This window comes from Cajanus cajan, chromosome 5 (genome assembly GCF_000230855.2).
Source record: "Cajanus cajan strain Asha chromosome 5, NIPB_CcT2T_4, whole genome shotgun sequence".
In the NCBI taxonomy this organism is placed as follows: Eukaryota; Viridiplantae; Streptophyta; class Magnoliopsida; order Fabales; family Fabaceae; genus Cajanus; species Cajanus cajan.
Window position 1 is genome coordinate 16,064,249 of NC_138521.1, and position 72,089 is coordinate 16,136,337.

The window sequence follows — 72,089 nt, forward strand, 5'->3', positions numbered from 1 at the left end:
CCTCAAACACGCCTTTACCTTTTTAGTCTACGTTGATGTCCTATGTGTCCATGTCGATTTTAATTAGATAGCAATGGATTTCTATATTTTGTATTGAAGACAAGAAACCGCAAGAAAAGAAGTACGAGTTCGAAATGAATGAAGATATTATCTTACCCATACAAGTTGTCTCCAATTTTGCGTCGTTTTCCATGGCTTTCAATTCCTTGAACCCAGAATCAGTGAGAGGAAAATAGATCGTTCCTTTAGGTGTGAACACATTATATGTAAATGAGAGGACAAATATTGGAGGGTGGGGACACGTTGTCTCCATACCCTACTTGTGTTGTGGGTCCTTTTGATGAAGCCAAAAGGAAAAGGGTTATATGTGTACTAGCAACAATCACGGAAAGGTACACATTTATGGACCATGGTACCGCACCAACAAAACCACAGTGAAGTTAGGTCACGACAAGCCAATTTGGACTCCTTGTTACACGATGATTCTTTGTGGGTCATCATCAATTGCTTCTGCGTTCTTTCGTATCTTCAAAATTCTTCACCATGGACAACGTACGTTCTTCCATTGCTCAAATACACTATTTTTTCTACACGTTTGAGCAACCTCCTTTCGTACCTCTCTTCTGCTTGTGACATTAACGCATTGGTGTGTAGATCTTAGACAAAAACGCTTGTGTTTGTTTTAATTTTAGGAATTTTGTTTAAAAAATTGATGTAGAAAGAATTGAGGTTAAATATATATCATGATTTGACATCGGAAATGGAAGTGATATTTCAAAAGAGTTACTTAATTAAGAGAACCATTAGAGTCACGCAGCGGTAGAAGTTGAACTAAAATATACATGATTTCAAGTTTAAAGTATGTTATTATTATTATGATTTTGATAGATTAAAAAATTTTGTTTACGTAATTTAAAATAAACCACTTCTGAATTTAAATATAAATACTTCCTGATCAAAATTTAAATTAAGGTATTTTATGAGTATCACTTTTCAAGGAAAAACTTGAAATATTTTTCTTTTATTAATATTATGTATATTCACGGTGGAACTAACTTGGAAAGTGCATCATACTGTGCAAGTGCAGCTGAATTTCAGTTGCCACATCACGAACAGGGTAGTCACATTGATCATGTTGAGATGCATGCTTCATAGATCTATTTGTTTTTTCTTCTTTTACCATATTTTCCTTTTCAAATTTGTATTTCCAGTCATATTATTTAATTATTTATATTTATCATTTTTTGCTTTATACACTTGTCTCTTTCTTCTTTCCACTTCTAGACACTCTAAAAATGGAGTATAAATTCAACAATTTTACATGCTTTACTTATTAAATCAATGACCATCTACATCCAGCGCCACTTCTGACATTCTATGGGTTTTAGACAAAAACTATAAAGTAAAACTCCTTAAATATAAATATAAAATAAAAATATATTTAATAAAAAATAGACATATAATTTTATTAAGAGAATTATGCATCTTATATATTAAGTGCATAATATAATTTTAGAGAGGACAAATATAATTATAGTGTAGTTTTAAAAAAAAAAAATTTAAAACAGTTTCTTTTTGTATTAATTACAAATTTCATTAAGTGCAGTTTTTTTTATAAGTTACTGAAAGTAGACTTTTTATTTCATAATATTTTTTTCAGTGTCATTGTTTAACATAAAATTGAAAGACAGTTCTAATAATCAAAATTAAAAAATGTTCTTTTCCATAAATAAAATAAATAAATTGACTAACAGGTAAAACATGACTGTGAAACCCTTTATTTTAAAAATGTTTAAAAACATAAAATGAATTCAAGATGTTAAAATACATACAAATATAAGACACAATGTATTTTCTTTCTTTCTTTTTTGAAATATAAGAGGCTTAAAAAAATTGGACCCCTCCCAATTTAGAGGTCGCAGTTGCACTTCTAAACTACCTCCGGCTTTGCCTACATTCGTTAAAATAATTACGGGGCACGTTTTGGTTGGGTTAGTAAATGTTTAGACATCTAATCAAGATATCATCATGTTAAAAGTGCACATTTCTATTCGTGATTAGACTCGATCCAAAATTATACCTGAGATCCACTCACCATATAAGATTGATATTGATCTTGATAAATAGAAAACTTTAAATGGGTATAATTCAATTTTGGGTGCAAATCTGAGTGCCTTTTGATCTGAAGAATATATGGTCTCTTATGCTTTATACAGACCAATTTTCCATTCTTAGGACATATGCTGACAATACACACAAGTACTTTGATTAATTAAGCAGCCACTTCGAGTTTGAACATGTTCACACGCCTCCGAAAAATAGTTCGTAATTAAGTTCCTATCAAGAGATTGATTTTCCAAGAATTTTACTAACCAAAAGATACATTGTGTGTTATCATATTATACAGAGTCTCAAGTCTCAGGTTTTTCTTGTTTTATCAAGGACAAATTGAATGACTTTGTTTTATTCAAACGTCCCACATTACAAAAAAACAAAAAAAACAAAATTCTAATTAAATTCATTTTTCCTTAATTAAATTTGACGATAGTTGAAACTTGAAACGTAAATATCTCAGTAATAAAACCAATTGTGGGCAACATCAACCCCTTTCTTATTGAAGTAAAGATCAAGAAGAACCAGCGAAATCGGATTTTGTTTCCCCACAATCTAGAAACTCCCTAACAGTTTACACACTACACAAGGATCGATTGAATCAAATGAAATGGTCCTCAAAATCTACGAATTGATCTGCAACTTCAGCCCTACCTAGTCCTTATTCTTTATCCACTCTGTTTTTTTTTTTTTTTTTTTTTTTCTGGGAGAACAATGAATATACACATTGGTACAACAAATGGTGGCAACGAGGAACACGTGACGACGTTTGGTGTGGCGAGAATCGCAGCTTGGGAGAAGAACCTCGAATCTCGAATCTGACCCATTTTACAAATAGAAAGGAACTGGAAGTTGCGGCGGCTTCGGCGGCGGCTTCTCCGTTTCGACGGTGACAACGATGTTGTCCGGTCTCAAAGGCTGACACGGACACGGCATGGCTATGAACTTCGGCACCTCGTCCCCCGGCATCAACACTGGCAAGCTGTTTTGCCTCAAATCCTATAAATAAATAAATAAATAAAATTTTAGGACCAATGTTAGAAAATTAAGAAAAAGTTACTAAATTTTACATTTTTAAACAAAATTGAAGTATTTAAAGAGAAAGGGTTTAAAAGGGTGTGTGTTGTACCGTGGTGGGGTGCCTAGATTTGGTGGGTGAAGAAGGCATTTGGGGGTGACGGAGGGAACGGAGTCTATCCCAGTGGTAGCAGCAAGAGAGGATGCCACTTAAGGCGAAGATTATGATCAAGAGAAGGGCAGTGCCCAAGGGGAAGCCAAGGGACGGTCGAGATGCGTCCACGTGGGGTGGCGAAAGATCTTGGCTCTCCATTCTTCCGATGGTGTCCTTCCTACACAGGGTCAGGGTGAGGGAACTTTGTGTTTAGGGGCTCTTATATAAAGACCATTGGAGAAGATGGTAACGTGTGAAGTTGGTAATATGGTAACTCTATTTCAAGTCACGTTCAGTCGTGCCCTTAGTACGGAACCAGTGTGGGCTCCACTACCACTGTTTCTGATTTATTTAGGTTTTGGTTTGTTAGGAGTGTTCACAAACATTACGTGTTTCACTGAGCCGCGACGCCCCGATAATGTACTGTAGTTTCTTTCACTCACTCATGCAAATGACCAAAATCTTTTATATTTATAATTTTAGGAGCTCAATCGAGGGAACCAATTTAGGTTTTTGTTGATATTAATTCTTATGGTTAGTTTTGATATCTAAGATTGAAAATAATTATCAGAAGAAATGCATGTATTTTTTTTTTTCAACGTAATAAACATTTTTTTCCTAATAAAAAACTCTTTTTTTTGACCAATCCTTTTGATAAACTTAAAAGCTTGTCTTTTATAAGAGGAAAATTAATGAGCCAAAGGACCTGAAGTTAACGTTTTTCTTCTTCTTTTATTATTAAATATGAAATGGTTTAGTTTACCGTGTATTTTGTTTTTTGTCAAAGAATGTAAAGAGAGTGTATGAGTTAATTAAAATTCTTTTGATACCAAAAATGGATTCTCATCGTGGATTTAAAACAACTAGCGGGTAAAGGTGAAATCAATTCAAGATTTGACACGCATGAGCCCGCCCTACTACAAACTTACTTAGTATGAGTTAGCCTTATTTACTTATTCTAGGTTTTTTCTTTAATGTATATTTGGCCTCTAATACCTAAAAAACTACTTACGTAGTATGTTTTCTAAAAGATCAATAACTCTGTAATTCTAAGTGTATTAAATATATTATTATAAATAATTATATACTAAATTCAAATGTTAATTATAAATTAATATATATTATTATTTTATATTTTAAATAGGTTGGTTTATTATACCTAAATTTTATAAAAGCCTAAAAGCTTAATCTTTTTAATTATAAAGAATTTTTAAAAAGTTTAATATTTATACTATTTTAGAAGCAATATCTTTTCTTTTTTGGTGTCGACAAATTAATTTTCAATTTTATCATTTAATTAACCACCATAAAAAAACTGTACTTAACTACAAAAATAGAAAAACTACGCATTAATTAACTTAAAAAAGGTCATTTTCTCAAAGGCATAATGACCTTCTTCCTACTAGGATATATTGAGGTTCATTTAAAGTAGGACCGTTAAATAAACCAAAACTCAGCAGTTTGGATTGGACTCATTTTTTCATTGGATTGAAAATCTCAAAGGAAGAATTGCGGGTTGGATTGGATTAAATTGATCCATTGATCTATTAAAAAATTATAAATTATTTTTATTTTATTAATTTTGATTTTTTTCAAATATATTAAGAGAGAGAGAGAAACTGTTATAAAACTAATAATGATTTAAATATTCAAATGAATATGTATTTAATAAGTCCATTAACAATAATAAAATAAATTTATCAACAATATTAAAATAAGTCCATGATATATCAATAAATAAATTCTTCTACAAAAATAAATTAAGTACACAAAATAAAATACTAAGTCAATTAATGTTAATAGGTAAGAGTTAAAAAAAACATATAAAACAATTCAAATGAACTAATGTGGTGGATCAAATCAACTCAACTCATCATTTATAATCTATAGGCATCGCTAGGTTATACGGATTAGATTCAAAAGTACACCGCAATCGTTTGAACGAATTATGAGAATAAACAAGTTAAGTTGAACATATTTAAATAACCCTGATTCATAGGAATAACTTTTTTTAGTAGAGAATTTAGTGTGTATTCATTTCGTCACACTTTTGTATGCACCTAAATGTGACTGAGCCAAATCTCTGGATAAGTATTCAATGGGCAATAAAACGAAGAAAAAAAAAATAATAATAATAATAAGCATAGTCTAGTTACCAGAGGTTTATTAAGAGTATGATAAAAGAAGACATAGCATTACTTATATTTTGTTTAATAAAACGGTTTTTTAGTACTATCCATGCATGTACAGTTGGACACTCATTAAAAATATTGAATACATACAAGAGAAAGATTGAACATTTCCGTAAAAAATAATTTAAAATTATTTTTCTGAGAAGTGTCCATGGACAGTTGGACACATTCAAAAACATTTAATACGTACATTAGGGTTAAAAAAAATGAATATTAAAAGTAGAGATATTTTAAAAAGTTTGACTATTAGATTACAAACTATCCCAAGAGTAGTGTTTAGCGTGGACTGCAGGTGATTTATGTTTATCGAGTCATATGGATAGGTTCATAAGTGGAGGAGAAATAGTATTGATGAGGTTAATTTATTGATGATATATGGAATATAGAAATGGAAAATTTGACCAAGAATAATAAAAAAGAAAGAAAGATGAAGCGGAGTGGCAGGCAAGAAAGTTGTGGGAACATGAACGGCGAAGATAGAATGAAAACAAATGCGGCTATTCGCATGCATGAAAGGTTGCATGCTTATGGCCATATATGGCTTCTCCTTTAATCACAATTTTAGTCTCATGCATTGCATTCTCCTAATGTATATGGTAGACACGCATTGGTAACCTGAAATACCCAATAAATATGTTTGATAAATTAATCTCCTTGAGACGTGTAACAATTTCAAAAATAAAGGAAGAATTCAGTTAAACTTAAATAAATATGCTTGCTTGTTAGAAAATAAAATATTTGATGAAGCTTAAATGGAATTTTGAGCATTCAATTTCAATCAATTCTTAAAATGAAACATTAAAACAGTTAAATATTCTCGATAAAATTTGCCTTAATCAATTAAATTATATTTGGTTTGCCTCAATTAATTAAAATAATTTAATATAATTAAAAATAAAAATATTTTTGGATTTTATTTTTTACACACGTAAGGAGATAAATTAGTAAATTTGTACTACAAAGAGCTCACAAGAGTTATTTTCATATATACGAATCCAACACCTATTGTTTACCTCTTTAAAAATGTAAGGAACATTTTGATATATAAAGATTTAAATCTTAAAAAAAAAAGAGTAATGTGAAATTTCTTTTGAAATAAACATACATATATATGTCACATATGCAACACTTTCTACACATTACACTTTGAGCAATTTTTATCACTTATAATATATTTGGATGACAAATTTTAGAAATTTAAGGAATTTAAAATTTTTAAAATTTAAATTTTTTATATCAATTTTCATCGTTTTTTAAATATTTTATTTGAATAAGTCAATTTAAATTTCTTAAATTTAAATTTTTTAGTTTGAATATTGATTTAAGATTAAATTTTATAAAATTAAACATTAGTCATTTTTTAAAATATTTAGTATTTTTAAAAATTAATATTAAATAATATTTAATAATTTAAAAATATTTTTATATATTCAATAAAAAAAATTATTGATTTTTTTATATATTAACATTGAAAGAAAAATATGAGATGTAAGAGAAAAAGGAGGAGAAAACATTTAAAATTCTTTTTAGAAAAATTACTCTATTTAAATTTTTTATCCAACTTATTTTCTTGAGTTACTTAACATGTGATTCTATTAGATTTGGCTAGATTAAATAATGGATTACCATGATCAGATGATCTACTTTGTTGGCTCCATTATTACAAATTTTTATAAATATTTACCATTCATTGTGATTTGTGTGTTAATGACACGTATATATCTTTGCACTCCTGATTCTCAACACGGAATATCACCACTACACAGTAATAAATATCGGGTTGTGTTGCGACTAGATAGGTAACGATCTCAGCTAATAATTGTGAAAGGGACAGGTTAAGGCTCTTAGTCTCATTCTTATTTCGTAAAAGACTTAACATCACAAAATATACAATTAATGCAAATCCATTAAGTTGTCAGTAAAATTTATGGGTTAAATAGTTTCCTCTATTGATTATTTTGTGTTTTTTTCATCTTTCGATTTAAGTTTTCTAAAGAATTTATATTTATCTAACCCTTTTGCAATTGAAATTTAGAATTATTTAATCTTCTTATAATTGCTTGAAAGTTTTCATTAACTGTAACTGATAAATGATTGAAATTAGTTATCATTTATTCAACAAAAATATAAATATGTAATATTGAAAGAGTTGTCACCTCCTATATGTTTTGTTTTTCAGTGTCTAAAACTTGCACACTTTTTTCATTCAAAAAATAAACATATATATATTTTTTTAAGAAGAAAATTAAATAATGTTATTCAATAAAGACATTTGTGGTTGTGCAAGTGCAAGTTAATTTGTCAATCAGTGGACAAATATGTTGGAAAGGTATCATGGACATGTAATGTTAGTTGTTATGAAATTGACTGATAGTGTGTACACCAAGAAATAATAATGACTTCACTAACATCTTAAACCAAAGCTGAAGGTTACCAATTTGGATTTTGCCAATTGAGCATTTATGCTTTTTGCATGCATGTCTGACAAATGGAGGTACCTCAAAAACATTGCAAACTATTGTTAAACATTAGTAGTTAACAAATTGTCGCCAATGAAAGATGATCAAGCCAGCACTGAAAGCGATTCCATAAATTGAAGGAGAAATTCACTTGTTTTCCTTCCATCAAGAGATATGATGATCGTGCAAATGAGTAGTTAATTATAGGACAATTTAGCTTAGAATTTAGCATTTAGGATTTAGTCACAATTTTATTTAGACGAATATTTCTTAAAACTAGTGTTATAAGAACTAATTTTGAAAAGTTTAATATATGATATCCGATTGATTCATAGTACAATATAGAAAAAATATACTTGTTATATATTTTATAAAATGGGACAAGATAAAAAAAATGGTAAAAGATAAATAAAAATCTTATGTTTTTGCTATGACAACATTTTATTTTTAAGGTATAAAAATATTTGTTATTATAGTGTTTCCTTAACATTATTTTCATTATTATCATTGTTGTCTAGTATTAATATTATTGTCTATCACTATTGTTGATTATTGTCACTATTGCAACTTATCATAACCACCTCACAATAATTTTATTTTTATTATCATTATTATTATATTTGTCGTTAATATTATCATCATTAATGTTATTATTATAATCATAATTTAAATTATTATTATTAAAATAATAATAATTTATTATATTAATTAATATTAAAAAATAATAAATATAATATTATTTTATTCGTGATGTTAATTATTTATCAAATAATATACAAAATAGAATATGTTCAATAATATAAATATTTATCCTATATTATTTTTTTATCTGATATCTTAATACTTATTAAATCACCCTAAATCTAATAATTGAGAATTGAACTTAAGATTTATTTATCCTTCGAATAACATCAATCTTGCAGAACGCATCACACATTCAATCTATTATTATTTTTAGTATTACATGACTCATCAAGGTTTTGTCTTTAAAAAATAAAATATGGTTGATTAAGAATGAATAATATATATTTACAAATTACTATTAACTCTGATACTCATGTAATATTGAGCTGTTTTAGTGTACAAAAATAATCTATTTCAGTTCTAAAAAGTTAAGCTAGTAAATCATTTTTATAAAATAAATTTTGAAGATAAATAACTTTTGATCATATATGAAAATAGATTGAATCTTAAATAGGAATCTATGATTTGGTCTTAAGATTTGTTCTAATCTCACCTGTTTAATAAAAAAAGTCAGATTTAGAATTAAAGTTTATTTATTTAAAAAAGTTAAATTTAGACTTATAAAAAAATATGTTAGATTTGACAGATTAGTCTATTTATCTATATAACATAATAAAAAAATAGTATACATATATTATTTGAATAAGATTATTATTTTTCATTTATTCTCTCTTTATGTCACTGTATATATGTATTTGATACTCTTGAGATGAGCTAGCTCATGTATAATGAGTATTTTTTTAGTTTGTAAATTGTTATTATAACTATTTTAGTTTATTAAAACATGAGTCGTTTATTTAGAATATATCAAATTATATATAGTAAATATTTTTTAAAAAATATACAATTATCTTTTTTCATTATAAATTTATAGGCTTATAGTGTGTACGTGAATATACGTCAAAATACATAATTGTGCATGAGTTGTCTCTCTAATACAAAATTATTCACTTTTTCTTGTGATATTGTATATATTTCAAATTTTAAATTTTAATAATATTGAATAAATTATATTTTATCACGCAAATTAAAAATAAATTTCAATGACATATTTTAAAAATAAATTTGTTGACGTTTTAAAAATTAAATTTATTGACCTAATTAACATTATTAATATAAAATATATTTTTAAATAGGCTAATAGTTTAAGTCGAGTATTGAAAAGGCTAGGTCATGCTTATAAAAAAAAGTTTATAATAGATAATAGATCAAATTTAGATTTTAATTTTGTAGATTAAATTTAAATTATATATTCAAAGTTTAATCTTATTTAACTTATTTTCATCCCTACTTTTAATTAAACTGGTAGATGAATCTATTTTAATAATTTAATAGCAACTTATTTGTATAATTTCATCTTCGAATTCTCATAGGACTAAAAACATCATTTTTTTAAATTTTTTTAACCCATTTTCATATTTTTGCACTTTACAGGCTTCTCATTAGATAATTATTACATATATTAGTTTATTTTACATTATAATTATTTCTTGTATTGTCTTAATTCTTTTTTAAATTATTTTTAAAACATACAAATATTAATATTTTAAATTTTTATTACATGAAACAAAATAATGTTATTAAAATGAGTATTAAACTTATTTAAATAAAAATTAATATTTTAAATCATTTATAAATTTCATTTTTAATTTAATTGAGAGTTCAAATTTATTTTAAGTTTTTTAATTTGTAGTTACTTTTAAAACTTTTAATTACAATAATATACTTATTAAATACATTTAATTTACATTTACATTATTATATTATATTTAAATAAATTATTTTACCATGCAAAAATTTATTAAAAAATATTGCTAAAAATTTAGATATTTTCTCTTTTGAAATTAATATTTAGATTTTATGAAAATTTAAATTTTAAAATTTTTGTACGAATCCGTCTTGTGTAATAAAAGTTAGTTACTTTAATGACTAAATTATAAGATAGTTAAATAAATTTATGATTTTTAAAATATTTATAATTTTTTTAATATAATTTATATTCTGTTTATTTTAAAATTATTAACTTATAATTACGATTTTGAATTCTTTAAATAAAATTTAAATAAATCAAATTATTAATTTAATTATAAGAATATATTTATTTTATATCTTTTATAATATTTAAATATTTTTAATACATATTGACATAGTTAAATTATATTTAAAAAAATATTTTCATCTTCTAAAAATGGTAACTAATAATAATATAAAAGATTTTAAATATTTATAATTTTTTAATTTATATTTAAATTTTTCTAACTAATATAATTTATACATATCATCAAATTAATACAAGTCATAATTTTTTTTTTATCAAACAACTTTTAACTTAAAAGAAGCTTAAAAACTAATAAAAATAAAATTTGTCAAACAACTTATACTTTTTTATTTAAACTCTTATTATAATTTAAACTTTAATATAGTTTTTAAGCTCAAAATATGTGGGTCAAATGTAAACTTAGTCTCATAGTGGAAGCTAAGGGACTAGAGTGTTTTGTGACCTCATGCGTGACATCCTAGCTCTACCCCAACATACATATACAATAATTATGAAAGCATATTCAGGAGTAAATAAATCTTTTGAATTAAAATCATGATTTCACTAACATGAGAGTAGAGAATTCACATTCGTAAACATAATCATAATTCACTTACAGAAATTACAGAAGAAATAAAGTTTGAAGGTTTTCCAAAACAAAAGAAAGAAACTAAATTCCCAAACTAAGCTTAATTATGCCTCGATGTCACATATCCTATTAGAGCACTCCTAACTGAAGCCTAAGTAAGCCTCATCACCAACATTCTCATGCTGATGATCACCTGCAACACAATTTAAACACATACAAGAACAACAAGGGAGTGAGAAACATCTCACTCAGGTTCAGGTGCAGAAATAAGGTTAGATAACACACAACAAACATAAGTCACAAGCACAAATCACATGTAAACAATACACATACATAATCAGTATCACATGCATACTCATTTATCATGCGATGATGTCATGGACTCGACTCATAAATACATGCATGTGGCGCCATACGAAAGTTTCACATTTCTCATCACTGGTATGCTGCTACAGCAGCATACCTGGGGCACGTTCATTCATGAATACATCACTCATGACCAAATTAAGGTACACCTAGAATAACTCAATACATCACTGGTATATGCGGCCTAAGCGGCACACCTAGAATAGATCATTTCATCACTGGTGACCCAAGGTACACCTGGAATAGCTTGTTACATCACTGGTATCTAAGCGGCACACCTAGAATAGATCATTTCATCATTGGTTACCCAAGGTACACCTGGAATAACTCATTACATCACTAGTGACCCAAGGTACACCTGGAATAGCTTGTTACTTCACTGGTATACGGCCTAAGCGACACACCTGGAATAAATCATTTCATCACTAGTGACCCAAGGTACACCTAGAATAGCTTTTTACATCACTGGTATGCGGCCTAAGCGGCACACCTAGAGTCATATATGCACGTGATGCATGACACACATTCACTATTTCATTGACTCAACATTTCACTTATCACGTCTCATCATATCTCATGTCATATTAATTCATAATATCATATCATAGATCATATGTTCACCTTTCATATTCTCACGTCATATTCACATAGTCTCATACAAGGAACTTCTTGTAGTCATATACATCAAAATAGTACATAAATAATACCAAGAAATTATCCAAAACATGAAGCCATCATCAATTTTACATACAATGCCTCAAAATCATCCAAAGATCATATTCCTAATTTTACTTCAAAGTGTTTCCCACAAGAACCCACAGAGCACTCTAATTCATATCAAAACTTGTCTATTTTTGAAATTAAACACATTCGCACTCAGCAAACATCAAGGAACACAATAGAAACCTCAGAAGCCAAAACAGAAAATATTCAAAATTTGTCTGTTTCTCATAGGGTTTCCCGTAGGAACCCATAAGGCACTCTAATCCATATCAAAACATATCAATTCTTGAAATTGAACACATATTTACACTCAACATCACACAAGGAACGCAACAAAACATTTAGAAAGCAAAACAGAAAACATTCATATTTTGCCTATTCCTAGAAGCATGCATTAGGTAAGGGATTGGGGGCCAATACTACTACCCAACAATTATTCCCACACCCTCGAGTGAGGTTTCTCACTCCCCCTTATCTGGATAAGTAGAAGATGAAGCTAGAGCAAAATTCGGTTGATCTCCTTGTAACACCCCAGTTTTCAATAAAGTTATTATTATTATTATAATAATAATAATTATTATTATATAGTATTTGGTCATAATTATTTTAATAATTATAGAAGAATATTATTTTGTACGTTTTAAATAATTATTGTTTTGGACAATTATTTTGTACGTATTAAATAAGTATTTTTTTATTAGCATATTTAAATAAATATTTATATGTTTTAAGAGAAGGTTGATTTTATATGATATTTTGTTATTGAAATTATATTATTATATTTTGGGTAAGAAATATATTATTATTATAGAGGAAAAATATTTTATAATATACATGTATTTATTTTATTTAATTATTTTGAGGAAAAAGAGAAGTGGGTTAGAAGAGAAGGAAAATGGGTTGGGTTGACCTAGCCCAATGGATTAATTTTAAGGAGTCAGGTAGCGTTAACCCTATCTATCTCATTTGCGTTCGGAAAGGTTAGGAAAAAAAAAAAGAGAAACAAAGAGCTCTAAGGAAGAGTACTCAGGAACGACCTTAGATCACACCTTTGTCTTCTGCTCATCCAGGTACGGGGGGATGGGTTTCTTCATATGTGAATATAGGGGTGTTCGGGTAGTGAGGGCAATCCCTAAGTCCCTCTAGGAACTCTATTTAAAATTCTGAACGATTATCTGTGCAATCGATGTTCTAAATTCTTAATTCATTCGGAAGAACTTATTTCTTGAATTGTCTTTGAATTCCATTGGGGCTTTCTTGTTAATTCTTTATCCTTAAATTTGATGACTTGAATTTTATGTGTTAAGAAGAGTTTAGATTTTTTTTTGTAAAACCATTGGAAACCAATTTTTGAGGCTTGAGATGTGTATGAATTGATTTGGAACGTATGAAGAATATAAATGGAGTTAAACTGAACCAACGGGGTGTAGAAGTAGTGAAAATTGGTAAAAACCTTGTTGGAACTCATAAAACGCAGGTTTAATTTCACAGAGGGGAGTCTGGGCAGAGATTTGGGCGCTCAGCGCCAGTTTTGGGCGTCGGGCGTCGGGACCTCGACATACGTTTGTAATTTTGCGATATCTTTCTGTGTAGTTATCCAAATCGAGTGCCGTTTGTTTTGTTAGAAACTAGACATCTGGGGCTACCATTTAGACACAAGAATCGTGTAAAAATATTAATATTTGATCAAGTTATGTGAGTTGCAATTTGAGCCTTCCAATCTGTGTGCGAACCACAACATCAATTTTTGTGAGCCCTGAATGGTAACCTAAACGACTTTATTAAGATTTGTGTTCTTCATGAAAGTTGTAGATATTGATGTTAGGATTCTAATGGAGTTGGGATCACTTAGAAAGGATATGTATATCTCGAGTTATGGTTAAATTATTAACTGAATGTCATAGATATTGTGATGTGTGTGAAGAATTATGTGAAATTTGTGATCTATGATGTTGATAACTTAATGATAGGTACCTAGCATGTGAGGATGATATTGCATGGATTGCTATTGACATGTGATGATGTTATATAATGGAGATGCATTAATTATGAGTTACGTGGGATGCATGAGTTGCATGAGACTTATGAGTTGCATGTGGTGCTTGAGAAGCCAGACGTGGCTATATTGCATTGGACCCTGGGCCCAGAGAGGGGTTGAGACAGGGGGGACCATGACGGGAGGCATTCCATGCGTGGGCCGTTGGGTGTTTAACTGCGCAACTCACTGGCCACAGAGGGTTTAACGGTGGGTGGATTGCCTTTGCACGGGCCGCTGGGTGTTTAACCGTGCAACATACCGGCCCTGGGAGGGTGTGAGAACGGTATGCCCGCATTGGCAACAACTAAGGGAATTGATGAGGTACGCCCATTGTGCGGAGTGCCAAGTTGAGACTCTTAGGAGAGGAGATGTGTATGAGCATATAGTGAGCATGTGTATGAAAGCTTGTATGATTAAAAAAAATGATGTTTGGTAATTATAGGAGATGTATTTGTTGTTTATATTTAATGATGATATTTTGGTGCACGGTGTGGGGTGGGAATTGGGTAGCTCTATGTTCATATATGATGTTATCTATCTCTCACCGTCCTGTTTTTATGTGGTTTTCTTTTAGGTGAAGATGAAGGCACTCATAGTGTTGAGTTCTAAAGGGAAAGGGTTCTGCTCTAATAGGATGTGACATTGGGACATGAATTTAGGATGCTTTAGTTATGAATTGTTATTTGTCGTTTGAGGAGACTTATTTTTAAGAGTTTTATATTCACCTTATATTTGTAAATTCTGGATTCCTTTCATTTTTCTTTAGAGACCTTGATAATTTTATTTTAAGAGTAAAACTTTATTATTATTATTATTATTATTATTATTTCTATTTATTTCAAGACTTGTGAACATATGAGTTTTTATTAAAATATGTGGACTCTTCTTGATGTTATATTTATTGAATTATTTTTATTGTTGTTACTTATTTATTATGGGGTAGAAGGGTGTCACACTCCTTCTCTTGGTTCTCCTTGGTCTTCAAAGAGTGTGTCCAGGAGCAATGCCAGAGTCTGCTATTTATAGATGTCAGAAGTGGCCAGAAAGACCCGTTTCGGATCCAAAATAGCCCGTTCTAGATCCTTTCATCATGTGTTAAATTTGCATCTAGAACAGTCCGTTCTTAAACCAAAATGGCCCATTCTGTTGAAGATTGAAGAATCTACATCTGGAAGATGTTCCCTAGAAGTTTTAGTTTTGATGTTTTGCTCATGTTGCTTTTTATTTTAAGCCTATGTCAAAAGGATAATGTATTGATTGTTTAAAAGATTAGGCTTGTATGTGTTTGTTTGTTATGTGTTAAAAATTAGTAATTAACATGAAGGTGAAAATATCATAATACTCATTTTTCTTATTTCATTCATTGTTGAGAACATGAAGTATTAATTTACTGAGTGTTTGAGACTTTAAATGAAAACTTGAAAACATCAGAAATTTTCTGAGTTAAGGAATAGATTACCTGAACTGGTAATAGATTACCTGACTCATGTTGAAAAACTGATTGATACTGGAATAATCGATTACCATGTGTGGTAATAGATTACCAAACTGATTCTGATGATTTCAAGAGGAAAAAGGATCGTGTTAATCGATTACCTCTTTAAAGTAATCGATTACCTCTGTTCCAAATGTGAGTTTTGTGTTATTTTGGCATCGTGTTAATCGATTACCATGTTAGGTAATAGATTAAAACAGGAGCTGAAACAATTAGTTCAGTTATTCTAACTCGTGGTAATAGATTACCATCACAGGTAATAGATTATCTCTGTTATGAATATAACTGAAATAACTGTTTCCTTGCACATAAAAATTGTCTTTAAATAAGATTAAAACTGAAGTTTTTTTTCTAAGAAGAAGAGAAAAAAGAATTTTCACACACAGAAAAAAGAGAGATACTTACACGAACAAGAAAATTTTTTTTGAATACACATTACTGCAAAAGAGAAAAAGATTTTCTGAAAAAGAAAGAAAGAACATATCTGCTGAAAATCAACTTTTGGAAAAAGAAGTGTGCAAGATCAATTCAAGAAGATGAAGTTCATATAGAAAATTCATTCTAAACTGGTTTACATTGTTGAAGATCATATCTACACGAACAGGTGTACTCGTTTCTGATCTTTTGTTATTGTTTGAATGGTTTTAACTCTTGAGATTAGAGAATCTCTGGAAGAGTTGTGTAAAGAGAAATCTTGAGATAGGTTTTTCTCAAGTAGGATATTGTGGGATCAATATTCTTGGGTTATATGTTTCTTGTGGAGTCAAGAAATGGTTTGTTAATCTTGTAGGTGTCAAGATTTGCTTGTTAAATTCATTGATTGGATATTGCTTGTGCAGGGTGCATGTAAAGAATATCAATAGTGGATTTGACTGGATTTAGAGGTGTATCTAAATCTGAAACTGGATGTAGGCCTTTGGATGGCTGAACCAGTATATATCTTGGTGCATGATTTTCTTAACTCTTACACTCTTTACATTCTGTATAAGTTTCATGATTAATGTTGTATGAAGAAAAACATTATCTGCAGAAACTGAACTTTAAAGATTCTTGGTAATTGATAAATTCAATCTTTACATATCTTGTTATTCAAATCTTGTTGGATAAGCTGTGCATTTATAACTCTGAATTACCTTTTTTGTTTAAAGGTTTGTTTTAAATCAAGATTTGTTTGGTAAAGATTTAGAAAGCAAAGAAGAAAAGGAAAAATAACATAGAATCTATTCAACCCCCCCTTCTAGATTCTAACCGTAGGGACCAACACATTCTAGAGTTGAGTTTAACTCATAACAGCTATGTTTGGAACGACCCATTCCAGTTTGGGAACGACTCGTTCCCAACTAGAGTTTATAGGCCTTTTTAGTAGTTTGGAACGGCCCGTTCCAGTTTGGGAACGACCCGTTCTAGGCTACTAAATCACCCTTATTGGGCTTTGAGCCTTCATATATTTTGTGAAAATCGGGGTGTTACATCATGTATTTGATTGCATACTTTTATACTAATGTTAATGTTCCAACCTAAGTTTTGTATATAATTTGGGTTATCACTTTTAAGGCATTGTCAAATTTAATGAGTCTCACACTATTACTATTAAGGGACACATTGATATGTTAAAAAGGGATATGTTTGTAAACTATAATTGGTCATGATTTTTAGCTTATGATTTAGTCTCTAGGGATGTTCTAATAGGAGGTGACATCAAAGTCAGTGAGGTTTATGTTGTTACATTAGCTATAAGGATATTTTATCCTTTGGGTTTATTTATGGAACTAAATAATTGTTATTATGTTTCTGCCATTAGCAAAACATTATTTCTTGTTGGACAATAAGGGTTTAAATAAAGGACAAACGTTGTTCTCTGTATTTGGAAGTGTTTTATGTTAATGTGCATACGAGTAATGAACTTTAGGTACAAGATCTCTAAAGGCCCATTTGTAACATAAAAGAAAACAAATCAAATGATTTGAAGCTAACAAACATTTGGCATTATTGTTTAGGAAATGTAGATGAAAAATGCATACCCAAGTTTTATAACAATGGACTCTTAGACTCATTTGATTATGCATCAACTAAGACGTATGAATCTTTTCTTCAAGGAAAGATGACTAAATTCCCATTCACAATTCAAAGTGAGAGGGCTAGTGATCTTTCGAGACTGATAAATAGTGATGTTTGTGGCCCACTTTACAAGTTTGTTAAAAGGTGTTTTTTTTCTTACTTTGTTATATTTACCGATGATTTCACTAGATATGAATTTGTGTATCTTATGAAACACATGTCATAAACCTTTGAAAAGGTTAAAAGCATTCAAAAATGAAGTAAAAAAAACCAACATGGAAAAAGTATTAAAGCCATACAAGCGAATAATGGTGGTGAACACTTAAAGCCAATAGTATGACAATTGTCTTATAGAGTGTGGGATATTATTTCGACTCATTTCTCTTGGAACACCACTATGGAATGGTGCGTCAAAAAGGAGGAATCAAACCTTGTTGGCATGGTATGATCTAAGAAAAGTCAATCGAAATTACATTGTTATGTCTAGTAATATATTTTTACTTACAATTCATTTCACTCCTAACCATGTTCCATATAAGTTAGTTGAAAAACAACATATGAGATATAAAATGGGTGAAAGTCAATATGTCTTTCTTGAGGATTTGGAGATGTCCCGTTTATGTGAAACATATGGTTTTTGATAAACTTGGTGAGACATCCTCTACCTTGCATGCCATAACACATAATATTATATAAAAGTAAAATACCTCGTATAAATAAAAGAAATCAAAACCCATACAAGTGGAAAAAATCACAATGGTAACATAAATTAAACTTAATGGAAATAACAAATTACAAAGGAATTAAAATCAAACTACTCAAATTTAACGTGAATCAAATCCTAGCTAGTCCTAACTAATCTCCGATGTCACATGTCCTATCAGGGTAGAACCCAACATGGAGGCCTAGGCCTCATCACCAACATCTTTAGCACCATGTTGAGGATCACCGCAACAACCATGAGAAAACAACACAAAATAAAAGAGAGTGCGAAATGTCTCACTCATAATGCAAGAATGCAAACCGACTAGCCAAACATAAACAATACATATAAAAAAATATGGCATATACAATAAACATTATCAACACAATTCTTTAGTAACAACATAATAAGTAATAATAGATACGTTATAATGCATTATGCTATGGAAACGAACTACATATTATCATGTATGTGGTGCCAATGAAAACATCACACTTGTGCATTGTCACCAGTAATACACTAGAGTAGTCTAGGAGTACATGTTGGGTCACACCCTCTATATTCTCACTAGCAGGACATGCTACCAGGATTTGGTCAGAAGAGCTAAGTCATGCAAGATACATGCCATGCTCACAAGGGCAAGACTAAGACTATACAAATCGAGTTATTCTCAAGATTAATTCCCAAGTTTTTACATAAAGGACCTTCCTAAGCGGTGTATTACATATCCTACCCTTAAAATACATCTTTTATGCACATGATGAATGTCAAAACAAATTCTATGTACTATATTCACATGGCTCTTTAGTTTCGTATCTCTCGTATTACTAATATCAAATTATTCATCATTCATGTTTATATATATATATTCATATATTAATGTCAATTCAAATCCACGTCAACATTATAATGCAAAATCACAATAGGGAGTTTATTAAAAGCATAACAAGGGATCCATAAGCAGGATGGCACCCAACGACACATGCCCTATGCTCGGTGCGATACCTCTAGAGGACCACATTGGTCTTTGTTTGGATCGTGCCTAGCATGATCGACCTCACACCTAGTAAGAACACCATTGATAGCTCTCTAAAGTGTCCATGCCTAGTGTGAGTCAACTTATGTCTGGTGGAAGCCTCATAGGGAACCCTTGGAGCTTCCATGCCCAGTGAGGATCATGCCACACCCAACGTGAGAGATCCTGAGAGCAAACTTTGCTCTCAGCCTCGACGATGCCTGATGCGCCCTAAGTGGCGCCCAATGACATTAAAAACCACACGCAATAGAAAATACAAAATTACAAGTCACAACTCAATTCACCAAAACACACAACTCAATCGGTAAAAGTGTTTTATAACATGCAAATAACATACCATACCATTCAATTTACACATACAACCAATATCTTTATATAACTATCACAACAAGTTCTCTTAAGGTTTCCCATGGGAACCCACAAGTACCTTAGATCATACACCTACCATCCAAAACATAAAATTAATCATACATTCAAATAATTCATGTCATTAATCAATAAGAACAAGAAGTAAAACATACACAATTGGGGAAAATTCCTCATACATGAGCATACAACATACATAAGATTGAAGGTCAATCCCACTACCCGACATAAAAACCCATACCTAGAGCGAGGTTTCTGACTCCCCCTTACTTGGAAAAGAATTAGACGACGGGCACACGACTCTAGGGTGATTTCCTTCATGCTCCTATTCTCCAAGATTTGAAACATGAATGCGAAAATAAAAGCGTAGAAAGGGTTTGATTAGAAAACTACTCTTTTAGAAATTTTAACCTCCTTTTAATCCTCTGGTTAAAGCCTATTAACCACATTTATAAATTCCCTTCCCTTTTAATAAAATACCTTATATTATATATCAAAACATACCAAATAATTAAAAAAATATAAATAGCTCCTATTAATTAAAAATAAAACACCAAAATTATTAATAAAATACTTATATCATATTTGATGAAAAATGAGGTGTTACACTTGGACCAGAGTCAGATGATTGCATCTTTGTGGGGTACCTTAAAGAAACCATAGGCTAATATGCTTCGACAATACCTCTGAAGATAAAGTGTTTGTCACTAGGACTAAAGTTTTCCTTGAGAAAGAATACATCTCTAAAGGACCTAGTGGGAGGAATGTAGAACTTAATGAGGTTCAAATGCAACAAAGTGTTGATCCACCTATAATGGAAGATGAGTTGACATCACAAGGTGGTTTGAGTCAACCATCGATTCAAGAAGCATAAGAATTTTGTAGGTCTAATATGCCACATCACCAACCTAAGAGATATGCACTTCTCTTGACACAGGAAGTTGACGTGGTGCTCATGGATGAAGATGAGCTTGTGGCCTACCAAGATATTGTTAATGGACCTGAATCTAAAAAGTGAGTTATGACCATAGGATTTGAGATGGAATCCATGTAAAGTAACTAGGTATATACCTTGGTTGATTCAACTAAAAGAGTAAAACCCATAAATTGAAAGTGGATCTTAAAGAATAAGATTGACATGGTGATGGAAGGAACTTGAAGAGGATTGTTGTTCTTCAAGAAATCCACCGTCCAATGACCTTGCTCCCTGAGGTTGAACACTTGAAAGTGGTGGAAGCTCCTTGAAGAAAACTCCAATGGAGGAGAAGCACCATAAGAGGTTCAGTTACCTCTTGAAGAAGTGAAGAAGCTTGAGGAACCAAGCTTCAAGGTGAAGAACTTTTGAGAGAGAACTAAGAGATAAGTTCTCACGGTTTTGGACTCTTGAAAATGAGAGAGAATTCTAAATTCTAAATCTCATAAATGTCAAAAGTGAGCTACAATGAAGGAATTACAAATATATAGGGAGAGGTAGCTTGGAGAGTAAGCTAACCTTAACCATGGTTCACTAGGAACCATGGTGAGGTTAACTTGACCGTCCATTGTTTAAAAGCTTGGAGAGCAAGCTACTCACTTAGCTTGATTGGTAAGCAAGCTAAGGAGAAGCTTGTGCTTCAAGCTTCTAAGCTTGATGAAAGTCAGAAGCAAATTCGGCCAAAGCTAAGGAACTAGGCAAGGTGGGCGGCCAAGTTTCAATTTTGCTCACTTTGGTTATTTCAAAAATAATTGATTTGGTTTAGTTAGGTTCATCTAATGATGATGAGACCTAGCTAAATCAAATATATGAAAAATTGGGAGCAAAATGAGTCCAATATGTAAAATTTTTCCTAGGCCCAATTTTGGCCCAATTACTAGTCACGCCCTCAAACATTGCTAAATGCCACCCCTCTTTTCCTATTGAAAAAAAAAATTGAAAATGAGTGTATCAACAAAGGAGGTTAAATGGAGTTATACTCTCCAAGCAACCCACCCTAAAATCATTATGCAATGACTAATAAAAGCAAGTAAAGTGCCTCCCAAATACAAAGGCAAAAATAGACCTATACAAGAGACTATGTACAAACTATACACAAGTAGAGCTTAGGCCTTCTCTTCATGATAGAGTAGTCCAAGTGAAGAGTACCTTGGGCTTGAGAAGCCCACTAGTCTTCAAGAGGTCCAACTCTTCTTGTATTCTCCTAGCCATAGCTCTAGTGATTGGGCCATTGGCCCATGGTCTATCATCCCCTCCCTCTTGAGAAGGATTTGTCCTCAAATCTGTGGGGTCATTTTCCTCATCATAACCTGCAAAGGGAATAAGATCACTCACATTAAAACTATTACTTACTCCATAATCACTAGGAAGATCTAACCTGTAAGCATTATCATTGATTCTATGGAGGACCTAAAAGGGACCATCTCCTCTTGGATTGAGTTTAGACTTCCTTTGAGAAGGAAACCTTTCCTTTCTCAAATGAAGCCAAACCCAATCTCCTTTCTTTGAGCAGTTCACTCATTTTGTTTTTGTATATGTGTTTTAACCTTCTCATGTAATTTCTTAATAAAATCAGCCCTAGATACCCCTTCTTTATGAAAGTAATGAGAAGAATCTGGTAGGGGTATTAGGTCTAAAAGAGTGAGAGGGTTAAAACCATAAACAACCTCAAAAGGTGAGATTTTGGTAGTCTTATGAACTACCCTATTATAAGCGAATTCAATATGGGGCAAGTACTCATCCCAAGACTTATGGTTACCCTTAAGGACTGCCCTTAACATTGTAGATAGGGATCTATTAACTACTTTTGTTTTCCCATCAGTTTGGGGATGACAAGTAGTTGAGAAAAGTAGTTTAGTTCCTAGCCTACTCCAAAGAGTTTTCCAAAAATGGCTAAGGAACTTAGTGTCCCTATCTAACACAATTGTCTTGGGTAGACCATGAAGTCTAACCATTTTCTTGAAGAAGAGTCTTGCTATGTTGCTTGCATAATCTATTTTGTGACAGGGTATAAAATGGGCCATTTTACTAAATCTGTCCACTATCACAAAAATATAATCCATGCCTCTCTGGGTCTTGGGCAAGCCCAAAATGAAATTCATACTTATATCAACCCATGGAGAGTTAGCAACAGGCAAGGGTGTATAGGATCCATGAGGCATTACTTTAGACTTTGCTTGTAAGCAAGCTATACATCTAGAGCAAAACCTCTCTACATCCCTTCTCATGTGGGCCCAAAAGAATTTTTCTTTTAAAAAGCTTAGAGTCTTTTCAACTCCAAAGTGCCCCAAGAGTCCACCCTCATGACTTTCTTTTACAAGGAGTTTCCTAATAGATCCTTGGGGTATACATATTCTACCTTCTTTGTACAAGTACCCCTCAGAAATATAGAAACCTCCTTGAGGCTTTGCTAAACACTTAGTATAATATTCATTAAGCTCGGAGTCATTGGAATACAATTCTTTTATGTGATCAAATCCCAAGATTTGAGATCCAAGGGAAACTAGCAAAGTATGTCTCCTAGAAAGGGCATCAGCCACATCATTATTTTTCCCTTTCTTGTATTTGATCACATATGGGAATTGTTCCAAGAACTCTACCCATTTAGCATGCCTTTTATTGAGTTTGCCTTGACCCCTCAAATATTTAAGTGACTCGTGGTCACTATGAATGACAAACTCCTTGGGAATAAGGTAATGTTCCCAAGTTTGAAGGGCCCTAACCAAAGCATAGAGCTCTTTGTCATAGGTAGGGTAGTTAAGGGAAGAACCTTTAAGTTTTTCATTGAAATACACAATTGGGTGCCCACCTTGTAACAAAACTGCCCCTATGCTAACCCTAGAGGTATCACATTCTAGCTCAAAAGTTTTTAAAAAATCTGGAAGACCTAAAAGTGGTGCATGGGTGAGCTTATCCTTTAGAGTTAGGAAGGCTCTTTCTTGTTTTTCTCCCCATATAAACTCCACATTTTTCTTAAACAATTCATTCAATGGGGAGGCAAGTGTGGAGAAATTAGGAACAAACCTCCTATAGAAGCTTGCCAATCCATGGAAGCTCCTAATATCTCCAACACTTTTAGGAGTGGGTCATTCTTGGATGGCCTTGATTTTCTCGGGGTCTACATGATCCCTTTTTTTACTAATAATAAAACCTAGAAAAACAACACTATCTACACAAAAAGTACATTTCTCTAAATTACCAAAAAGATGATTTTTCCTAAGGATATTAAATACTTGTCTTAAGTGTCTTATGTGATCACTTAGGCACCTACTATATATAAGAATGTCATCAAAATAAACTACAACAAACTTGCTTATACAATCCCTTAGGACATGATTCATAAGACGCATGAAATTTCTAGGAGCATTAGTGAGCCTAAAGGGCATCACTAGCCATTCATATAATCCAAACTTGGTCTTGAAAGCGGTTTTCCATTCATCACCTTCTTTAATTCTAATTTGATTATAACCACTTTTAAGATCAACTTTAAAAAATATGATGGCTCCATGAAGCTCATCTAGCATGTCATCAAGCCTAGGGATAGGATTTTTATACTTAACAGTTATGTTGTTGATGGCCCTACTATCACAACACATTCTCCATTTCCCATCCTTTTTAGGGACCAACAACACAGCTACAGCACAAGGACTTAAGCTCTTTCGAACCCAGCCCTTCTCCAACAACTCTTGGACTTGAGACTCTATTTCTTTAGTCTCTTGGGGGTTGGTCCAATAGGCAGACCTATTAGGTAGGCTAGCCCTAGGCACCAAATCAATTTGATGTTCTATCCCTCTTAAAGGAGGAAGGCCCATTGGACCCTCGGGAGGAAATAGATCATCAAATTCTTTTAAAATAATTTTTACCCCCTTAGGTAAAATCTCATGTCCACTAGATCTGGCAGTGCAAGTTAAAGTCCCTATACACAAAAGGATAAAAGAGGGTTGTTTAATCAAGAAAGTTTGTTTTGAAATTTCCTTCTCTTGATTAACAACTTCTAAAGAGGGGACTCCTTTCTCCCTAGAAATCTCTTTGTCCTAACTTTTCATTGACTTTTTTTTCTCTCTTTTCTTCTTTTTTTTGAAATTTTCTCTCACTTTCTCTTTTGAGTTTCAATTGTGCTTGATCCTCTGCCACCTGTTGAGGAGAAAGAGGATGAAGCACAAATTTATTTTCTTCATGAGCAAATGATATCTCATTAGTAAGGCCATTATGCATGGTTTTCTTATCAAATTGCCATGGCCTTCCTAGTAAGATATGACAAGCCTCCATTGATACTACATCACATAAAACTTCATCTTCATAATTCCCAATGGATAACTTGACATTTACTTGTTGGTCAACTACTAGATCACCATCCTCATTAAGTCAATGTAATTGATAAGGTTTAGGATGGGGATTAGTAGTCAAGCCCAACTTCTCAACCAACCTAGTGCTACAACAGTTGCACCATGATCCACTATCAACAATAAGAGAACAAACACTATTTAAAACTTTACATCTTGTATGAAAAATGTTCACTCTTTGTGATATTGTTTCACTCGGTTGGTTGTTGAGGAGTCTCCTAATCATTAAGAGCTCCCTTTCATAAGGAAACGTGTTCTCCACATTTCTTTCATGCTCACTTGCTTCTTCCTCACTATCACTAGAGGAAGTAGTAGTTTCTTCTTGACTACTATAAGTGACAAGTCCCCTCATGATCATAACCTTTTTTGTGGGACATTGGGAGGCAATGTGACCTCTCCCTAAACACTTAAAGCATTTAATATCACTAGTCCTAGAACTAGTGTGTTGAGTGTCCTTCCCATTTCCTTTATCCTTTTCTCTAGCTAGATCCTTGGACGGTTCAAAAACTTTTTTCTTTTCCAATGATTTTCCCTCCCTCTTATGATCTTTCTTTAGAGATGAAGAGTGGGAGCTATCTCTTTTAAAAAGGGATTTTCTCAATTTTTGTTGTTCTACCCTTACACAAAGTTGGACCAAGTCATTTAGGTCCCTGTAGGGTAGTAGCTCCACTTGGTCTCTTATCTCTAAATTAAGACCACTCAAGAATCTAGCTACAGTAGTAGCTTCATCTTCCCTTATAAAGGCCCTCATCATGTAAAGCTCCATTTGTTGTCTGTACTGTTCTACAGACATATCTCTTTGTTGGAGCCTTTAGAGCTTATTCATAAGCTCCCTTCCATTCCCTAATGACACTCTTAAGATCATTCCAGTATTGAATAGGAGGGTCATTATGGAGGCGCATTTCTCTTTCTAAGGCCATCCACTAGTACATGGCATGACCTTGGAAGCTAAGGGTAGCCAGAGGGACTTTCCTCTCTTCACTCACCTTTTGGAAAGCAAAGAGTTGCTCAACTTTCATCTCTCAATCTAAATATAATTCCACATCATCATTTCCAAAGAATTGTGGGAGGTCAACCTTGACTTCCCTTGGTCTAATGGTTCTCCTAGGAGGAGGTTGATAGTGGTCTCCCATGTTTAGACTCTCATTGGGAGAAGAATATTGAGAGTGTGAGCTCCTACTCCTTCTCTTTTGTTTTCTCATTTCTTCTTTGAGTTTTTCTTCTTCTTTCCTAAGAATTCTCAATTCTTCCTCTAGATAAGCAAGTTGGCCTTCTCTTTCAATTTTTTTCTTTTTCTTTTTGAATGGTCTCTTGCTTTCTCCATAGTTTAAGTCATTTAAGCTCTTTGGTTATATAATAAAGACTTTTTGGAGAGCCTTCACTTTCACTAGGAGAGGAATCTTGAGACATTTTTAGACAAAAAGGATTTTCACACAAAAATAGTTTTTACAAAAAATAATATTTTTGGAAGTGCTTAGACTTGGCACTTAGAGGTCTAAGAGGACAAATTGAACTTTGGAGGGAGGTGAGCTACTAAAGAGCCACTTAATAACCAAGCCTCTTCAAGTAAAAATCTCTAAACCCCCTTGTACTTTTGTCTTGCACAAATCAATTTTCACAAAGTTCTTTTCAAAAAGAAAAATAACAATCAAGTGCCTAATGTGTACAATTATCAAGACTTGAAACCATAAATTGCTTGAAAACATAAATGACACAAAAACATAAATTGCTTTAAAACTTAAATGACTGAAAACATAAAGTGCTTAAAACATAAATTGCATGAAAACCTAAATTTCAAGAAAACTTAAAGGCAAGAAAACATAAACTAGACGTTTAAAGTAAGTAAACCTAGGTGAGAGCTTGGAAAGTACCAAAGACTTCCAAGGACCACTCTCACAAGCACTAAACGGATTTACTACTTGGAAACACTAAGGAGAGATGGAGATACACCAAAGGCACTTCAAGGCACTCCTAATAAAGGCCTTGTACAAAATTGAGAGAAATTGAAAATTTACAAGAAATGAAAAGCAAATTTACACCAAATGAAATGCAAATTTACACTCAAATGAAATGAAAATTCACACAAAATGAAATGTAAATTCACACTAAATGAAATTAGTGGCTGCACCTAATTTTAAGAAAACAAAATTAGCCACTAAATTAGTGACAAATTTAGAGACGGATTTTTCAAGGAAAATTTTGTAACCAAAATTTCCGTCTCTAAGCTAGTCACAAATTTCACAAAAATTTTCATAAAAGTTTTTCTCCTTCTTCCTCCAATTCAGCCACGAATTTGCAGCCCTCACAATGTGTTTCATTCCTCTTTTAGAAGTAACCTTGATGATGGTTACTCCTAGGTATTTAAAATTTCCAAGGATCCACTCCAATGAAGAAGCAAAGCTCCTAGATCACTACCAAAAGCCTTCAATGTTGGCTTTCCTTGAGCTTGGCCTTCAACACCTTCCAAGAGGCACTCAACACACCTTAATATGCTGGAATATTAATGCAAAAACTGAAAAAGAACAATTAGGAACAGCTACACCAATTGGTGTAAAGAAATGAGACAAGACTAGAAAGAAGTCCAAAGAAAGACAAGTAATAATTAAGGCACAATTTGAAAGGTTAGCACACAAAGGAAAACCTAACAATGGAACTAGAGTAGATTACAAAATAAAAGCTAAGATTACAAAAGAAAAATAAGACTCCAAAAATAGCATAAGTGGCTGGACAGTTTCCCACAAACAACACAAAGCAAAAACCGAGAGTTACTTAAGTCACAAATTCCTACTCCTTGGCTTTTTCTTGTGTTCTTTCTTTTTGTTTTCTTTTGTAATTTCTTTTGTTCTTTCTTTTTCTTTGTTGACACAGGAGTTTAATGCCTTCTTATCATGCAAGAGTCTCGGATTTAAGCATAAAAATCTGCTGCCAAAATTTTTCACAAAACAAGAGGTGTTCAATAACAATGTTCAACTAGTGCTTCACAATTTTGTACTAATTTTAGGTCAAATTTTTAAGAACTCTTTCTTTCGTTTTTCTAATGCTTTTAAAACACATACACCTCTGTTTTGCCTCTGTTTTGAGGACTTAAAAAGTGTTTAAAGTTTCAGCCACAAAGCAAGACACAAAAAAACCTAATAGGAATTAGTGTTTAACAATTTTCTTGAGAAAACTTTTAACAAGACATAAAAGAAACCTAACTCTAAGAAATTTTCTAGAACTAATAGCAAATTATGAACTCAAATATGTAAATCAAAAGCACATGTAAGTAGGTTCAGATTTAATAACAAAATGACGCACCAAACAATGAATCAAAAACACAAAAATTAGGTCAAACAAGCTAGTCTAGGAATTCAACAACATGTAAGGACTACACATGACTTCTTAGACAAAACAAAGTGATTCAAAAACAAAACTAATGCTATATGAATTTTTTCCAATCACGTACACATGTTAAGGAATGGAGAAGACTCAACCAAAATCAAAAACGCACAAGCACAATGGAACCTAGAAGCACAAACCGGTTTGATTCAAGAATTAAAGGAACAAGCAACATATGAATCAAACATTTCTCATGTGACATATAGGATCCATCAAAATATGTGTTAAACCTAGATCCATACAAAAAATACAAGAAGACATTGAAAAGATGGAAGAGACAAGACGGATTCACACAAGAGTTCAAGAACACATAACCTTAAGAGCACCAAGGCTCTAGATACCAAAAATGATGGAAGGAACTTGAAGAGGATTGTTGTTCTTCAAGAAATCCACCATCCAATGACCTTGCTCCTTGAGGTTGAACACTTGAAAGTGGCGGAAGCTCCTTGAAGATGGAGGAGAAGCACCATAAGAGGTTCGGTTACCTCTTGAAGAAGTGAAGAAGCTTAAGGAACCAAGCTTCAAGGTGAAGAACTTTTGAGAGAGAACTAAGAGAGAAGTTCTCACAGTTTTGGACTCTTGAAAATGAGAGAGAATTCTGAATTCTAAATCTCATAAATGTCAAAAGTGAGCTACAATGAAGAAATTACAAATATATAGGGAGAGGTAGCTTGGAGAGTAAGCTAACCTTAACCATGGTTCACTAGGAACCATGGTGAGGTTAACTTGACCGTCCATGGTTTAGAAGCTTGGAGAGCAAGCTACTCACTTAGCTTTCTTGGTAAGCAAGCTAAGGAGAAGCTTGTGCTTCAAGCTTCTAAGCTTGATGAAAGTCAAAAGAAAATTCGGCCAAAGCTAAGAAACTAGGCAAGGTGGGCGGCCAAGTCTCAATTTTGCTCACTTTGATTATTTCAAAAATAATTGATTTGGTTTAGTTAGGTTCATCCAATGACGATGAGACCTAGCTAAATCAAATATATGAAAAATTAGGAGCAAAATGAGTCCAATATGTAAAATTTTGCCTAGGCCCAATTCTGGCCCAATTACTAGTCACACCCTCAAACATTGCTAAATGCCACCCATCTTTTCCTACAGAAAAAAATAGAAAATGGGTGTATCAACAAAGGAGTTTAAATGGAGTTATACTCTCCAAGTAACCCACCCTAAAATCATTATACAATGACTAATAAAAGCAAGTAAAGTGCCTCACAAATACAAAGGCAAAAATAGACCTATACAAGAGACTATGTACAAACTATACACAAGTAGAGCTTAGGCCTTCTCTTCATGATAGAGTAGTCCAAGTGAAGAGTACATTGGGCATGAGAAGCCCACTAGTCTTCAAGAGGTCCAACTTTTCTTGTACTCTCCTAGCCATAGCTCTAGTGGTTGGTCCCTTGGCCCATGGTCTATCACATGGATGGCAAGGAAAATACCTTTAAGGCGCAATTGGTTGCAAAAGGTTTCAATCAAATTCATGGTATAAATTATGATGAAACCTTCTCCCCCAATTGCGATGCTTAAATCTGTCCAAATTCTACATGTTATGGTGACATTCAATGATAAGATCACATTCCTTAATAGGAAACTTGTTAAGGATGAGTACATGACATAACCCAAATGTTTTTTCGATCTAAAAAATGCTAGAAATGTGTGAAAGTTGGAAAGGCCCATTTGTGGATTAAAGAAAGCTTCCAAAGATTGGAATCTCTATTTTGATGAGACTGCTGGATAATTTGGATTCATCAAGAATGAAGATAAGCCTTGTGTCTCCAAGAATATTAGTGGGAACACAACCATTTTGTCTGATTTTGCATGTGGATGACATACTACTCATTGGAAACAATATTTCAACTCTCCAACATGTGAAGACATGGTTGGCAAACTGTTTTTCAATGAAAGACTTGAGTGAAGCTTCCTATGTGTTAGGAATTAAAATTTATTGAGATAAATCGTTCAAATTGCTAGGCCTTAGTCAAAGTACATATAGTGACAAAGTGATTATTCTAAGAAGGGTTTTTTGCCTGTGTCATGGCATATATTTGTACAAGAGACAGTCTCATATCTAATCGGATGAGAAGGAATGCATAAGTAGGATACAATATGCCTCGACAATTGGATTTATCATGAATGTCGTGATATTTACTAGACTAGATGTTTCGTATACTTTAAGTATGACAAGAAGGTACCAATCTGACCCAAATGAAAGCCATTGGATAATGTCAAGAATATCCTTAAGTGCTTGAGAATGACTAAGGATTGTTTCTTGGTATATGGAAGTGTGGAAGAGCTCATTGTAAAGGGTTTAGGGTTCGCAATAGGAGTTATGTTTTGTTTGAATGGTGGCTTTGTGAGCAAGAACGTTTCATAACAAGCAAAAATTGTTAATTCTACGTACTATAGAAGCTGAGTGTGTGTGTGTATATATATGTGTGTGTGTGTGTGTGTGTGTGTGTATTATTGCATTAGATGTTGCAAGGGATATTGTTCAAATTAGGAAGTTCATTATTGAACTTGGTGTCATTCTTGGCTTTTCATACTCGATTAACCTTAATTGTGATGACAATGGAGAAATCACACAAGCCAAGGAACTTAAATCTAACTGATAAAGCATATTTGATACATCATTTCATGCATTCCATTGGTAAGATTTTACCTTTATGAGTGTCTTAAATCGATCAATTCATTGTGAACTATTTTAGTGAGATTAATAGGTTTTAATTCTAAATTCTCATTAATTTTTGTTTTTTTCCCACTTTAATATGTTGTCTTGTACGTTTAGGGAATATCTTGAGTATCTATACTCAAAATGGGATGTTCTTATTTCATTGGAAAGATAAAACATCACTCTACATCTTTTCTTTTGGGAGTTACAAACAGTTTGGACTTTTAAGAGCCCAAAAATGCACCACCTAAGCCCTAAACTATGCATTACATTGGGAATATTTGACCTTTATGAGTTTCTTAAATTGATGGATTGTTTTAGTGGGCTTTATAGGTTTTAATTTTAAATTCTTGTTAATTATTGTATGTTTTCCACTTTAATATGATGTTTTGTTTAGGGAATATCTTAAGTACCTCTACTCAAAATAGTTTGTTCTTGGTTTCGTTGGAAAGATAAAACATAGCTCTACTTTTCTTTTGGGAGTTGTGGATAGTTTGGACGTATAACAGACCAAAAATGCACCACAAGTTTCTACCCCCTACATTTTGAATTGAGTTTTCTTTAGGAAGCTATTTTAGTAGTAGCTTAGTGTCATTATTGGGTGATTAGCATGTCAAGCTTGTAATTAAATATAAATTAAACCCATGAAATTAGTTTATTAATAGGTGTAAATAGACTTGTCTTACACACTTTTTCCTCTTTTTTTTCTCCAGATTTAGAGTTGTTTCTCTTGCAAGTTTCTCTAAATTCTTTTCTCTCTCTCTCTCTTTCTCTCTGCCTCTCCCACTCCCAAATTTCTTTGCAAACTCTAGACAAATTGTGGTTGCATCTTGATGTAGTGCCTAGATAATCCACTTAATTGATTCGAGGTTTCATGAATTATGGTAAAATTTGAGTTTCAATTTAATTTTTTCATACAAATTTTTCATCTTCTTCTCTTTTTTTAGATCTAATTTTTTATTTGTTATTATAAAATGTATTTTGGATCTAGATTTGAATTAGATTTATTTTTAATCCAATCTAAATGAGGATTATGTAATTGATTAATTGTCTAAATCAGCATGTTCACCGTTCTTGAATTTCTAGAAATTAATATATCGATTGCTAGTTTTATTTTTGTGAAATTCTTAGATTTAGATCTAGATCTACATTCAATTTAGATTTGTTTTGATGTAAAGATGCTTGAATTCAAATTTCATTTTGAAACGTGACAATTTTACTTTAAGGATCGAAACCTTGAAATTGAATTGATGTCTTTTCGATTTGAATTCTTTTAATTCATTCTTTATTTTGTAATTCCATTAAAAATATCCTCATTAACATTACATGATAATTTTGAATTTAATTGATTTGTATCTCTTTGAAAAATGACCTAAGTTGTTCCCTATATTGCAAATCTAAGTAGAATTTAGTTATTTTTTATAGTGACTCAACAACATTAGTACTAAGCAGTGATCTAAGAAACATAATTATATTAAGATGCTTTCATCTAATTTGATGAAGTATCGGTAAAGGAGATGCTAAAATACGCAAAGTGCCAACATTAGAAAATGTGGCTAGCCACTAATCAAGCATCTTGCTTAATAGAGGCATTATGCCTACACTAGGTCAATGGATATATGTTTATGTCTAATTGACCATAGTGCTAGTAGGAGATTATGGAGTTAGCCTTATCGGTCAATCTTTTATTTGTTTCATGGCTTTGATATAGATATTTCATTTATTATGAAGATTATTGTTTATATTTTATTAAGCATAATAATGTCATTAGAATAAGTTGTTTGTTCAAAGAAAAATTAGGTGTAACTAATTGTGAGATTCTCTGAACAAAGAACATTATTCTTGAATCATCCATAGTTATGTATTATTGTTAATTTGACAACAATAATATATTGAGACTATTGTATGAGTTGAATGATGACCACATCTCACTACTCATGGATATGATATATCAAGTTAGGCACATCTGTATAAATTTTAGGAGTGAATATTTATACAAGATGGATTCACTATGAGAAGACATCATAATAAGTTATGCAAGTGACATAAGCACTTCTCATAACAACCATAGTAAAGTAGTCTTTCAAACTTAAGTCACTACGATTCCTACATATATAGGGTTTGATGCTATCAATTGATATCCATAACAAGGTAATTATAAACATATTTTATTGGGCTTGCAATGAATAATGTTAACAGATGTAGGTGATGTTGTAATACCCCTTTAAATTTGACCTCTTAACAATTTCACTCCACGACACTTCACATAGAGTCACTTCACACAACTCCTCTTGGTCAAAACTTTTCACCAGTCAGAACCCTATATAGGTGGCCCTTTTTGAGATGTTCGGTCATCTTTAGGATCAACGACTATCCCCACAAACCAACTTAAAACTTTTTAGTGTGCTTTGTCCTCACCCCCATGATTTTTGGGAAACTTCCAAGAAGGTCACCCATTCCTAAATCACTCTAAGTCAAACAGGTTTAATTGTGGAGTTCTTAAGTGATGATCTATCAAAAAGTAGATGTGTCTTATTGGTATAAGTAGTACAAATTAATTCCTTTAAGTTATCATCAATTGCACAATCGCTCACTCATACAAATCTTTAAATCCCTCTCATTTTGGTGTGTTTAGGTTGTTACAGATGTAGAAGGATTCATCTCTCCTACATAACAAGTGTTATGCTTTGGGTCTCTCAATAAAATGAGACGTGAAATATACATAATCACACGAGAATGGATCATATGAAATATTGGGCCTATTCATGTTGAACGTCTAGTTGGATGTTGAGAAATGTATGATTGGACTTAATGAGAATAACACTTTTATGTCTCATGTTGAATCAAAGGCATATGGACGAAAGGACAAATTACCCTACAGTGATTATTAATAGATAGGCCAACCTAATCTTGCCTATGCATCCATCTAAGAGAAATAGAGAGAATCTCATAGTTTTGTATCGTCTCACAAAATCTTATCATGTCCACCCCTTGACTAGCACCAAAAACTCTCTCTTATATTTCTCGCGTTGACTGAGTAAAGGTACCATGCTTTCAGTACTTAATGATCAAAGGGTTGGCCCCTCATCCAAGAAGAGATTATCCAATGAAAATTCTTAAAGCACACTTGAAAGGTAAAATTTTAAACCCTTATGGTATGTTTGGATGAGGAATTTTAAAAATTCAAGGAATTTGAAATTCTTTGAATTTGAATTACTTTGATTTCAATTTCCATCATTCTTTAAATGTTTTGCTTGAACAAATCAATTCAAATTTCTTAAATTTTAAATTCTTAATTTGGATAGGACAATGTGATTTCCACTATAGGTAACATTGAATTTAAATATATATATATATATATATATATTGAATTTTTAAGATTAAAATTTATACAAATGTAAGATTAAATTTTAAGATTAAACATTTAACAATTTTAAAAAATTGAATATTTAATAATTAAAAAAACTATTAACAATTTTTATGTTGACTTTGAAAGAGAGGAGAGAGAGGAAGGAGAAAAAAGAGAAAGAAGAGATAGGAGAGAAGTCAGGAAAGAAAGGGAAAAATTGAGAGAAAAGAGAAATAGGAGAGAGAAGAGAATGAAGATAGATAAGAAAAGAAAAGACATATAAGTTAAAGAAAAAAATAAAATTAAATAATATGATGATAAAGGGAAAGAGAACAGAGAACGAAAATAGATAAAGAGAGAGGAGAGACTATGAGAGGTGGAAGAAAAAGATAGAAAGATAAAATGTGTGTGTGTGTGTAAAATGAAGAATTTCAAATTCTCACTATTTTTAGAGAATCTGAAATTTTAAAATATTTGAAAATTTTCCATCCAAACAAAGCATTTCACCCCAAGGTAGATAAAATTCTTCAAAAAAATTAATTACTCTATTGAAATTCTTTATCCAAACACATTATTAGTGTGATTCCTAGTAGTATGTGATTTGTGGGGAAAAATAAAAAGGTTTGTTTCACTCATGGAATCTTTTTAAAGAAATGTCTTTTCTTTAAATTTTCCCACGCCAAACCCCCCAACACATGTACCATAAAGAAACATATAATTCTTAAGCCACAAAATAATTCAAAGATTCATGGTATCATGCACCATAAAGAAACATACAAATTTCAAACAACATGATAATTCAAAACTTACGGGTATTCACAAACCCTCCATAAGACATATACAAGTCAGCCTATGGGATCTAAGGCAAACTCCACTACTCACAACCATTACTATATCCATGAGTGAGACAACTCACTCTCTCTTACTTGGATTAGCAAACTCTAAGCAAACACGTTAAATAAGATAACAACAACAAGACCTCCTCAAGGTTCCCCCTTCGAGTTCATACCTTTCTAACAAGGTTCCAAATTGACACAACATAAAACAAGAAAAGCAAATTAAGTTTATATACTTAACAAGTTCCTATTTATGAAAAGAGTTATACTCATTATTTTGCTGAAAATTTATTATATTCCATTTATGAAAATTTAGATGTTACATATATGGAAATTGTGAGGTTGAGGGAATGGGGATGATAAGGTGATGACGAAGGAGAATGATGTAATACAACTATCTTGCAGGTGTAGAGGTCATGGAGAGAATTGTGGATGTTGGAGTCTTAATTGATGATTTTAGGGAGGAGGTTGTGGAAAGTTTTACTTGGCACAAGCATAGCGACAACAAGGTTCTCTTCAATTGCATAGGCAAGCACAACTTTTGTTGCCTTAAACAATGTGTACTAGATTTTATCACTTCTCCATTCGATTATCCTTACCTTCTCTAACATAATTTTACGATGTTATTATTATTATTTTTTATTTCTTACTTCTTTCTCTAATTATCATTGATGTTAAATTTTTTTCATTTACAATTATCTTTGTACCTGTCTGAGGGCATACTCCTAATCTTCTGGTAACTGGAGGGCCAAACGACAGCTCTGGGTGGATGCTTTAGAGGGGAGAGGTACCTGTAAAAGGCACTCCGACGCTCAAGTCAGGACAAGCACGATTCTTGAGAGTAATAAATAAACAGTGCATACCTCGTTTTACGTGACCTATTTATACTACTTGTCATGGGCCCTGAACGTGGTGGGCCTCTTCTGACACTTACCAAATTAGGTAATATGGTGCTAATCGGCTGATTATGCCTTAATCATGTATTTTCCCTTATTAATCATAATCATCGTCTTAATTGTTGTCTGGCTCTATCGGCCTTTGGCCGAGCAGATAGGTAAAGGGTTGGGGCTACCCTTCGTTCTCGGCCTTTGGCCGAGCCAATAGATAAAGGGCTGGGTTGCCCTTTGTTCTCGGACCTTTGCCGAGCTGAGGAGCTGCTGAGGAGTAGAGCCCATTATGTTGTCTTGATGTTTGGTCTTACCGGTCGCTAACCGTGCTGAGGGGTTTGTGGTTAGGATTTCCTCTTGGTTCCGGCCATTCGCCGGGCCGAGACGCTGGTAAGGTTTTCAACCAATAACACTGCCTTAGCTGAGTCATTGATGGTTTTGTAGGTTTGTTATTACGGCTATAGCCGTGTCCGAGATCCATGTCGGTGTCTGATAGGACATCACGTGTCGGTCCACGTGGTCGATAGGACCCTTTCGATACACAAGCTCCTCAGCCTTTAGGAGTGAAACGACGCAAAGGGTAGACGTGGCACTTCAGTTGTGGCGGTTGGGTCAGAATGTGGAGAGTTGCGACCATTGGGTTCGTAACCGTTGGGTATTAATTATGGGGACGTGAAGGGTTGCAATCGTTGGGTTTGTAACTGTTGGGTATTAATGATGGGGACGTGAAGGGCTGCAATCGTTGGGTTTGTAACCGTTGGGTATTAATGATGGGGACGTGAAGGGTTTCCCTTTGTGGATCGTAGGATTAAAATGATCCAACGGTGCTCAAGGGTGCGTCAGTTGAGATCGTCTCAATAAAGACGATTTTCATACACATGGATCCTTTACCAACCTCCTTACATTTGGAGTCCCATAAGAAGAATAAGAACAAGGAGTCCCTAAAGTTGGAGTTCCTGAAGAAGAAGTTGGTCCTTTCAGTGAGGGGGAAGACGATGCAAGACTCCAACAAGACGATGAACAAGACGAACAAGATCGTCTTCTACAACAATGTCAGCACGTAAGCACATTCAATTTCCCAGCACACATGCATAATGTTGATTTACAAACAGATTTCACCGACCCAGAGTATAGACATGAACTTGACCATGTTGACGTCGAGTACTCTCCTAACGTCCTATTTCAAGGCATGACTTTCAACACAAAGGAGGAAGTCCAACATGTGTTAAATGCATATCATATAAAGAAAGGTTTGTATTACAGGGTGGAGAAATCGTCACCAACATTAATTGTTGCAGGCTGTGTTAACATTACATATGATTGGAGGTGCAGAGCGGCTTTTATTACTACAAGCCAAAAATGGGAGCTTCGTAAGGTATTAGGTGAACATTCTTTTTCATCCCCTATTATCACACAAGATCATGTTAACATTGGCTATGTATATATCAACAAAAGTATTCTTGCTTTGGTGGAGAGTGATCCATCTATTTCAATTCCAACAATAATAGCACACATCAAAAGTGCTGAAGGGTACACAATCTCATACCGCAAAGTGTGGATGGCAAAGCAAAAGGCAATTAAAGACTTACATGGCAACTGGGAACAATCTTACCATGATTTACCCAAGTTGCTCAATGCCATGAGTGGATTTCTTAATGAATTTGTTGTTGAGAAGCAAACAAGGCCACTATACAACCAACAAGGTGAGATGGTTCATCATTATGTTCAAATCCATAGAGTATTTTGGACACTTAAACCTTGTATCGATGGGTTCAAATACTGCAAGCCCATTGTTCAAGTTGATGGCACATTCTTGTATGGCAAATACAAAGGAACTCTCCTTGTGGCCGTGGCTCAAGACGGTAACAACAAAATCTTTCCAATTGCCTTTGCAATTATTGAGGGTGAAACAGTAGATGCATGGTTTTTCTTTCTACATTATCTCAAAAGACATGTTTGCCCTCAAGATGGCCTTTGCTTAATTTCAGACAGGAACAAGTCCATCAAAGCAGCCTACGCTAGACAAGGCAATGGTTGGACACCCGACAATTCAGTGCATGTGTTCTGTATTCACCATATTGCCCAAAACTTCATGAGGCATTTCAAGAACACAGAACGAAAAAAATTAATCATCAATATGGGTATGTACTTCTTATCATTAATTACTGATATTTGTTTGACCATATTTCAACAATACTAAATTGTTCATTTTTTTTCTAATCTCATTTCACAGCTTATGGGATGACTGAGCCAAGATTCAATTACTACTACAACACACTAACGAGAGAACCAGAAACCGAAGGTGTAATTGAATGGCTCAACACCATACCAAAAGAACAATGGACTCTTGCATGGGACAGTGCTGACGATGGGGACACATGACTACCAACTTGGCTGAGGCAATTAACTCCATTCTCAAAAAACAAGAAATTTGCCAATTTTCGCAACTATCATGTCGACTTACAAGAGATGTAATACCTTATTCATCCAAAGGGGGAAGGAAGTTGATGCTAAACTTAGGGCTGGCCAAATTTATACTGAAATAATCAATAGGGCCATGAGAGATACAGAATCAAAGGCTAACAGTCATCATGTCCTCGAATTTGATCGTCACAGTACACGTTTTCTAGTGCAGGAGACCATTAACCTAAGGGAAACACGACCTACTGGAACTTTCATGGTTAGACTACATGACAAGTGGTGTGACTGTGGGAAATTCCAGAAGCTACACATGCCATGCTCCCATGTTGTTGCTGCATGTAAGCATGTTCACCACGATTACAAATCTTACATAGATCAGGTATACACATTACAATAAGTTTCAAATGTGTATAACGAATTATTTGGTGAACTACCCAATGAATCTTATTGGGCGGATTGTGAAGAACTGCAAATCATACCAAATCCGAAAAAGAATAGAAATAAAAAAGGACGTCCAAAGTCATCAAGAATACGCACTGAAATGGATATGGTTGAACTAGGAAAACCACAAAAATGTTCTCTCTGCAGGAATGTAGGTCACTCAAAGAAGAAATGTCTTTACCGTCAAGGGAGTTCAAGTCATCAAGCTTAAAATGTGATGAAACATTCCAAATGTTGTACTTTGTTTTCTATTATTTTATATAAAAATAGTCATTTTTAAAAAAAATTGTAATATTTATTTCATTATTTAATCTTATTCTAAAAACTTAACTAAATAAATTTTTTTTAAATAATATAATTTTTTTTAAATCTAAAAATTAAAAATTGAAAAACAAAAAAAGAAATATAAAAATCTGGAAAAAAAAAACAAAAAACAAAAAAAAAGGCCCTATAGAGAAATCGGTTACTGGGTAACCGATTTCTCAAAGGGCTTTTGAAAAAAAATTTAAAAAGCCCTTTGAGAAATCGGTTACCCAGTAACCGATTTCTTACTTGGGCCCCAAAAGTGGGTTATTTAGGTAAATAATTTGGGGCCCAAATTATTTAAATAAATAAAAAAATAATATATTAAAAAAAAGTTAGGAAATAACTCTTCCAATGATAAAATATGTGATCCCAACTCCTATCATATCTTTAGGATTTTTTGAATAAACTTTATCAAAAATATTTTTAGAAAAAATATGAAAAAGTTAGATAAACTTCTATAAACAAAAATAAAATTAACCTGTGGATAAATTAATTTGTTGAAATTATTTAATATTAATTTTTAAAACATATTCTTTAATTTGAATATAAGCTAATTTTAATTTATAAAAAAAATTAAATATTTTAAAGAAATTTATCCGAGCAACATTGTGAATACTTGCTTTGATAAACATGTTGAGTTGGAAGATGTTGAGTAGATGTTTTATTGAATTTCCCTGCGAATTTCATGGTTTTGATTATATGTTCTGATACATATAATAAAATTTATGTAATTGATTAAAAATAAAAATTAAAACAAATAGTGAAATAAGTGTTTTGGATGCTAGTGTTAGAGAAAATAGTAAAAAAAAGAATTGTATGCGGAGGTAGGAGAGTGACGCATGTGTTTTGGTGAAAGTAGAGATTGGCCTCAACTTCACCCAACACAAGAAATTTGATGCAAAGAGATTCAGTGAGTGAGTGACTATATTTGCGTGTCGAATGAAAACTGTGTGGTGTCACAATGTTCTTTTCTGAAAGGGTGAACAAATATACATCACTCACTCACTCACTCATCAAGACTTTAATCTCACGACAACATGCTCATTGCTCACCCTTCTTTTACTGCCTATCTTTAAAATGTCATATATATATATATATATATATATATATATATATATATATATATATATATATATATATATATATATGAGTTGAGTTATAATAACATTGATATAACTTTTACTAAGTATTACACTGCTTAATAACTTTATATTAAATGTGAATTTTGTAAATTCAACCGTTAAATTGAAAGTTTATATCTCTTAAATCATATATGCAAAATTTTATATTAATCTAAGATGATTTGATATTCATTTTTATAAAACAAAATTAATGTAATATATTTATTTTAAAATATACTAAAATATGAACACTTTGATTACTTTCAAGTTGTTGTTTAATTTTAACAAAATTTGATATATACGTATAAAGTGCTCCCCCATCACTTTTTGAAGAGTAAAACATGCTCCGTTTTATGATCTATTAGGCTATAAGTTGTACTTAAAACATTTTTCTTATATATATATATATAAAAGATGGTTTCTTTACAGAGCTGTTCTCATCTTACTCTCCAAAAATATAAGTACTGGTGGCGTACTGCATTAGAGATTTCTCAGGTAAATGCTGTGAAGTTGAAATATTTTACATGCTAATCACCAAAAATTGCTTTTTTTTTATGTATTTATCATTTTAATTTATACAAAGAAGTCAACATCTACTCTACTGATTCAATGTTGTTCTTCCTTTATGCTAAGAGGTCAGAGATTAAATGACTGAGTGGAAGTTGTTACACTAAAACCATGTCTTCTAAGAATGGTTGAATGGAAGGTGCAGCCTGCATACTTGTCACTCAGTATCAACTAAGGTGCAGCCTGCATACTTGTCATTCTGTATCAACTATCATGATTATTGTGATACAAACAAAGTCTTACATCATTAAAATAAGTAAATGAATGAATTTATAAATAAACACAAAATTTTTAATAGTATGAAACCTTTTGGATGATGAACAAAAATAAACTTGACGAATGCATATCTCACTTATCAGATTCCATTATGGAAGACACAATAGAATCTATCGAATTCTCCATAATATATATGAACCATACATAATATCATGAAAAACGATACATATTTTTGACTACTATTTAGTAACGATAATAGGTAAAGTATTTAAAAATATGAAATTTACATATTTGTACTCTATTGAGGTAAGGAACCATGATATTTAGATAGTTGAAAAAATACTATCATGTTGAAAGGTTCTATACATTTACCCTTTTTCAAGACATTTTTTTTAGACAAAGACTCTGTTTTTTTTCCCTTTTTTTAATGGTAAATATTTATCAGAAAATAGAGTATGAATCAACTCCATATTTAGATGGAAATTGAGATAGATGTAAGTTTCTCGTTTTTGAATCAAGTAGATTGATATATGAAAGAGGTTGAGAATAATTTCTTTCAAAATGATATATTTTTCTCAAACATGTGATTGCATTTTCTAACTGAAATGAAAATTTAGGTTCGAAGTAGAAAATAATATCAAATCACGTGTGTGTGAGAACTCCGCATAACATATTGACCCTGTACTGTCCATGTATGATTTGCTCGAGGCAAATTTTTATGTTGTTTTGTGTGTTGCTTTGATTCAGAAAGTGCCTTCGGTATTCAGCATACTTTCTTATATTGTAGTCCATCTTTTGGGGCAAACTCACATGTTTGAACTTTGGAGTGAGGGACTTCAGGAAGCATATTTTTTAGAAGCTTCCTTGATTAAATGAAAAATGTTTTAAAAAGAAGAGCCATGGCAACTCATTATTTGCTCTGATAAGCCATTATTACTGTGTCTCTTGTTATTTGTCACCTTCACAAACACTTCTTTCTGTTGTAAAAAAATGTCTCATGTATATCCAAAATAGAAAAACTCAAATATATATTTTTCATATAAAGAAAAAGAGAATCTCAAAATTTATTGAGCCTCATATTCAGTCCTAATTTAGTGAGATATGAAAAATTGTCTGTTATCCTTATCATCAGTTTTTCTTTTGTTATGTAGCCTGAAAATCTTTTACATTATTCACTGGCAGATATAAAGATTTTGGATTTTGGTTTGAGCGTGTTGCCTGAACTGGAGCTTGTTGCGGAATAGCTTTGGCTTTGTGGCCTTAGGTGCGTACTTTTTCTAATTTTCTTAGTAGTTAATAGTACAAACCTACACACACAAAACAGTTTTCAGCAATAATACAGTTTCTGTGATTGTTTGGAACACTTCAACAGAAATTTTTGTTTCATCCTATATCTATGAATAATGTTTTCTGATTATTACATCTCTTAATTTTCTTGTTTCTCTACCAATGTTTTTAAAGTAAGTCAGTTTCTACTTGTGACAAGGATAAGAGAGATGACATGAATACAGCTACATAATAGATTAGCCCTCTGATTTGTATACTACAAATTTGAATGATCAGTTTCTATATAGTCATAGAGGTGTTTCTTTACCTTCTTTTTGTTGCCAATTTTTCAGAAATAAATTCTATATTGCGTTATATTCATAGTATTGTCACTGTTTAGTGTGTTCCTATCCGTTTAATTTTTCAGTGCCAAATTTAAGTTCCAATGGTATCCAGGGTCTGAAAAAGCCATACCTCTGTGATTTACCCTTTTCTTCGTAACAGTTCTAACTTCTAGTAGGCATCATTAAGCAACAAAAGATTTAGATTTCTTTTATTTTTCAGTTTAAAACAATATTGTTCATGCTAGAGTGTGTTTAATTGATCAGAGATTTTGGTGGTTTTGGCTTTGATGCACCTGGAGATGATGTTACCAGATAGAGCATATGCTTTCTTCTCATAAACATACATGGCTTTAATTTAGAAGCCACTCAATATGAGAATTGAGAGACCATAACATGATAGTTTGTATCATAGCTAGAAATAAATTTATATACTGCTTAATAAATTTATAACCACAACAACATCAAAATATATGAGCATGTTTTCCTTTTCACTTCCTCCACTTAAGAAAGCACATAAGAATATATATAGAGAAATCCATCCACCTTTAAAATTCTATCTACCTTCCTAAGCCTGGCAAAATCAAATTATTTAGCTACTGGCTACCAAAACATGACAATTGCTGATCATATAGAAGATAGTGATATAATTAAAACCCACAGACCTGAAAACTTCAAAGTGCAGAAGGATGTAATCTCATTACTTTCAACTTCAAAATACTCAAACTAAACATTTAGTAAAAGAAAACATAATGTTCATATCATCCAACCAAATATTCAAGTTAAAACAACAAAACCTTCGAATCAAAACTGCAAAATTTAGTCATTCAACACTAGGAAATAGATTTTGTTTTTTAAGTTGGCAAACAGCACAACGTACTGTTATATTTTCTGCTAAATGTCTTCACATGACAGTTTCATTTCACATCCAACCTATTAACAGAATTGAGATGTCCTTGGATAGAAATTATGATAATCATGAGACACAAAATTGTTGCAAAGAGAATTCCATTAATTATGGCTCAACTGAAGGAGAGATATTGGAGAATTAAAGGAGTTGTGCTGTCACAAATCAATTCAGCAAAGTAGCCTTTTTTTATCTCAACTAAATATGGAAACAAACCTATATTTAGGGATTTGTCAATCTGTATTTATTTATATCCGTTGCACTCTCTCTACATATATTTCCTTTACCTCCATTGTAATGTAGTGTTCACGTTTTCAATACAAAAACATTATTCATCTCTTTCTATATTTTCTTCTTGGTATCACAGAGCCAGTCTGAACACTACCACATAACCTCTACAATCATGACTTCCTTATCCTTCAAATTACCCACTGTGGCGTGAACAAGCCTTATCCCTTGCAGAAAGCCAAGACCTGGTTGGCCATCTTACAAATGAAAATCCAGCCCCCACTCAATACACCACCAACACCACAAACTCAGAACAATTTGTTCCAAAATTAATCGATGAATTTGTCACTTGGCAAAAATCTGATTGTCTTCTTCGAGGTTGGATAATTGGCACCCTCTCTGAACAAGCACTTGGGCTGGTTGTTGGCATCGATACTGCACAGGCCGCTTGGTCTGCACTCAAAGATGCATATGCAGAAGATTCACAAGAACATGAATTCACAATTCGTCATACCTCCGCAAGGAAGAGGACCAAACTATTAGTGAACATGCATTTTCAAAGGTTTATGCGACAACCTTGCTGCAATTGGGAAACCTGTCCCAGACAAAGAAAAGGTATTCTATCTCCCACAAGCCTTGGCCCTGAATATGAAACCTTCACACCAACCATGCAAAAACCCCCAAGGCCATCATACTTTGAGTTGATCTCTCAACTCCAAAGCCTTGATCAAAGACGCAATTGGTTCTCCAGTCGTGCCAAGATGCAAACTTGTTTTCATCCTCAAGTGGCCTTCTATGGCCAACAACAAAAATCACACCAATTTTTTCCTCGAAACCGTGGGAACTCTCAAACTTTCACATCTACAGGGCGAGGGTTCCAAGCTCAACAACCAAGTAACCAAAATAAAAATCCACACACCATGACCACCCGCCAGAGACGTCCCCCACCACCAGGAGAGCATCGTATAACCCCTATGGAATGAGATCTTTATCGGAATGAAAAATGTCAATATTGTGGCGTAGTAGGCCATATAACAAAGATATGTTGGTGGGTGCCAAAGAAACCAACTGAATTTGATGATATCCCTCAAGCATTTGCAGCATTCACCTTGGACAATACAATTGCTAAAACTAAATGGATCTCGGATACAGGAGCCTCCAATCACATGACAGGTACAAGTAGTATGTTGAGTAACATTCGACAATGTTCAAGTATAGATTCTGTGCTTATAGGTGATGGTTCTCCTCTACCAATTCATGGCATTGGGGACTCTGTCATTAAGCAAAAGAATATCACACTACCCCTCAATAATGTCTTACTTGTCCCTAATTTAACAAAAAATTTGCTCTCTGTGAGCCAACTAACCAAAAAATTTCTTGTTAATTGTGAGTTTTCTAATGTTGATTTTTGTGTAAAGGAATGAGAAACAGGGGAAAAGATGATCACAGGGAGACACAAGGGTGACTTATATGTTCTTTCTTCTATGCCTGAATTGTATTTCTCACACCGGTTCAAATCTGGGTCAACAGACATTTGGCATCAGCGTTTAGGACATCCTCAAACCTTAGCTTTACAATTACTAAAGAATAAAGGATTAATTGATGTAGTTGGAACCTTGAGGTCTAAACATCTATGTGATAGTTGTCAATTGGGAAAACTTAGTAAATTGCCTTTTTCTTCTTCTAAGCATTCTAGCTCTGTTATATTTGAAAAAATACATTGTGACTTATGGGGACCTGCCCCCGTTTTATATATTTCTAAATTCAAATATTATGCGTGTTTAGTTGATGACTTCTCCAAGTATACATAGATTATTCCTTTACAACACAAATATGATTTTGTTAATGCTTACTTATCCTTTGAGCAATATGTTAAAAATCAATTTAACAAAGAAATCAAGGTTTTTCATTCTGATGGAGGCAGTGAATTCATCAACTCCAAACTTTTAACTCATTTTCGTTTAACAGGTACTATTCATCAAGTGTCATGCCCATATACACCAGAACAAACAATTATGGTCGAAAGACGACATAGAATAATACGGGAACTAGGTATGACTATGTTGTTCCATAGTGGTGCCCCCTTATTTCTATGGGTCGAAGCTTTTACTACAGCCGTGCATCTTATTAATAGACTCCCCTCCTCTTCTCTTGATTTTGAAACTCCTTACTTTGTCTTACATGGAACTCACCCAAACTATTCTTCACTACGAGTCTTTGGCTCTAAATGCTTTCCTTACACTTGGGACACACGACGTCACAAATTTGATCTAAAAATTATTCTATGTGTTTTTGTTGGATATAGTGATACACACAAAGGTTATAAATGCTTTCATCCTTCTAGTAAGAAACTTTTTTATTTCACGACATGTTGTCTTTGATGAGTTAATTTTTCCATATAAGACCAATCACCATAATACAATTCCCTGTTCTACACTACATGTAATTAGTATATTTGACTCTTGGCTATCCCATACTAATGTCGATTCTTGTGCAGATTTGACAGCAACACCTCTCACTTCACCACCATGCTCAAGTCCGTTACCAACAACTTTAGTGCCCTCCTTGTTGGTCCCTCCTTCACTCCTCGACCAACCAGAACAGTCCTCTCAAATTGAAGTTGAGCAACCTAAACACTCCTCACATCATTTACAGAATGAAGATGAGCCTGAGCTTGAGCTTGTGACTCCTGCATCTACTCAACAAATTGAGCCTATTTCTTCTATCCTGACTCAATTACCACATGATGTACCTGCACATTCAATGGTTACGCGCTCACAACACGGAATTGTAAAGCCTAATCCAAAGTACTTTGATTACCATGCCTTGTGTGGACATCCCACGTAAACCGCATAATATTCGTTCAGCATTGGCTCATCCCGGATGGAAAGCTGCCATGGGCGAAGAACTTGAAGCCCTTCATAAGAATCAAACTTGGAAACTTGTTCCTCGCACCCCTAACTTGCATATTATTGGCTCTAAATGGGTCTTCAAATCAAAACTCAAACCTGATGGTTCCTTAGATCGTCTCAAAGCCCGCCTTGTTACAAAGGGATACCACCAAGTTGATGGAGTGGACTATACTGAAACCTTCTCTCTCATAATCAAGCCAGGCACCATCCGCTTAATCATCACTATAGCCCTTGTTAAGAAATGGCCTATTCGAAAACTTGACGTTAAAAATGTCTTTCTGCATTGTGTACTTTCTGAAAACATATACATGGAACAACCTCCTGGCATGGCTGATCCTCAATTCCCTAACTATGTTTGCAAACTCCAAAAGGCTCTTTATGGCCTGAAACAAGCTCCTCGAGCTTGGTTTGACCGCTTTAGTTCTTTTCTTATTCATTATGGTTTTTTTCGTAGCTTGGCTGACCCATCTTTGTTTATTTTGCATTCTGGTGTAGTTTCCTTAGTTCTACTCCTTTATGTAGATGATATACTTCTTACAGGATCCAATACCTCTCTGGTTTATGACTTCATTCAACTCTTGCATTCTGAATTTTCCATGAAGGACTTGGGTCCTCTTCACCATTTTCTCAGCATTGAGATACTCACGACAAAGGATGGCCTCCATCTCTCCCAAACACACTATGCTACTACTATTCTTGAACGAGCAAACATGGTTGATTGTAAACCGATGAGCACACCACTTGAAGCCAAGACCAAGATCGAGTCAAATAACACTCCCCTTGATGATCCAAGTTAATTTTGTGGGCTTGTTGGAGCCTTACAATATCTCACTCTTACTCGCCCTGACCTTTCATATAGTGTTAACTATGTGTCCCAATTCATGCATTCTCCTACAATTATGCATTTAAAAATGGTTCGACGTATCTTAAGATATGTGAAAGGAACTATCGATGTGGGTCTTCACTTCACTTCTAATACTACACGTGATCTTTTTGCCTTCTCTAATGCAGATTGGGCAGATTGTCCTATAACTCGGTGTTCTACCACTACTTATTGCACATTCCTTGGAGGAAACTCCATCTCATGGTGTGCAAAGAAACAACACACAGTCTCCCGCTCTAGCACAGAAGTCGAATACAGGGCCATGGCAAATACTACAGTTGAACTCACATGGTTGACATTTATCCTAAAAGACCTCCACATTTCCCTTGCCTCCCCTCCAATACTTTATTGTGACAATATTAGTGCTCTTCACATGACCATCAATCCAGTTTTCCATGCTCGTAGTAAGCACATTGAATTGGATTATCATTTTGTTCGAGAACGAGTTTCTCTTAGCCTCCTTGTCACTCACTACATTCCCACCAATGATCAAGTTGTTGACCTCTTCACCAAACCGATGTCAAAGGCTACTCTCATGCATTTCCAGACCAAACTCTACCTTCAACCTCGGCCTCGTTTGAGGGAGGGTATTAACAGAATCGAGATGTCCTTGGACAGCAATTATGATAATCATGAGACACAAAATTGTTGCAAAGAGAATTCCATTAATTATGGCTCAACTGAAGGAGAGATATTGGAGAATTAAAGGAGTTGTGTTGTCACAAATCAATTCAGCAAAGTAGCCTTTTTATCCCAACAAAATATGGAAACAAACCTATGTTTAGGGATTTGTCAATCTGCATTTATTTATATTCATTGCACTCTCTGCTACATATATTTCTTTTACCTCCATTGTAATATAGTGTTCACGTTTTCAATAATAAAAAAAACATTATTCATCTCTTTCTATATTTTCTTCTCAACCATCCTCTGCAATTCTTTGTGAAAATTATTTTATGATACGTGACAAAAGGAATTCCCGCAATGATCCTATTTTGGTTCAATCCCAAGTCCCAACTTTGTGAATAGAAATTTGTCATTTATGATTTTTTTAGAAAATGGATTAGGAGTCTAACCAAAACTTATAAATCTGATTTTTAAGATAAAGATTACTCTCCACTTATATTATTATTTTAACCATCTCACTAATTTATGTGGGATCTCTAAAATACCTCTCGCGTCGAGAATTAGACATCTCTAACATAAATTAGACATGTAAATGATCCGATGATAACAGACCTATAGTGAATGGCGTGATAAGTCAAACAAGAATCAATAATCATTATGATAGACTCTGATACCATATTAAAAAGGTGTATTATAGTTTAATTGAATCTTATAAACTAATTTTTAAGGTGAAGATTATTCTCACTTATATATATTATTATGACTATCTCACTAGTTGACATGGAATCCTAGTAATTATAACAAGTGCAACTTCTGATTGTAACTCTCTTGATCCGTCTTGAAACAATTCGAAGAGACTCATGTTGGCCATCCAACCCAACACATGTTGTTGCTACACTTGGTACAATACAGGGTGAGAAAGCAAGTCAATTTCAAGAAGCACACCGTTCAGCACCACAAGAGGGTCAACAAACATATCTTATTGGAATGTACCATCCACCACCCTATCATGAGGCTCTTCAAGGTCTTGCTCCACCAACCCACCATCCACCACCACTACAAAAGAGTAAGTAGATATCTTCTTGGACAGGGGCGGAACTATGAAGGGACAGGGGGGAGCCGTGGCTCCCCCAAAACTTTTATATATTTATTTATTTTTTATATATATTTATATATTTTAATATTATATTTATATATTATTATATTATTAATTATAATAAAAATAAAAAACTTTCTAACTTCTCAAATACGTTTCACGTCACCTCCATTTCATTCAAACAGGTTCTATGTAGCTGCTTCTCATTCACGCTCCTGGCCTGGGTACCCCGTTCCAAGTGCTCGAGTTTTGGCAGCATAAAAACACTACTTGCAGTACAAGTAGTGTAGTGCATCCAGTTAGAATCAGAACTACAAGCCCAACAAGATTTCCAATTGAAGAAGGTAAGTCATATATACCACTATCACTCATATCAAGTTCCCGAATGTTTTTCATCTTTCCTAAAGTTTCTGGAAAACTCGAACAGGTTCTGCTCGCCCTTCCGATACGCTTCCGAAGAAAATCTTGTGGAGCTTCCCCTGATTCTCTCCTTTGCAGTTTTGGTAAATATGAATGAAGAATGATGAACAAATGCTTGATTCATAGTTTTAAAAATTGTATTGATTATCAAATCGATTAAAATATTAATTTCATTCCTTGTTAAGTAAACTAGTAATTTTTCCTACTTATATGAATTACTTGTTGAAAATGTTGAAAACTTTGGTTGAAGTAAACTAGTAGTTTGTTCATGTGCTTATTAAGAATTTTAGAAAATTGAATTTGCTCAAAGTTTTGCATAGCTAGCTTGAGGAATATATAGTTTTGTATTTAATTATAGTAGTATATTGGTATGAGTTTTTGTATGTTTTGCATTGTGATAATTGTGAAAATATTTTTTTCCTTTTTTATATAGGTGAAAGGTGATAAATATATATTAGAAAAATTATGATAAAGAGTAAAAGAATTGATTCTTTTTTCAAGAGGAAGACTTGTGATAAAGATGAAAAAAATGCAACTTCTACGTCAAGTGAACTTGAGAAGTTTCCCAAGAATCCAAGAATTGAAGAAAATGATAAACAACTCTCAAAGGTTCCTAGAGTTACATATAATGAATTTGAAAATTCTTTGGAACGTGATCCGGGGAAACGCCCTCAAATTTGGCAATACCCATCAAATCAAACGGATGAGGTACGGAGGGCTTATCTAAAATGGGGCCCATATCAAATGCATTTAGAAAATTATCCTTTGTCTGGTAAAGAAGATCATCCAAGGAGATTTCAATACACTTGGTTTAGCATATTTCCTTCATGGTTAGAGTATTCGCCTTCAAAAGATGCTGCATATTGCTTGCCTTGCTATCTTTTTAGTAAACCAAGCGGACGCCTTGGTTCAGATGTTTTCATTGCTACAGGTGATTGAATTTGAATTCTAATTGATAATGAGTTGATTATCATCAACAAGATTTAACTTTGTGGATTATTTTTTCTACAGGTTTTAAAAATTGGAGGAAAGTTAATAATGGAAAGAAGTGTGCATTTCTTAAACACATTGGGAAGGATCCTTGCTCACCACACAATAATGCAGTGAGAGCTTGTCAAGACTTGTTGAATCAAAATTGTCATATTAGGAATGTTTTTCATGTGCAAAGCTTAGATCAGATTATGAAGAATCGTTTGCGTCTCAAGACTTCAATTGATACGGTTCGTTATTTATCACTTCAAGCTTGTGCTTTTAGAGGTCATGATGAAACTAGTGAATCAAGGAACCAAGGTAATTTTCTTGAGATGATAAAACTAATTGCATCATACAATGATGAGGTTGCAAAAGTTGTGTTGGAAAATGCTCCATATAATTCCAAATATACTTCCCATAAAATTCAAAAAGAGATATTGAATATTCTTTCTACTAAAGTGAAAAATCATATTCGTGAGGAAGTTGGAGATTCTAAGTTTTGTATAATTGTTGATGAAGCTCGCGATGAATCAAAAAAGGAACAAATGGCTCTTATTTTGAGATTTGTTGATAAAAATGGTTTTATACAAGAGCGGTTTTTTGATATTGTGCATGTTAAAGACACTATGGCATTAACTCTGAAGAATGAATTATGTGTTGTACTTTCTCGACATAATCTTAATGTTTCTAATATTCGTGGTCAAGGGTATGATGGTGCTAGTAATATGAGAGGAGAATGGAATGGATTACAGGCATTATTCTTAAATGATTGTCCTTATGCATATTATGTTCATTGTTTTGCTCATCGGTTACAACTTGCCTTGGTTGCTGCATCAAGAGAAGTTATTCCAATTCATCAATTCTTTTCAAAATTGACTTTTATTGTGAATATTGTTTGCTCTTCTAGTAAGCGGCATGATGAGTTACAAGCTGCCAAGTTAAATGAAATTGCATATTTGCTAGAGATTGATGAGCTTGAAAATGGTAAAGGGGCAAATCAAATTTGTACTTTGAAACGAGCTGGGGATACTCGTTGGAGCTCCCATTTCTCTTCTATTTGTAGCTTGATAAATATGTATGATGCAACTTGTTCTGTTTTAGAAAAAATTATTGTTGATGGATCTACTTATTCTCAACGTGGGGATGCCGATAATGCTTACAAAAGCTTGACCTCATTTGAGTTTATATTGATCTTGCATTTGATGAGAGAAATTATGGGGATAACAGATGTTCTTTGTCAAGCTTTACAACAAAAATCTCAGGATGTAGTTAATGCTATGCATTTAGTTCGTTCTACAAAAACACTTATCCAAAACTTGAGAGAAGAAGGTTGGGATAAGTTATTAAAAAATGTGACATCTTTTTGTGAAAAACATGATATTGAGGTTCCTCAACTTAGTGCTTCTTATGTAGCAAGGCAAGGGCGCTCTCGTCACCAAAAAGATCATATTACAGTGGAGCATTATTTGAGAGTTGAAATATTTTTTGTTACAATTGATAAGCAATTACAGGAGTTGAATTGTAGATTTAATGACCAGGCAATGGAGTTATTAACTCTAAGCATGACATTGGTTCCTAAGGATGCTTATAAAGCTTTCAATATTGAAGACATTTGCACTCTTGTAGACAAATATTATCCCATGGATTTCAGTGAGCAAGAGAAAATTAATTTGCATTTCCAACTTCAACATTTCATTGTTGATGCTCGTCAAGATTCAAATTTGAAGAATTTATCAACAATGCAAGAGTTGTGTACATGTTTGGCAACAACAAAAAAGTCAGAAGTTTACTACTTGATTGATAGATTACTTCGTCTTATCATGACTCTTCCAGTTTCTACAGCTACAACTGAAAGATCTTTTTCTGCAATGAAAATAATCAAGACTAGGTTGAGAAATAAGATGGAAGCTGACTTTTTAGCAGATAGTATGATCGTTTATATTGAAAGGGATATTGCAACAAGTTTTAGTTCTGACTCAATTATTGAACATTTTAAGTCATTGAAAGAGCGAAAAGCAGCACTTTAACTAAAGGTAACTTCTGTTTATGTTTATATTATTTTAAACTTTATGTTAGTCTTGCATTTAAAATTTTATATGTATATAATAATGTCAATATTTAATTTATGCAGCTGCTCCTGAATTTTGGCCCACCTAAAAGTAATTATTGGCTTTTAGATGATTCTTTTTGCTTGACTTGCATTGCACAATTTTGGGTATGCTGTGTGCAAATGATACTATACAATACAAGTAGTTTGGGCTATGTTAAATATATTATTTTGGATCTCATAGCAGACAAGTGCACAACTTATCTTGGAATTTACTTCAACTACTTTGGTTTTCTTTATTCCAGGTAACCTTTGGCATTTAATGATAGTCTTTTATGATTTAGATTTCATTATTCTACATGTTTATTTTGAGTAGAAAAAATGAGGAATTTTGTTATTTTTTTAATTAGTAAAAAATTTAATTTATCATAAAAAAATTAATTTGGCACCTCCAAATTTTTTATCCAAGTTCCGCCACTGTTCTTGGAACCCAACCTTCACCACCCCATGAAGCTCTTCAAGGTCATCTTTTATTTATTTTCTTGTTATATTTTTATTATCATTTTTCCTTTCCTTTATTTTGGTCAATGTAAGGATACAAGTCATGCTTCTTGCTTTCATTATTTACTTCTTTTTTATTTTTATTATAATTATATTATTAATATATTGAAAACTATGGATGTTGGTTGGGTGAGCTGAAGCCCTTTTTTTATTTTTTTTATATTAATACATAAATTTTCTTTCTTAGTCTAATTTATGTAGTTAGAAAATAAATGTTACCAAGATAAGTTATCTACTGTTAAAATTATCTTTTCTAACTAAGTAAATTTTGATTTTCTTTACTGTGACGGAATTAAACTAATTATAAATGAGAAAAAAATTATTATTATTAAAATCATTTTAATATAATAAAAATATTAACATATGTATATATTATTTTTCAAAATGAATATATAAAGAGAAACCAGATAATATTTGCAAATATTAATCCTGGACCAATTTCTATGGAGGAGACCCTAACCCTGTGTATCCATGAACATGCAAATATTTAACATGAATATTCATTTCTTAATAAATTGACTTTCTTTTAATTATTTAGACCTTTCATTATTTTTTCAATAGCTTTTTAAATTAGAAAATAGTAAGATTGTTGAACATTAAATCCTCAATTTGTTACATTTTTACCATGGTTTTAACGGTTATTTTTCTTGTTTGTAATCATATTTGTTGACAAACTTCACTTTTTTTGATTAAAAATGCAACAAATATGTATGAGGATGCAATAGAGAAAATTTATGCAAATAAAGGCAAAAAAAGAATAGAAAACATGGTTATGTATTATGCACTATCATATTCCCCTAAAGCACAATTGTGCAAGTCCTGAGATAGAATATGCATGCCCATGTTATGAAGCATGGTCATGCTTGTTATTATGCACGACTGTATTCTCTTATAAACAACTATGTTCGGATGAAATTCACCCTTATTGTTGTGGTTGCATGCCCTTGCTATAAAACACGATCATACTTACTAATATGCACAGTCATGCTTAAGGTATCGTCCCAATTTTTAATTATACATATTGATGGCAACCCTCCTTGCATGGATTGAATTAAGAGCGTGAAAGAGGGATGACCGGACTCCTTGGATCATGGAACTCAAGGTTTCTAGCCTTGGAGATGGAGATGGGCGAATGGTGTTTATGGAGGCTAGGTGTTTGATGAAATGCTAAGGTGGTACTCTAGGGTTTTGGCTCACTTCATTGATGGATGAAGGCCACTCCTTTAATAACTCAATCCATGCAAGGAGGGTTGCCATCATGACCAAGGGGACTAAGGAAGAATATTAAGGCACAAAGGCTCTCTTAATATCATAAATTCCAAAGTAGTTACAAGGTGTGGGGTGTTGGGTATTTATAGGAGGGGAGGCATCTAGGGTTGCATTTGGAGTAGGCAAATGCATTCCAAATAAAATGCAAATGAACCCTAGATGCAACTTGGTGGCCAAGGATGGAATCTTTGGGTTTAGATTGGCTATATCTAGGTGCATGATAAGACCATGCAACCTTTGCCCTCCACTTGGGCCTAAGCCTTTCTAACACCAAAAATAGACCCAATAAGCACCAAAAATGCGTCACCCTCTAATTAACACCCTAGCCCAAAATTAAAAACCCTAATCATCTAGAGCACCCCATAATACAAGGGTAAAATGGGAAATACAAAAGAAAAATAAATTCTAAGTCCTAAATACCCCAAAATACAAGGGTAAAATTGGAAATACAAGTAAAATAAATTCTATGACTAAAATACCCCAAAGTACAAGGGTAAATTTGGAATCAATGATAAGGGCAAAATAGGAATAAAATAAATGCTATGCTAATAAGAACTTAGGAGCTAAGGTCCAAAAGTGGCCTCACTAACCCATTCCTCTTGCCTCCTTTAATATATCACCTCTTGGTCTTCTCGGCCTTAGTGTTATTCCATCATTCCCTCCCTCTTGAAAAGGATTTGACCTCAAATCAAGAGGTTCCTCATGGTGGGCATCATGACCAACAAAAACATAAAAATAAGCATTAGAGGTAATAGTATATGATAGAAATGGAAAGTGTATCCTAAGAGGAGTTCTACTAAAAATGCTAAAAAGATTGTCTAAATTAAAAGGACTAGACTTTCTAATGTTAAGGATAGGATCCTCCCCACGGTGAAGTCTAGGTGTATAACTAAAACCTAAAAAGGTAAAAAGACTAAAACTATCGCACACTAATGTATTAGTCCTAAAAACTAAAATATCTTGTTGGAAGTGCCCAATGTAATGACCTAGGTATGTATTGGAAAATAAAGAAAACTTAACTAAAAAATTACCTAAACAACTTTGTATTGCATAATTTGTGAGATACATATGAGAAAAAGATGTTAAGAGGAGTCTAGGAAACTCATATAATCTAAGTTTGTCTTGTAGGAAAGTATTCAAGTTAAGTTCAAATAAGTTTGAACTTCCTTCAAGATCAAAAGTAGAAGATACAACACCATGAGATGTATCCAACAAACCATACAAACCAAAAGTTGGGTGCTTTATGAAGAAAACTAAAGTAGAAAGAGTCTTAAAGAAAGAAGGCTTATCTTCCTTGGACACCACCAAGGAAGTAGTACAAGAAGTGGGACTAAGTGAAGTCCACTTCTTTTTCACTAAATCTTGAAGTTGAGATTCTTTTTCTTTAAAAAGGATTTGTTTTTGAATCTCCACTTCATGATTAGTAGCAACGTGAGAGAAAGAGTTAAGGTCTTGATGAATAAAGAAAGTATTTTTTAAATCATTTTCAATGGGAAAGTGACTCTCTTTAAGCATAAGCCCTTTGGAGGAGACATTATCCTCCTTACTCTTCTCTAAGAGTGTTGGTTGTGTTTCATTTTCTAACCACTCTTGAACTTTCTCTATACTTTTCTTCATTTTTTCTTTCTTTTCTATTTTCTTTTCTTTTTCTTTTCTTCTAAGTTCATCCTCTCTTTTTGTATTTTCTTCCTCATGCATACTCTTAGGGATTCTAACCTCTTTGGAATTTTGATACCTAGTTGAGACAACCCTAGGTTTGGATCCACTAGTTTCTCTCCTCTCAACTAATTTTGCAAGTAACCTTTTTATTTCCGCATTATTTTTTTCAAACTCTTTTTCTTTTCTTCTCAACTCTTCCTCTCTTTTTATATTTTCCTCTTCTTTTTTTCTTAGGTACTCTTTTAGTTGCCTAAGTTCATCCCTAACACTAGACCTAGTACTACAAGAATTATGACCATGAACACTAGAATGATCACTCATCTTTGATCAAGAAAAGGTTTTCACAAATTTGTTTTCAAAAAGGTTGAAAAAGTTTTTCACAAAGAGTGAGTGATAAAAGGGTTTTCACAAAAGGTTTTCAAAGTGCAAGATAGGTAGGAAAGGCCTAAGTGTACAAAGTGAACTTTCAAAGGGAGGTGGACTACAAAGAATCACTTAATAACCAAGCCTTATCAAGTAAAAATCACTAAGCCTTTTCAACTTTTCTTACAAAACAATTTGGCACAACAATGAAGTGTGTGTGTGCACGTTACCCCTAGTAGGCAAAAGCAAGCCTTCTAAACGTAATTGGAAGCAAAGTAAGGACCTAAGCAATTATACTACTAAAAGCTTTAAAACATGCAACAAGGAAAGCACTTAAAACATACTCTAGTCGAAGTCCTAGGTGAAGGTTTTCAAATCACCTTCAACTACACGAACTAAAACCAAAGTGAAGAGGTTTAGAAATGGCCAATTACAAACCAAAAATGAATAAACAAAGGCCAAATACAAGTGGCCTAAAAGAAATGGTGCAAAAGATAAAACAATTCAAGAAATTGAGTCTTCAAGTCTCCCACTTGTCACCCCTTCACAAGGAACAACCAAAAGTTAGCCTCTCAATGTGTATGCACTCTTTTTGATAGTAGAAATCCTTCCAAAGGTCTTGGAATCAAATCGGACAGCTCCTCCAATCAATTCACCAAAAGTGTATGTGATGAGTTTTAGGAGCTTTCCACACCTAGATCAAGAAGAAACCACCCAAGAGTACAAGAGTCCAAAGAAATAAAACTAAAAAGGCACAATTAAAAAGGCTAAACTCAAGTAGAGATATATGTGACAAAACTTAAGAGTAGAAAGAAGACACAAAAACTAAAATTAAGGCACATTAAGAAAGGCAAGTACTCAAAAGATTAATTCCTAGAATGGCACTAGAATTGAGTAGCAAGTGTTTGATAAAATGTTGCACTTAACATGTTAAATTTTAAAGTCTCATTCAGCCACTAAAACATAGTCCAAAGGTCCAAAGAATAACTCCAATTGCTAAGGTAGGAAAAATTGTCCAAAAGCCCACAAGTCTAGCAAAGGATCCCTTTTGTTTGCATTTTTTTTTCACTTGTTTTGGCACCTTTTTTTTTTAATGATAATGTCCAGCCACTTTCTTGCTTTTTTTATATTAATATTCCTCCTTTGCTTGGGTTTTACACTTGTGTTTGTTGATTTTGATTAGCAAAAAATTTGGAGTATCCTTTTAGCAATTAGTGATGGCTTAATGAGTCAATAATTTTAGTTTCTTTGAGCTTTTTGTGTAATAAAGTCCAGCAGTAAAATAAGCACATATAATCACTTTTCAACCTCAAATTATCAAGCAAAACATGTTCATATTAAGTGCAAATGGAAAAGGAAAGCAAGATGGCCGATTTTTGCAATGTGTGCAAAGATACAAATCACACATGAATGGTTAAATATCAAGGAACATGCTAGGATTAATTAGCATGCATGATTGACTCTCTAAAGCACTCTAAATCCCATGGCCATTTCAACAAACATATAGCATGCATATCATATTTTGATCATGAAAGTCTTTAGGCATGTGTATTTGGATTTTTCTTTCAAGAAAAATTAGGGAGAATCATACTCTTATGATAAAACTTAATAGATTATAAAATAAAAACACATGATCATCATTTTTCTTATCATGCACAAAATTTTCCAGCCACCCAAACTTAAACAAAAATGGACGGATCCTACAAAGAAACCTAGGCACCAAGATGATTCATAAGGAAATTTATGGCATGAATCAATGAACAAAACAAGACACATAGACCATGAGAATATAGCATGAATATGATCTATCAAGCACAACTTCAAGACAAGCAAGAAGACACCATGACATGACCGGATTTTTAAAAGACTCAAAATAGACTAGAGATTACCCTTGAAGAACCATTGGCTCTAGATACCACATGATGGCAACCCTCCTTGCATGGATTGAGTTAAGAGCATGAAAGAGGGATGACCGGACTCCTTGGATCATGGAACTCAAGGTTTCTAGCCTTGGAGATGGAGATGGGCGAATGGTGTTTATGGAGGCTAGGTGTTTGATGAAATGCTAAGGTGGTACTCTAGGGTTTTGGCTCACTTCATTGATGGATGAAGGCCACTCCTTTAATAACTCAATCCATGCAAGGAGGGTTGCCATCATGACCAAGGGGACTAAGGAAGAATATTAAGGCACAAAGGCTCTCTTAATATCATAAATTCCAAAGTAGTTACAAGGTGTGGGGTGTTGGGTATTTATAGGAGGGGAGGCATCTAGGGTTGCATTTGGAGTAGGCAAATGCATTCCAAATAAAATGCAAATGAACCCTAGATGCAACTTGGTGGCCAAGGATGGAATCTTTGGGTTTAGATTGGCTATATCTAGGTGCATGATAAGACCATGCAACCTTTGCCCTCCACTTGGGCCTAAGCCTTTCTAACACCAAAAATAGACCCAATAAGCACCAAAAATGCGTCACCCTCTAATTAACACCCTAGCCCAAAATTAAAAACCCTAATCATCTAGAGCACCCCATAATACAAGGGTAAAATGGGAAATACAAAAGAAAAATAAATTCTAAGTCCTAAATACCCCAAAATACAAGGGTAAAATTGGAAATACAAGTAAAATAAATTCTATGACTAAAATACCCCAAAGTACAAGGGTAAATTTGGAATCAATGATAAGGGCAAAATAGGAATAAAATAAATGCTATGCTAATAAGAACTTAGGAGCTAAGGTCCAAAAGTGGCCTCACTAACCCATTCCTCTTGCCTCCTTTAATATATCACCTCTTGGTCTTCTCGGCCTTAGTGTTATTCCATCACATATGTCTAGGCTACATTTTGAGCATCTTGTTTTTTTGTTCTAGTCTTAATATTTTCTTTCTTTATCTCTATGTTCCCCCATTAAGGTTCTATAAGAGACTAAAAGTTAAACTCTTAGAGAAGTGTTCTTCAACTCTTGGTTAATTATTTTCTGTTGTTAATTTTATGAATTCTAGTATCGTGTTGGGTTATTTACCTATCATGTCTAGCTAATTTTTCCTATTTTACGGTTGCAATTTAATTGTTCCTCATAAACTCCAATGATGAATTAAATGAATTACTTTTGTTTATTGTCGTATTATTTATGTATTTCATATTCTTATCTCTTTTAATTGAAAGTGTATGTTCAAACTCTTTTGTTTAATAGAACTCTTAATTAATAATTGAATATTAGAAATTTGAATGATAAAACTTGTTTTCTTGATTCTCAATTGAATTAATTTATTTTTTTTTTTGCACTTTTTTATGCTTTATTTTACAAGTAAACTTCTTACAATCAATTCGAGGTTTTCTAAAGCATAAGATTGTTGACTTTCTTGATCAAGGGTTGCTAACAATTTTAGAAGTAAATCGGTGACAAGGTTTTAGAATTTATGAAATTCATTTAGAAGAGTATCGGGTACAATAAGTTACAACTCTAGGATTTTTATTTCTAAATCTTAAAACATTTATTTTCATTGTTTAAGTCTTAATTTGCTATCTTCTCTTACATTTTCTCAAATCATGTTTATATCTCTTCAAATTGTTAAAAATCACAATTAAGTTAATAATTGCGTGAACCTAGTCCTTTGAAATCGATATTTGGACTCTATGCATTGATATTACTATGATTAGGTAGACTTGCCTTTTAAATACATTTTATATGCAACATTGAAAAACATGAATATACAAACATTTAAAATATTTGAAGAATGTGTTAGAAAGTGTATCATTAATATTTCTCATCTTTAAAGAGTCTCAATAATACAATTTCTAATACATATTTTTAATACATTGTTTATTATTAGTTAAAATTTGTTGAAAACTAACGGAAATAGAGTTAATCTTAAAGACTAACAGTTTATTTATGTATCACAACTTTTTATTGTGTATTGATTCTTGATCATATATGTGTGTGTTAATTGTTATTATCAATATTTAATTAATCATAATAATGTCCTTAGAATAATGGATTCATTTAAAGGTACATCAAGTATGACTTGATTAGAGAAACTTTCAACTAAGAACATTATTCTTAAAGTATTTGTAGTCAAGTATTATTAATTATTAACTAGGATGATGGTAATATATCGAGGCTATTGTATGAGTTGACTATGGTAATATATTGAGGCTATTGTATGAGTTGACTATGATAATATATTAAGGTTATTGTATGAGTTGGCTAATAATCACATCTTACAAATCATAGATATGGAGATATCAAGTCAAGCATACAAGTATAAATATTGGGAGAAAATATTTATACTAGATGGACCAACTATGAGAAGACTTTATAATACGTTATGTTAGTGTGGTAAACACTTCTTATGGTAACCATAGTAGAGAAGTCATTTGACCGAAAGTCACTATAATTTCTACATGTAAAAGTTGTAAGCTTTGATGCTATCAAATGTTATTTGTAATAGGGTGACTAAGAGTGTTGTCAAGTCACTATTAAAAATAATTATATTCCTTTTAAATTTTCAATATAGGGGCTAAACTATGTCATTATTCTCACATACACGAATCAAATGAATCAAAACTTATAGGTTAAAAACCTCTTTTGGTCCCTTATAATATTTTTTGTTTCAATTTAGTCCCACTTTAATTTTAGGTCTCAATTTGGTCCCCAATAATTTAAATCATTGCAATTTAGGACTTCCGTCTAAATGATTTAAACGGAGTTAACCGGTGGCCACGTGGATGCTAGGTGGATGCCACGTAGGTGGATCCCAAAATACTTGAATCCACCTTGAACCACAACGGCCCGTTCTAAAACCAGAACGGCCCATTCTGATTACACTATTGGTGTGTAAATTTTGTACCTGGAACGGGCCATTCCAGATGCAAAATTAACACACCAATAGTGTAACCAGAACGGCCCGTTCTGGTTTCAAAACGGGCCGTTCTAGTTCCAGAATTTCGTTAAAAAAAACCAAAGTACAAAACATTTCAAACACTATATTTGGTAATATTGTTAATGGGGATTGATAACTTCAATTGCTAAACATTTGGGCTATACAGTGTATCATTAAGGACGATGCAGTGTATCACTAAGGACAATGGTAACAAGTTTTATTTCATTGTTAGTCAAACTAGAGTGAACCACTTACTACCAAATTAACACTATACAGTCAAGGATGAAACGAAACAGTGTTTTCCCTTGAAGTCATTGACGATGTACCCCAACAATAACAACCTGTTCTTGAGGAGGTACAACCTGAATTTTTGTGGTTTAGGGTTTCCCTTCAGCGTTACCCAGATGATTTTCTTTCTCAATAATTTCTTTGAACTTTTTTAGTATATGTTATGTTATGAATTTTTGTTTTTAGTTTCTGAACCATGTTTCTGTCTTTGAATTTATGATATATTATGAATTTTTATTTTCAATTTTTGAATCACATTGCGGCATTTTAGTCAAGATTTTGAACTGGATAAGTTCAAATCAAAGAAGGATTTTGGAAGGTCTTATCTTATTTGATTTTTTTTTTAGTTTTATTCATAAATGAATATTTATTTATTGAATTTTTTATTTATTATATTTTTATTAATATAGATATAATAAAAAAAATACAATAAAAAAGGCGTTCTGGAAATGGTCGTTCTGAATACAGAATGGCTCGTTCTAACAGCAGAACGGCCCGTTCTGGTTTCAAAACGGCCCGTTCTGCTGCACTCATGTTGTGTAAAATTGCATTTGGAACGGCCCGTTCCAGTTGTAAAATTAACACATAACATGTGCATGCAGAACGGGCCGTTCTGGTTTCAGAACAGGCCGTTCTAGTTCCAAGTGTATTCATGACATTTGGCATCCACCTATGCATCTACGTGGCATCCACCTGACATCCACTTCAGCAAGAGTTAACCACGTTTAAATCATTTGGACGGAAGTCCCAAATTGCAATGATTTAAATTATTGGGGACCAAATTGAAACCTAAAATTAAAGTGGGACTAAATTGAAACAAAAAAATATTATCAGGGACCAAAAGAGGTTTTTAACCAAACTTATAACGCAATGTTAGAGAGGGGATTTTAGGTGAAATAAAAAAAATCAGCAATTGCAAATAAAACACACAAAATAAAATGAATCCAATCAAAAAATACATCAATTCAAGATTTCAATCATTGCAGTAAAATTGTCATGGTTCAACATTAAATTTGAATTCAAACACTTTCTCATCAACATGAATCTTAATTAAATGTAGATCCAAATTTAGATACAATAATTTCACAAAAATGGAATTAACATATGCATATCCTAATTTTTATAAATTCAAGAACAATGAACGTGTTAATTTAGGCAATTAATCAATTACTAATTCTCATTTAGATTGGATTAACCAATCCTAATCTAATTCAAAATCTAGATCAAAAAATGCAATTCATAAATACAAATCATGAAATTAGATGTAGAATAAAATAGAAGAAGATGAAGAATTTGTAAGAAAAAATTAAATCAAAACTTGAATTTTACTACAAATCTTGAAACCTCAAATTGATACGTGGATTAATCAAATATCTCCATCAAGTTGTTGCAACAAAATCAACTAGCACAATTGGAGAGAAATTTGTGAAAAAGAGAGAGAGAGAGTTAATTTAAAGAAACTTACAAGAAAAGTAAGTGTCAAATCTAAAAAATGAGCATAAAGTAGACAATTCAAGTTACTAAAACTTATTTATAGACACCTAAGTTAGTGGGCCTAAATCCTATTACTTACAAGCCCAATCCACTAATTACAAGTTTACACTTCTCCTAAGTTTCGCTCCTATTGAGAAATTCCCTTTCAAGTGCAGAAAGAAAAATTTTAAATGCATTTTTGGACCTCTAAATGTTCAAATTAAATTTGGCTTATGAGAAACACTTTTTTAGATCTCTATCTTAGCTTTTCAATGTCACCAAAAATGTCCAATTATGAGTCCGACAACTCAAGATATGGACTACAAAATACAACATGTCAAAATGAAAATTTTATGAAAATTAACTAGAATTTAAAATTAAGACCAATAAAGTCCACTAAAGCTAATCACAACCAAATTACCAATTTAAAGCACTCATAAAGGTCAAATGAGCCTAACATAATGATGTATCAAACATGTTTCATCAATGACTATAAAGGCAGTTAATTGGATCTACAATAAATTATATGAGGGACACGATTGATGTAAAAAAGCATTCTTCCTACATAACAAGAAATGTGTCTTGGGTTTCTCGATAGAGTAAGTCATGGAATATGTGTAGCCATGCGAGAACGCGTTTAAGGCAAGTGCATTTTACCATAGTAGTAACAATGGACAAGGTCTAGATATTGAACCTAATAGACTAGGTTCAAACAATAACCAACTTAATCGTGGTTTTCAGTAATTTGAAAGGGTAGAAAATTGATTTGAGAGAATATGATAGAAATTAGAAATTTGGAAACTAAATTAGAAAAGAGATTGGTTGAGGTTTAGAGATTAAAAATCCTAGAGTTGTAACTTTTTGTCCTTGATTCCCCCAAGATAAATTTCACAAATTATAAAACCCTTACAGCCAATTTACTTATAAATTGTTAATAACCCTTGATCTAGGTAGTCAAAGTCTTTTTCTCAAGAAAACCCCAAATTGATTCTAAGAATTTTGTTCATTAAACAAAACATAGAAACACAAAAGGGAATTAATAAATTAATTCAATTAGAAATTAAGAAAATAAGTTTAATCATGCAAATTTTTAGAATTCAATTATTTTAGGGTTATGTTAATCAATAGAGTTTGATCGTGCACTTTTAATTAATTGAGATAAGAATGTAAAATACTAAAATAATATGACAATTAAGAAAAGCAATCCATTCCATTTATCATTGGGGGTTAACAAGAAACAATTACATCACAGCCTAGAATAAAGAGATTATCCAAACATGGTGGGTGAATAGCCCAACATGATTCTAGAATCCATAAAACAAAGAAAGAGAATTAACCAAAGGGGGAAAACCCCCTCCTCCAAGGGTTTAGCTTTTAGCCTCTTATAAAACCTCAACAAAGAATAGAAGAAACAAAGAAAGAAAAAGAGAAAATATGAAACTAAAACTAAAAATTAGATAATTATAATTTTATCTAAGAAATCTTATTTATAATCAAAATTAGGGTGACCTTAAAAGCACAATCATGCATATTAGCCTGCACGACCATGCTTTAAAGGCAAAGCTTTTTGACTCAATTAGGGTCATTATGTAAACATATTACATGAAGATGGTTATTTTAAAACTTTTTTCCACTTTGGGTGGTCAACGTGAATGTAGCTAGTCATCACAATGTCACAACATGGCACATAATATTTTATATATAAAAGAAAACTAGTTTGAAAGTAAAGTTGGAGTTATGTGTGTCAATGGTGATCTCGCAAGTGGCTCCAACGACACTTGTTCTAATTAATTTAAAACAAGTGTTGTCCCAAGTGGGGGATCAATTTTTTTTAACAATTGGTGTCGTTATCCCCAATGAGGGACTAGCTTTTGTAATTTTTTTTCTTCTAATGCCACTGTCCCTAAGTGGGCGATCAAATTTTTTTTTAATAATTGGTGTCGCTATCCCTCAATAAGGGACTAGCTTTTTTAATTTTATAGTGTTGCTATCCTCAGTAGAGAGACACATTTTTTTTATTAAATAGTGTCGTTGTATGGGACAACACCATTTGAGAGAAAACTTAGCACATGTGCCGTTGTCCAGGAGACCAACATTTGAGACATAACTTGGCACACTTGAACGTTGGTGTGAGTAACACCACAAGAATATAATTAATAAATATCATTTCCACATATTACTTAGTTAATGTTGAGTTTTGATTCAAATGAAAGCTTTTAAGTTCTAGTAGAATGGTTTTCTTTTCTACCATATAATTTTGAACCATATATGTTACCTTCTAGAACAAAAATATTTGGTGTTTTTTTGTTTGTTTTCAGCCTTATAACAGTAACATGAGGTAATTGTTTTTCGGGTGTGGTTGTATCTTTAGATCGCAATAGCCCATCATGACCCATGATTTTGGTAAACAAATCTTGACAAGTAAAAATAAATGGAAAAAGTAAATAAAAAAAATATTAAAAAAAAACTACAGAGGAGCCATGGATAGGGAAGGTGATTGATGAGCACAACCAAGTTATTTATTTATTTATTATTTTTGTGGTGTTACTCACACCAACAACACGTGTGTTAAGTTATGTCTCAAATGTTGGTTTCTCGAATAACGACACGTGTCAAGTTTTCTCTCAAATGGTTTTGTCCCGTACAACGACACTATTTAATAAATAAATAAATATATATATATATATATATATATATATATATATAATGTGCCCCCTAACCAGGGATAGTGACACTAGAAAATTAAAAAAAGTTAGTCCTCCATTGAGGAATAGTGACACCAATTATTAAAAAAATTGATCTCCCAATCGAGGCATTGACACGTTTTAAATCACTACTAGAAAAATGGAAATTAGAGACGGAAAAAATCCGTCACAAAATTATTAGTGACGGAATTTGTGACGGATTTTGGGTCGTCACAAAAAATGGCGTCACAAAATATTTAGTGACGGAAAATTCAGTCCGTCACAATTAGTGACGGAAATATGTCGTCACTAACTAATAAATTTTCCGTCGCAATTTGTGAAGGAATGCATTCGTCACAAACTGGGTTCAAAATCCGTCACAAATTGTGAGGGATTCAAAATCCGTCACAAAATCCTAATTTTTTATTTTTACGAATTTTTAAATAAAAAATAATTAAATTATTCCAGATTTATTAATTATATAATATATATTATTTTCACTTTTTTTTCTAATCTACAAGTATTAATTATTAATTTTCAGATAATTGGCAGTGGTAAGATTCAAACCCCTTACCTTCTACTCATTCTAACCTTAACACTCCTTCTCCAGCCATCTGAGCTACCTTATCAGTTCAGTACTTATTTAACAATATATATAAATATGAAAGAATATCAATTTTTATCACAATAATATCAAACATCATTAAACATCAAACTAATAAATTTAAAATAGATTCATAATTAAAATCATAATATAATTTATTTTAGAATTTTTATTTTATTAAATTAATTGAAAATTAATTATATTTTATCATTTTTTAATCAAGTAAATGAATGATAATGAATTAACAAAATTTTTAAAATATATTTTAATTGAAAGTATATTTTTAGTAAATATTTGAATATAAAAGTATTTTTATAAATAATTGAAAAATATATTTTAAAATTTATTTCTCTCATAACACTACTTAAGTAAAAATTTTCAAAAAAAACTAAACTTATATTTGTTTGCGTTATTTTTCCAAAAAAAATAAAATAAAAAAAAAAGATCAAACCTTTTGATAATTAAATCATCCAAAAATTAAGACAAAAAAATAATGTTGATTGGACCAAACTACCGAATACGTACGGGCTGAGTTCAGTGTGATATACTCCACCAAAAAGAAAAGGACAATAGACTCCGAAACTGTAATGCATAAATATAATTTGAAAATTAAAACAGTTTATTCGAAACAGTTACACGAGGAAAAACGAAAAGAATAAATAGTTGTTTAGATTGTGAAACTTGTAATCAATTACTAAAACCTTATATTCGATTACTAGATGATTTTATAAATTTAACTTTAATTATAATACTTATAATCCTTTAACTAATTTTTTAATTAATAAAAAATATTATAAATAATGATTTTTTTTATAATATTTATTAAAATTATACATGTAACACTTAAATCCAAAATAATAATCAAGTACCATAAATTCTCCAGTATCAACCATATATATATATATATATATATATATATATTATTTTTACATTACTTGCATTCACAGATATTGATCTGCTATATTAGAGTCACATCTTTATTAATTTATTAACGAGCATTTTTACTTTCATATATTATTTTATAAATTATATATTATAAATTATCATAAATATTTTTTAAACTAATTATAAAAATTAAAAGAAATTTAAATAAATGCAAATGACAAAATTCTAATTTTTTATTTTTACGAATTTTTAAATAAAAAATAATTAAATTATTCCAGATTTATAATTATAAAATATATATTATTTTCACCTTTTTTTTTCTAATATACAAGTATTAATTATAAAGTGCATTATATATAATATATATAATACATTTTATAATTAATTATACATATATATTTTCTAATATATATATATATATATATTTTTTCACCTTTTATTAATTATATAATATATATTAAATGATTCCATTTAGGTGTATTATAAAGTATGATGATAATATTTTTATATATTTATTGATAGACTTAATTGTATTTTTTATTAAATGATCAAGCATAATGAATTTTCTAGCGTCAACCATTATATATATATATATATATATATATATATATATATATATATATATAATTATATATCATTTATAAATATACTTTTATATATTTATTTTTAGTTTTTTAGTTAAAATGGAAATTAATATTGTATTTTTATAATTTCATAAGTACTTTTAAATTAAAAGTTTTTTCCTAATTCATATTTTAATTTTTTATACTTCAAAATGACAACTTATTATTTAAAATAATTCATTTCTTATGTTTTAATTTTTAATCTTTTGATGAAAAAAATATTTTAGTTTCATAATTTTTTAATTATTTTTTTAGCTAAATATGATTTATTTATACATAATTCTTAAATATAATAATTGTGCAGTAAAATTTTCTATTTTGAGAAGGATACGTAATCCCTCACAGATTGTGACGGAATTTGTGACGGAATACAATTTTTAAAAGTATTCCGTCACAGAATCCGTCACAAATTGTGAGGGATTCAAAATCCGTCACAAAATCCTAATTTTTTATTTTTATGAATTTTTAAATAAAAAATAATTAAATTATTCCAGATTTATTAATTATATAATATATATTATTTTCACCTTTTTTATAATATACAAGTGAAAATTATAAAGTGTATTATATAATATATACAATACACTTTATAATTAATTATATATATATATATATTTACCTTTTATTTATTATATAATATATATTAAATTATTCCATTTAAGTGTATTATAAAGTATGATGATAATATTTTTATATATTTATTGATAGACTAAATTGTACTTTTTATTAAATGATCAAGTACAACGAATTTTCTAGCATCAACCATTATATATATATATATATATATATATATATATATATATATATATATAGTTATATATAATTATATATAATTTATAAATATACTTTTATATATTTATTTTTAGCTTTTTAGTCAAAATGAAAATTAATATTGTCTTTTTATAATTTCATAAGTATTTTTAAATTAAAATTTTTTTCCTAATTCATATTTTAATCTCTTATACTTCAAAATGACAACTTATTATTTAAATTAATTCATTTCTTATGTTTTAATTTTTAATCTTTTGATGAAAAAAAATATTTTAGTTTCATAATTTTTTAATTATTTTTTTTAGCAAAATATTTTTTATTTATACATAATTATTAAATATAATAATTGTGCAATAAAATTTTCTATTTTGAGAGGGATACGTAATCCCTCACAAATTGTGACGAAATTTGTGACGAAATACAATTTTTAAAAAATTTTCGTCACAGAATCCGTCACAAATTGCGAGGAATTCAAAATCCGTCACAAAATCCTAATTTTTTATTTTTACGAATTTTTAAATAAAAAATAATTAAATTATTCCAGATTTATTAATTATATAATATATATTATTTTTACCTTTTTTTTTCTAATATACAAGTATTAATTATAAAGTGTATTACATAATATATATAATACACTTTATAATTAATTATATATATATATATATATATATTTCCCCTTTTATTAATTATATAATATATATTAAATTATTCCATTTAAGTGTATTATAAAGTATGATGATAATTTTTTTATATATTTATTGATAGACTTAAGTGTACTTTTTATTAAATGATCAAGCACAATGAATTTTCTAGCGTCAACCATTGTATATATATATATATATATATATATATATATATATATATATATAGTTATATATAATTATGTATAACTTATAAATATACTTTTATATATTAATTTTAAGCTTTTATAGTTAAAATGCAAAATAATATTGTCTTTTTATAATTTCATAAGTATTTTTAAATTAAAAGTTTTTTCCTAATTCATAATTTAATTTCTTATACTTCAAAATGACAACTTATTATTTAAATTAATTCATTTTTTATGTTTTAATTTTTAATCTTTTGATGAAAAAAATATTTTAGTTTCATAATTTTTTAATTATTTTGTTAGAAAATATTTTTTATTTATACATAATTCTTAAATATAATAATTGTATAATAAAATTTTCTATTTTAAGAGGGATACATAATCCCTCACAGATTGTGACGGAATTTGTGACGAAATATTTAGAGAGGAATAAAATCTGTCACTAAATCCGTCGCAATTTTTTTTTTATTAGTGACCCCGTTTGTGACGGAATTGTTAGAGACGGAAATTTTTCCGTCACAAAATCCGTCACAAACTCTAAAAATAAGTAGTCCGTCACAAAAATAAAATTTTCGTCACAAAAGTCGTCACTATTAGTGACGACATTTTATCCGTCACAAATTTTCGTCACAAATTTTAATTTTTTTAGTAGTGAATTGATTAGAACAGGTATCATTGGAGTCACGTGCGAGATCACCACTAGCTAGCTCATGCAACTCTGGCTTCACTTTCAAGCCAGTTTTTTTTACATAAAAGTATATTACATGGCATAGGGTGATGATGATGTTGTGTTGACCAATGATACCCATGTTGACCATCCCAAAGTGGTAAAAAGTTATAAAACGATCTCCATTATGTAATATGTTTGAATAATGATCGTAATTGGGTCAAAAGTCCTCAAAAGCAAGGGTGTGCATCTTTTAATCTTGGAGCATGCATCACTCAAGCACAATTGTGCATATCAGAAAGCACGACTGTACTTTCAAGCATGGGCGTGCATATTCTAGTCTAGGGTGTGCTTCAATCAATCATGATAGTGCTTCAAGTATGCACGGTCGTGCATAATGTTTCAACCATGTTTTTCATCTTTTTTGGTCTTTATTTGCACAAATTTCCTTTTTGCATCTTTTTACTTATTTGTTGCACACTTAACCAAAACAAGTGAAGTTTGCCAATAAATATGATTATAAACAGGAAAAATAGTAGTTAAGAGAATGGTATAATGCAACATGTTGAAGGTTTAACAACCAGCAACAAATTCAATTAAATATGATATACTTAAAAGAACATGATATTTGATAAGTGCTATGATTTCATTAAGTTTATGGCCTAATTTGGAGCACTTATATCTGTTTTCTTTGCTTTAGATCTTGTTTTTAACTCAAAACATATCTAAATTGTTAGGTGATCTCATTTTGTCTTTGAATCATGTTTCTAGGTAACTTACAAGTATTTGGTTGTTATTTTATAGTTTAGGAGAAAGCTAGGAAAGAAGGAAGCAAGCAAAGGACAAAGTGATGAACCCAAAGCAGAAGGAATTTTTGGTTAAATCTTCAGGCTAAGCCTTAGATCCACGCTTAGTCTCAGCTTAGCAGATAGTCACTGGAACAAACTTCAATCCTCAAGCTGAGCGTGGAAATTGGCGTTGAGCGTGAGAGTTCTAAAAAATCACTTCTTTCCAAACCTATCTTTCACGCTTAGCATGGCATTTCACAGTTAGCATGAATTGTGTTGACATGTCATTATTCACATAAGACAAAAGCTTTTATGACCTAAAAGAGGGATTTTCGAGGAAAAAAGTAGGAGGAATCATTCTTGGAGTCTGTGTGGCGACTGGAGAGCTCTGGAACCTTCAAGATCAAGTTTCTTCCTTTCTTCATCATTTTGTAGAGTTCTACATGTCTA

At 31.9% G+C, this 72,089-nt stretch overlaps 3 protein-coding genes across 7 annotated transcripts; 2 read left to right on the forward strand and 1 right to left on the reverse strand.

The window, feature by feature from the left end:
• Nucleotides 1-2,578: 2,578 nt before the first annotated feature.
• LOC109790129 (uncharacterized protein At5g65660) lies at nt 2,579-3,514 on the reverse strand. Its single transcript, XM_083074996.1, has 2 exons — nt 3,242-3,514; nt 2,579-3,111 (listed from the first exon to the last, which is right to left on the reverse strand). Exons 1-2 carry the CDS (start codon nt 3,440-3,442, stop codon nt 2,941-2,943), a joined length of 372 nt encoding a protein of 123 aa, XP_082931122.1. The 5' UTR covers nt 3,443-3,514; the 3' UTR covers nt 2,579-2,940.
• A 28,613-nt stretch (nt 3,515-32,127) lies between these two features.
• Nucleotides 32,128-53,287, forward strand: LOC145958251 (uncharacterized). Of its 5 annotated transcripts, none has more exons than XM_083074997.1 (9): nt 32,128-32,333; nt 36,040-36,162; nt 41,240-41,305; nt 41,444-41,553; nt 42,776-42,857; nt 49,612-50,197; nt 50,281-50,356; nt 50,707-51,204; nt 51,285-53,287. In XM_083074997.1, the coding sequence occupies exons 8-9, from the start codon at nt 50,739-50,741 to the stop codon at nt 53,270-53,272; spliced, it is 2,454 nt and encodes an 817-aa protein (XP_082931123.1). In that variant the 5' UTR covers nt 32,128-32,333; nt 36,040-36,162; nt 41,240-41,305; nt 41,444-41,553; nt 42,776-42,857; nt 49,612-50,197; nt 50,281-50,356; nt 50,707-50,738; the 3' UTR covers nt 53,273-53,287. The 5 variants fall into 5 exon arrangements, with proteins under 5 accessions (XP_082931123.1, XP_082931125.1, XP_082931124.1 ...); XM_083074999.1 differs by having other exon boundaries at nt 49,670-50,197; XM_083074998.1 differs by having other exon boundaries at nt 41,451-41,553.
• On the forward strand, nt 37,609-38,903 carry LOC114915214 (uncharacterized). The gene is made up of 2 exons (XM_083074287.1): nt 37,609-38,662; nt 38,755-38,903. The coding sequence occupies exons 1-2, from the start codon at nt 37,609-37,611 to the stop codon at nt 38,901-38,903; spliced, it is 1,203 nt and encodes a 400-aa protein (XP_082930413.1).
• Nucleotides 53,288-72,089: the final 18,802 nt, after the last annotated feature.

Coding starts and splice junctions, on each gene's coding strand:
- LOC109790129 (XM_083074996.1), bottom strand. CDS start 3,442: ATGGAGAGCCAAGATCTTTCGCCACCCCACGTGGACGCATCTCGACCG. Junction 3,112..3,241: donor AATCTAGGCACCCCACCACG/GTACAACACACA, acceptor ATTTATTTATAG/GATTTGAGGCAAAACAGCTT.
- LOC114915214 (XM_083074287.1), top strand. CDS start 37,609: ATGCATAATGTTGATTTACAAACAGATTTCACCGACCCAGAGTATAGA. Junction 38,663..38,754: donor AAAATTAATCATCAATATGG/GTATGTACTTCT, acceptor CTCATTTCACAG/CTTATGGGATGACTGAGCCA.
- LOC145958251 (XM_083074997.1), top strand. CDS start 50,739: ATGATAAAGAGTAAAAGAATTGATTCTTTTTTCAAGAGGAAGACTTGT. Junction 51,205..51,284: donor AGATGTTTTCATTGCTACAG/GTGATTGAATTT, acceptor TTTTTTCTACAG/GTTTTAAAAATTGGAGGAAA.